At 48.5% G+C, this 50,487-nt stretch overlaps 1 protein-coding gene across 3 annotated transcripts; it reads left to right on the top strand.

Annotated features, from left to right (window-relative positions):
• Positions 1–41,329: 41,329 nt before the first annotated feature.
• On the top strand, positions 41,330–50,222 carry RPS10 (ribosomal protein S10). 3 transcript variants are annotated; one of them, XM_033216835.1, is made up of 6 exons: positions 41,330–41,435; positions 42,242–42,391; positions 42,571–42,742; positions 46,187–46,264; positions 49,505–49,560; positions 50,129–50,222. In XM_033216835.1, the coding sequence occupies exons 2-6, from the start codon at positions 42,242–42,244 to the stop codon at positions 50,168–50,170; spliced, it is 498 nt and encodes a 165-aa protein (XP_033072726.1). In that variant the 5' UTR covers positions 41,330–41,435; the 3' UTR covers positions 50,171–50,222. The 3 variants fall into 3 exon arrangements, with proteins under 3 accessions (XP_033072726.1, XP_033072727.1, XP_033072728.1); XM_033216836.1 differs by having other exon boundaries at positions 41,426–41,671; XM_033216837.1 differs by lacking the exon at positions 41,330–41,435 and adding an exon at positions 41,457–41,593.
• The last annotated feature ends 265 nt before the right edge of the window (positions 50,223–50,487 follow it).

Below are 50,487 nucleotides of genomic sequence, written 5' to 3'. Positions count from 1 at the left end.
CCCTAGCCCTCCCAACTGGCGCGCTCGGAGCCCGGGGTGTTGCTCCCCGCCTCTTTCCTCATCTCCCCACCGCCCTGGCCTTTCCTCCTCTCCCGAGCCTCGGCGTCCCTTGGTGCGTGCGGGTGCCTGTGTGGTGGCTGCGCCACTGCCCCACCGATGCCCACCCTCGCCCGCAGCTTCTGCCCTGTGACCCCATGGGGCAGGGTCGCTAACCCTTATGTCCTAGTTCCAGCAGGACCGTCTGTCGCCAAGCAAACTCCAGGCCATGTCCTTGGGGCTCTCTAGGGGGTTTGGGGCCTAACAGGGGACCCTCAACGGCCTTCACTCTTCAGAACTTGAGCCCTGAATGCTGCCTGGAGCCTGGACACTGCAGGGGGGAGCGGGGCACGTACCTATTGAAGGCCTGTTCTGTATCAGGCACTGATGAGGAGCTGGACTGCAGCAGAGGACAGAACAGACCAAAACTCCGCCGTCTCATAGTTCACACATGTGAGGGAAGATAGATATTCAATATCAGCAGCTAAGAGTGTTTTTTTGTTTTGTTTTGTTTTTGAGACGGGAGTTCCGCTCTTGTTGCCCAGGCTGGAGTGCAATGGTGTGATCTCGGCTCACTGCAACCTCCGCCTCCCGGGTTCAAGTGATTCTCCTGCCTCAGCCTCCCAAGTAGCTGGGATTACAGGGGTGCGCCACCACGCCCGGCTAATTTTGTATTTTTAGTAGAGATGGGGTTTGTCCATGTTGGTCAGGCTGGTCTCGAACTCCCGACCTCAGGTGATCCCAAAGTGCTGGGATTACAGGCGTGAGCCACTGCACCCCGCCCAGAGTGTATTTTAAAGTGGTATGCACAGAGTAGAAAAATAAAGCCGGAGGAAGGGAAAGGAAGTGAGTTTGCTCAGGACCAGAATGAGTCCCTGCCCTTTACACGTGTAGGGATTGGGGGGGAGGGGTGGCTGAATTTGAATGTGAGCCCCTCAGGTAGGCATGCAGACTCTAGTTTGCCACAGACCTAACTACTCCCTATTGTTTGAGCCTGGAATAGTCACATGTTTATATTTCCTGACTTCCCTCTCCACGCCCTTCACTAGAGGCACTGAAATTCATGGCCCCAGTGACCCAGGGGAATGCCTGAATGCAGTATTTATTCGTGCAATAAGAATTCTCTGAGCACTGATTGCATGTTAGGTGTTGAAGTCTGGGGGAACTCAACACCTAGCTGGGGAAGCCAGATGGTAGTATGTACCTCAAGGCTGACTAGGACAGCCAAGTGAGTGGACAATGTTCTGGAGAAGGTCAGTATAAGATTCTGGTAGCCGGGCGCGGTGGCTCAAGCCTGTAATCCCAGCACTTTGGGAGGCCGAGACGGGCGGATCACGAGGTCAGGAGATCGAGACCATCCTGGCTAACACGGGGAAACCCCGTCTCTACTAAAAAAAAAAACTACAAAAAACTAGCCGGGCGAGGTGGCGGGCGCCTGTAGTCCCAGCTACTCGGGAGGCTGAGGCAGGAGAATGGCGTAAACCCGGGAGGCAGAGCTTGCAGTGAGCTGAGATCCGGCCACTGCACTCCAGCCTGGGCGACAGAGCGAGACTCTGTCTCAAAAAAAAAAAAAAAAAAAAAAAAAAAAAAAAGATTCTGGTTTAGGGCCACCCAGGAAGGCTTCCTGGAGGAGGCAGCATTCCAACAGGGTGCCAAAGGTTAACTGGGATTCTGATGAGCCAGACAGGGCAGGAGGCAGGGATGGATTGCTGGGAAAGGCCAGCAAGGCCAGGGGACATTTGGCAAGTGGCTAGGGCTGGGTCGTGGAGCACTGCTGGACACCCTCTATGCAAGGATTATGCTGTTTGTCTCGGGATGGTGAAGCCCCACCCTCTACTCCCACTCCAGCAGTTCCTGGTCCTAGCTGCCCTTACCCCAACCTAGAATTTCCCAATAGCCCCAGAAGAAGGTATAATGAGCATGTGGGTGGCAGAGGGGAGGAACATCGACTTCACTTAGTTGCTTGCTTGCTGGGTGAACATGGACAGGTAACTCAACCCCTTGAGATTCAGCCTTTTCATCTTAATAGCCATGCGGCAAGTTGCTTACTTGATCTGTTCCTTGGTTCCCCGGCTTGGAAAATGGGCATGGCAACAGCACCTACCTCACAAGACAATTAGGTGAACTGCTTAGCACATACATACTCAGTTAATTTTATTGTATTGATGATGATGATGATGATGATGATGATGATAATTACACTTGCCTTATAGGGTTATTGCAATTAGACAAAGAACGTAAGTCACCTAGCATAGTGCCTGGGACTTAGTAGGTGTGCCAAAATAATGGTATTATTATTATCATCAACTACATGCACCCCAAAATTTCTGCCTTTCTGGTCTAACACAGTGGCATGAAACACCCCTCTTTAGACAGAGCTTTATTTTTATTTTTATTTTTTTCAGACAGGGTCTTACTCTTTGGATCAGACTGGAATAAAGTGGTGCAATCACAGTTCACTGCAGCATCGACCTTCTAGGCTCAAGCAATCCTCTTCCACCTCAGTTTCCCGGGTAGCTGGGACTACAGGCGCATGCCACCACACCTAGCTAATTTTTAAAAATTATTTGTAGAGACAGGGTCTTGCTATGTTGCTCAGGCTGGTCTCAAACTCCTGGGCTCAAGTGAGCTGCCCACCTCAGCCTCCCAAAGTGCTGGATTACAGGCATTAGCCACCGTGCTTGGCCTACCAGGACTTTTTTTAATGTAAAGAAGCTAATTCCCCAAGAGGCTCTTAAAGGACAATCTAGGATGGATAGACTAACAATTGGCCCCTCCCCTACTAATACGTTAGCCTGGCTCAATGTGTCGTCAGGAGCTTTGATGTAGATGGAATGGAGCCCAGGCCTGGAAGGTTTTGAAAAGGCAGTGAAGTCCAGAGCACAGGACACTGACTGAGAGAGGACACTGACTGAGAGAGGACACTCGATGTTCCTCGGCAGCAGGCAGTCGGTGGAGGATGGCGAGAGCAGGAAGAGGACATTCACAGGGAAGGGGGTGTAATGCAGAGGGCACAGGGAGGACTCTGCCTTCGCAGGGGTGGAGCCACTTGGGGACGGTGTGGAAGGGCAATGGCTGGGCAGACCTGATTGGGCAGAGGTAGGGAGAGGGAGGAGGTGGGTGAGGAAAGGGGTGAGAGAGAAGACTGAGCTGGGCTTACTCCTTTAGGAGTTGAGGCTTCCCTAAAGCTGAATTCAGGCCTTAGCTGCCTCAAGCCCTGAAAAAATGAGAGTGGAATACACACACACACCCCTGTCCTGTGTAATCTAAAATAAACTGTTATTTTAGGAATTGACACAACTTCCATGCCTCCTAAAATTAAACTAGCTTTCTTCTAGATTTTCTGTCTGCAAAACTTATGTTCATCAAAGATAAACTTTCTCTCTCTCCATCTCTCTCTCCTCTCACCTCTTTCTCTTATTGTTTTGTGCCCCTGCTCAGAGAATAAGACTTTCTCCCTTTTGCACAGCACTTTTCACTTTTCAAAGCACTTTTCACGTCTTTCTTCTCCTCAATGCACTGTTTTTTCTTTTTTCCGAGACAAAGTCTTGCTCTGTTGTCCGGGCTGGAGTGCAGCAGCACGATCCTGGTTAACAGCAACCTCCCAACAGCAACCTCGGCCTTCCAGGTTCAAGCGATTCTCCTGCCTCAGCCTCTGGAGTAGCTGGGATTACAGGAGCGCACCACCACACTTGGCTAATTTTTGTACTTTTTGGTAGAGACAGGGTTTCACCATGTTGGCCATGCTGGTCTCTAACTCCTGACCTCATGATCCACCCACCTTGGCCTCCCAAAGTGCTGGGATTACAGGCGTGAGCCACGGTGCCCGGCCTCAGTGCACTTTTTCCTCAGTCTCATTAAGATCTGACCAGCCTCAGTTTCCATGGTACCTTCCTTCCCACTGAGAGCCTCGAGCCCTTCCTCCATCAGAAGCCCCCTCCGTCAGGCTGTCTGTACCACGGAGGGCAATGAGGCAGGCCTACAGACCTCCCCAGAGGATTTTTCACATGCAGACATAACATGTGGAAAGGACAGACCAGCACTGGACAAGCCTGTGAAATCAACCAACCAATAAATGAATAATGGATGCTAATTAATATTGCATGTTTAGACTAGGAGAGCGGGAGGGTGGTGGTAACACTGTGGGTTCCCTTTTGTTCCGTCCAATATGAAAGGCTTCAAGGAGGAGGTGGGGTTTTAACGAGCTTCTCTATTCTTACCACATCTCTGGGTAAAAAGAAAGGATATGGATCTTTTTCCCTAATTTTGGCAGAGCAGGACTCTGAAGCCCAGAGAGGGAAAGTGACTCATTCAAGGTCACACAGCACATCCGTGACAGAGCTGGGGCTAAAAACAGATCTCCTGACTTCTGGTCAGGTGCTGTCTTTGCCACATGATTCCTCCCCCCACAAACCTGCATGGAGCTGGGCAGGTCAGAGCATGGAAAGCAATTGGCCCAGTCGCCCAGTGTGGTGTTTTATTTTCTGAGCTGCCTTTCTGCAGCACGCAGGGGCGTGAGCAGGACACCCCCAAGGCACAAAAGTACTTTAAAAACAGCCTCACAGCTCCTTCTGCCCTCGCCTTATCCTCCCACCAGCTGGCTTCACACTGGCAAACTGAGTGCCATCACCTGCCTGGTGGACAGAGGCTGTTGCCAGCTGTGTCCTGAATCCTAAACCAGGATATCAGGAGCCTCAGAACTGTGCCTTCCTCAGTCCATGACTCATGCCTGGGAGGTTAAAAACTCCCTGAAGATGACGTCTCACCTTGACAAGGCCCTCAGTCTTGGGAGGTGCCCAGAGTTAAGACCCAGACCCAGCCTACTCACCCCAGGACGTACAGACACTGTGCCAAACATAGCCCTTTTCCTGGACCAGGTTCATTTCCTTCCTTCCTTCCTACCTTCCTTCCTTCCTTCCTACCTTCCTTCCTTCCTTCCTTCCTTCCTTCCTTTCTTTCTTTCCTTCTTTCTTTCTTTCTTTCGAGACGGAGTTTTGCTCTTGTTGCACAGGCTGGAGTGCAATGTCATGATCTCGGCTCACCGCAATCTCTGCCTCCTGGGTTCAAGCTATTCTCCTGCCTCAGCCTCCTGAGTAGCTGGGATTACAGGCATGTGCCACCATGCCCCGCTAATTTGGTATTTTTAGTAGAGATGGGGTTTCTCCATGTTGGTCAGGCTGGTCTCGAACTCCCAACCTTAGGTGATCTGCCCACCTCAGTTTCCCAAAGTGCTGGGATTACAGGGGTGAGCCACCACACCCGGCCTTCGTACTTTCTAAGCTTTACACATAGAAACTGCAGGGATTACCAGCCCCCATTTCACAGACAGGAAAATGGAGGCCCACAGAGGTTAGGTAACTTGCCTGAGGTCACAAAACTGGTAGGTGGTAGAGCTGGGATTCAAACCCAGGCAGTCTGGTTCCAAAAGCCATGTTCCTAATCATACAGCTAGGAAAGAAGCAAATATTTACTAAAGGCATTACTATGCACAGGAAGAGCTTACATACTTGCCCTCATGTAGGTACTCTTATCTTCATTTTACAACTGAGGAAATTGAGGCTCAGTGGGTCCTTCGGGGGTGCCTGTCTCCAAGTATAAAAAGAAAGGACACTTGAGATTGTCCTGAGGGTAATGGCTCTGGAACAAGCCTCTATGGCCCAGATACCATCGCCACCTAGTGGCACTGTACCTTAAACGCAAGCAGAATACCTAAGCGAAGGCTGGCCGTCAGGTTCAACACGTGACAGATTTTGCAATTTTTGTTTGCTTGTTTAGGATGCCAGGTAATTTTAACTTTCTTTTCTTTTTTTTTTTGAAACGAGGTCTTGCTCTGTCTCCTAGGCTTGAGTGCAGTGGCACAATCGTGGCTCGTTGCAACCTCTGCCTCCCAGGCTCAAGCAATCCTCCCACCTCACCCTCCCGAGTAGCTAGAATTACAGACATGTACCACCATGCCCGGGTAATTTTTGTATTTTTAGTAGAGACGGGGTTTTGCCACGTGGGCCAGACCGGTCTCGAACTGGCCTCAAGCCATCCACCCGCCTCAGCCTCCCAAAGTGCTGGGACTACAAGTACAAGCTACTGCGTCCGGCCAATAATTATCTTTTGTATTTAAGATATGGTCTTGGTCAGAATTCATCATTAGTAATGTCATCCTCAAAATTAATGGTGGGGTTGCAGGGGAGGATCTGTACAAAGTATTGATTTTTCAGTTTTCCAAGAACCTCCACATGCATTGTTTCATTTGACTCTTATCACGCCAAATATTACTTTGACTCTTACTTTTTTTTTTTTAATGAGAAATTGACTCATCCAAGGAGCATCAATTGAGCTAGTCTTTGAACCCAAGCCTGATGGCCAGAATCTGTATCTTGTAACTGGAGAGGCCCCATTGGGTCAAGCTCCCATGTCCCAGGCCCAGAAAAGCTGGGTGAGTTGCACAAGGGTTCCAGTGAGTCTGTGGCAGGCTTAGGCCTCAAGCCCTGGTCTCCAGAATTTTAGGGCTGAGTTCCTCTGCAATCCTGGGCTGTATTTCAGCTTCTATTTCCTCCAAAGCAAATGCATCTAAGAAGAAAACAAGAGTTAAGCAGAGGCACTGCCATGAGGCTGTTGGGCTGAGCAAACAATACCCCAGAGTATGACACATAGGCAGGTTAAGTACTTTGAACTAAAGGGAAGGCCTCCAAAGCAGCCTCAGAAACAAAGTCTCTCACCCTTCTCTCGTGCATGCGCTCCTGTCTCTCGCCCCTCTTTCTCCCCTGAGGGAAGTCATAGAAACCAGAATTCCTTTTCTCCAAGGTGAGACATAGAAACTAGAACCCCTTTCCCCCCAAAGCAAGCCATAAAACCTAGAAAGATCACTCTCTCCCTTCTCTTCTGAAGACCCTCATTGCAGAAAGGTCCTGCCCCAGACCCTGGGGAAAGGAATGCTACACAGAGAGACCACGATGAATCTGAACAGAAGGCCTGGCTGGGCCTTGCTGGTATTACAGGATCTTTGGGGTGTCAATTTTCTGGCCAGACATGGTGCCCTTGCCTGAGTTCTCATCCTGCAGTACACAGACAAGTAAAGGTGAATAAGACGAAGATGAGCTTTACTGAGTGTTACAACAGCTCAGAAGAGACCGGCAGTGGGTAGCTCCTCTCTGTAGGCAGGGCATCCCTCAGTCAAGTGTTCAGTTCTCAGCAGAGAGGAGGCCCTGGAGGGGGTAGCTGGTCGTCCAGTTGTCTCCAGCTATGCAGCTTTCAGAAGAGAGAGGAGCGCCTCTCTGCAGCTGGTCATCCAGTCATCTCCAGCTATCAGCAGACAGGGTAGTTCCTCTTGTCTCCAGCTATAAGTAGAGAGGGTAGCTCCTCTATGCAGCTGGTTGTGTCCTATTATCTCTCTGCCCTCTTTGTTCTCTGGCCATCCTCTGCCCTGCTCTGGCTGAGCCCAGGGTTTTTATGGACCTCAGAGGGGAGGAAATGTCTGCCGATTGGTCCAAGGGTGGCCATGGGCGGGTCAGAAGAGGCACCATGAGACCCCACTCCAGTTTGCCGGGACTGGCAGCCCAGCCGCCAGCTTTCAGGCCCTCCCTAGCTGGAAGGTAGGGCCTTACTAGGAACCTGCCTCCTTCTGCCCAGGCCTCCTGCATGGCCTGGGCCCTAGGGCTCAGCCCCAACCCTGCTCTGAGATCAGAGCAGGTGCTGGGAGAGGACAGAGGCCAGGCAGTGGAAGCAGCAGACACCCTCGAGCCCGCAGGGACAGGGTGATGTTGGGGGGCCGTCCTGGGGCCCCTGAGGGCGCAGGCTGCAGAGACTCCCAGGTCCTGCACCTGCAGCTGCACCCCGGAGCTCCCATCCCACCAACTTGGAAGGGGCAGGGCTCCTGCTTGTCCCCAGCTCCTGCCTGTTCCATGGAGCAGGAGGCCCAGGTCTGCAGCTGTTGGTCAGGGGGCGGCAGCTGCACCCAGGAGGGCAGATCTTACCTGCTCCTGGCCCCCTTCAAGAGCACAGGGAGGCTGGCATCCACAGCCGCAGTTTGGGTAACTGCAGCCCTGCTCAGGAGAGCAAGGGCTCCTGCCTGCTCCATAGAGCAGGAGGCCTGGTTCTGCAGCCATGGTTTGGGCAGCTGCAGTGGCACCCAGGAAACTCTCGCCCCAACTCAGAAGGGGTGGGACCTCCACCGGCTCCATAGAATGTGCAGCCCCAGCCGTGCCTCCCTGCTGCAGCCAGTGTGAGGGCAGCAGCCACTGCCATCACCGGGCTTCCCCTTTCAGTCTGTTACCACTAGATCATGCCCTTTTGTTCAATTCCATTTCTACATGGCTGTCCATTTTTCAACCTAAGCTTAAAAACAGACCATTTTCCAGGGGTCTTTGGCCCTTCATTTCTGAAGGCTTTGTCACTTTCTATGTCACATAAAACCTGGATTAAATAAATGTGGTATGCTTTTGTCTTGTTAACTTGTCTTTTGTTATAGAGTGTTGGCATGATCCCTAGCATGGGTGAGGAAAGAGATCACACCTGTCTGCTCCTACAAGGCTCACAGCTGCAAAGCACCCCTTCCAGCCCACAATCTCTTTGCTGCTTTTTAGTCTAGGAGCATAGGGTCTTCTTTCCAGCTGGGCCTCCTTCATCAAGTAGCCAAGCATTAGGCCAAGGAGAAAACCACAGCTCAGGCAGATCAGCCTGCATATGCCCTGGGCCCTCCTGCCTTCTGTCCCTTTTTCATGCTCCCCTTCTTCTGAGAGCCAGGAGGGCCCAGCCCAGATGAGATGGAATACATCACCGAGTTTAGAGCCAGGGACTGCATCTGATTCTGGTTCTGCCACCAACTCACCATGTGACCTGGGATGGGACATCACCTCTCAGCCTTGGTTTCCTTACCGATGCATTGAAGATGGAGCGCAGCATGGTATGTTGAAGCTGAAGCCTGAAAACCATCCAGGGCTGGGCGTAGTGGCTCACACCTGTAATCCCAGCACTTTGGGAGGCCAAGGCAGGCAGGTAACCTGAGGTCAGGAATTCAAGACCAGCCTGGCCAACATGGTGAAACCCTGTCTCTACTAAAGGTACAAAAATTAGCTGGGCATGGTGACAGACACCTATAATTAATCACAGCTCCTCGGGATGCTGAGGCAGGAGAATTGCTTGAACCTGGGAGGCAGAGGTATTGCAGTGAGCCGAGATTGCGCCATTGCACTCCAGACTGGGCAACAAGAGTGAAACTCGGTCTCAAAAATAAATAAATTAATTAAATAAAAATAAAAATGACTTACTTTGGGCTGGGTGTGGTGGCTCACGCCTATAATCCCAGCACTTTGGGAGGCCAAGGTGGGGTGGATTACCTCAGGTCAGGAGTTGGAGACCAGGCCGGTCAACATGGCGAGACCCTGTCTCTACTAAAAATACAAAAATCAGCCGCGTGTGGTGCCATGCGCCTGTAATCCCAGTGACTTGGGAGGCTGAGGCAGGAGAATCACTTGAACCCAGGAGGCGGAGGTTGCAGTAGCCAAGATTGTGCCACTGCACTCCAGCCTGGGCAACAGAGTGAGACTCCATCTCAAAAAAAAAGAAAAGAGGAGGGTCTGTTCTCCATCCCTTCCAAGAAGGGTGCTGTTACTACTTTGACCAACAGAAGATGGCAGAGTGATGTGCTAGTTCCCAGCCTAGCCCTTAACCAGCCGGCAGTTTCTGCTTCCTGCCTCGTGTGGGTACTCCTCCTTTCAGCAGCCCTCTGACAGCCACCACCAACCCACAGCTGTGACAGAGAGAGGGAAGTCCTAGACTTCCAGCCCCATTAGGCCTTCAGAGACTGCAGCCCCAGCAGTAAACCAACTGCAAAAACACAAGAGACTCCACCCAGCTGAGCTGGGTCAACCCACAGAATCAGGAGAGATACTCATACATTGTTGTTTGATGCCACTAAACTTTGGGGTGATTTGTTATGCAGCAAGGGACAGCCCAGATGGAGGCTTTAAAGTGAAGTGGCTTACCGGTCATGGTGGCTTGCACATGTAATCTCAGCTATTCAGGAGGCAGAGGTGGGAGGATCACTTGAGCCCAGGAGTTCGAGACCAGCCTGGGTAACATAATGAGATCTTGTCCCTAATTTTTTTTTCTTTTTTTTGTTTTGAGACAGAGTCTTGCTCTGTCACCCACACTGGAGTGCAATGGTGCCATCTTGGCTCACTGCAAGCTCCACCCCCGGGTTCACGCCATTCTCCTGCCTCAGCCTCCCGAGTAGCTGGGACTACAGGCACCTGCCACCTCGCCCGGCTAATTTTTGTATTTTTAGTAGAGATGGGGTTTCACCATGTTAGCCAGGATGGTCTCGATCTCCTGACCTCGTGATCCACCCGGCTCAGCCTCCCAAAGTGTGGGGATTACAGGTGTGAGCCACCGCACCCGGCCCCCTAAATTTTTTAAAAAAAGAGATCACTCATTGTGGGTCCCAGGTCTTGGCTGTGGTTCTGTTGGTTAATAGTGTTCAACTGGGCAAAATGGTGGTAGAGAAGGCAGAGACCCCAGCCAGGCTGTTCAGTGTCAGCTCCAACAACAACAGCTATCGTAAGGTGCTGGCTCAAATGTTGTCAAAGCTCCACCTCCTTGTCTGTTTTGGTTTCTCCTTTTGCCCTGATGGTCTGTGTAGCACCATTAACACCATTTCTGATCATACTGACAATGTTCTCTGCTGCCCTTAAGCCATAAGTCACCATTTTTTAGCATCGGTAAATCAAATACAAAAGCCGAGGGTGCTCTGTTGGCTACTTGTGTCTCCCTGGCAAAACTGAAACTCCTAGGAACTTGGCTCATCCTCAGTGTGCAGTGGGATGGCTTGGCCCCATCATTTGGGCCCTGGACCCTTCTCCGTCTGGCATTGTTTCTCTCTGTGTGTCTAAGAAGGTTCCTCATGATTTTACCCGTGGACCAACCAAGGGACAAATTCAGACCATCAGCGTTCTATCCAAGCTATACTTCATTCCTTCAGTACATTCTTTCCATGTTGAGAGCCCACTGTGTCCCAGGCACTGTTCTAAGTGCTGGAAATATGGCCATGAAAAAGACAGACAAAATCCCTGCCCTCATGGGGCTCAAAGACTGGAAGGAAAGGAAGATGATAAGCAGGTAAACAAGTAAATATAAAATAACATCAACTGGTGATAAATGCTACAAAGCATAACAGGGGATTGGAGAGCTAGAGAATATTAGGAGATATTCTTTAGAGGGGAAGTCAGTGAATGCTCCCAAGAAATCATCAATACAATATAAAAATGACTGGAAGAGCCGGGCGTGGTGGCTCACGTCTATAACCCCAGCACTTTGGGAAGCCAAGGCAGGTGGATTGCCTCTGAGCTCAGGAGTTCGAGACTAGCCTGGGCAATATGGTGAAACCCCGTCTCTACTAAAATACAAAAAATTAGCGGTGTGTGGTGGCACACACCTGTAATCTGAGCTACTTGGGAAGCTGGGGGACAAGAATAGCTTGAACCTGGGAGGCGGAGGTTGCAGTGAGCCAAGGTAGCACCACTGCACTCCAGCCTGGATGACAGCACAAAATTCTGTCCCAAATAAATAAATAAATAAATAAATAAAAGCATTACAATTGAAAATGGCCAGAAGAAAGAATCAAAACATCTCAAAGAAATTCGAGGCCGGGCGCGGTGGCTCAAGCCTGTAATCCCAGCACTTTGGGAGGCCGAGACGGGCGGATCACGAGGTCAGGAGATCGAGACCATCCTGGCTAACACGGTGAAACCCCGTCTCTACTAAAAAAAAATACAAAAAAAAACTAGCCGGGCGAGGTGGCGGGCGCCTGTAGTCCCAGCTACTTGGGAGGCTGAGGCAGGAGAATGGCGTAAACCCGGGAGGCGGAGCTTGCAGTGAGCTGAGATCCGGCCACTGTACTCCAGCCTGGGCGACAGAGCGAGACTCCGTCTCAAAAAAAAAAAAAAAAAAAAAAAAAAAAAAAATTCGAATCTGCAAAATTTGATTGGAGAAATGATACCTGGTAAAAATAACGGCCACAAAAAATACTCACAATTAGAGGACATTTAAACAATGAAACTTGCTGTGTAAGTTTGAAACTCTCCCCAGGTCCCCTAAAAAGTCAATAAGTCACATGGGATTTTAAAATTTGTTACAAAAGAATTGATCCCGGTGATAATAATCTCAGCAAGGTAAAAATCAAAATGGCAAAAGAGTTACTGCATGCTATAGAAAATTAATTAAGGAATTATCCTGTTTAATACTATTTACTCCAGAAAATATTTTCTCAATGAAAATTGATAATGAAAATAAATCCGATTAAAATTCTATTTTAAAAAATAGGGTTAATAGAGCCCGGGTGCGGTGGCTCATGCCTGTAATCCCGGCACTTTGGAAGGCCGAGGTGGGCGGATCACAAGGTCAGGAGCTTGAGATCGGTCTGACCAACATGATGAAACCCGGTCTCTACTAAAAGTACAAAAGTTAGCCAGGCGTGGTGATGCGCGCCTCTAATCCCAGCTACTCAGGAGACTGAGGCAGCAGAATCGCTTGAACCAGGGAGGTGGAGGCTGCAGTGAGCCGAGATCGAGCTACTGCACTCCAGCCTGGGCAATAGAGCGAGACTCCGTCTCAAAAAAAAAAAGGGGGGGGGTCAGTAGGCAAATAGGCAAATCCATAGAGACAGAAAGTGAATTCGTAATTGCCAAGGGCTGAAGGGACGGGTGAATGGGAAATGACTGTGAATATGGGGCTTCTTTTGGGGGGATAGAAATGTTCTGGAATTGGCCAGGCGCGGTGGCTCAAGCCTGTAATCCCAGCACTTTGGGAGGCCGAGACGGGCGGATCACGAGGTCAGGAGATCAAGACCATCCTGGCTAACACGGTGAAACCCCCGTCTCTACTAAAAAATACAAAAAACTAGCTGGGCAAGGTGGCGGGCGCCTGTAGTCCCAGCTACTCCGGAGGCTGAGGCCGGAGAATGGCGTAAACCCGGGGGGCGGAGCTTGCAGTGAGCTGAGATCCGGCCACTGCACTCCAGCCCGGGCAACAGAGCTAGACTCCATCTCAAAAAAAAAAAAAAAAAAAAAGAAATGTTCTGGAATTAGGTAGTGGTCATTGTTGCACAACATTCTGAATGTAATAAATGCTACTGAATTGTACACTTTTTTTTTTTTTAAGACAGGGCCTCACTCAGTCACCCAAGCTGGAGTGCAGTGGCGCCATTGTGGCTCACTTCAGCCTCAACCTTCCTGGCTCAAGCAATCCTCCTACCTCAGCCTCCTGAGTAGCTGGAACTACAGGTACATGCCACTATGCCCAGCTAATGTTTTCCTAGTTTTGGTAGAGACGGGGTCTCCCTATGTTGCCCAGGCTAATCTCAAGTTTGTGGCCACAAGAAGTCCTCCCCGTTGGTCCCCCAAAGAGCTGGGATTACAAGTGTAAGCCACTATCCTGGGGAATTGTATGCATTTTAATTTAACTAATTTATTTTAATTTTTTTTTAATTTTTGAGATGGAGTTGCCTCTGTCGCCCGGCTGGACTGCAGTGGCACTAATCGTGGCTCACTGCAGCCTTGATTTCCTGGGCTCAAGAAATCTCCCCACCTCAGCCTCCCTAATAGATGGGACCACAGGAGCCTGCCACCATGCCTGGCTGATTTTTTTTATTTTTTATTTTTGTAGATACGGGATCTCCCTTTGTTGCCCAGGCTGGTCTCAAACTCCTGGGCTCAAGTGATCCTCCTGCCTCAGCCTCCCAAAGTGCTGAAATTACATGCATTAGTCACCGCACCTGGTCCTGTAGTTTTGAAATCAGGAAGTGCGGCCAGGTGCGGTGGCTCATGTCTGTAATCCCAGCACTTTGAGAGGCTGAGGCGGGCGGACCACGAGCTCAGGAGATAGAGACCATCCTGGCTAACACAGTGAAACCCTGCCTCTACTAGAAATACAAAAAATTAGACGGGCGTGGTGGCACGTGCCTGTAGTCCCAGCTATTCAGGAAGCTGAGGCAGGAGAATTGCTTGAACCTGGGAGGCGGAGGTTGCAGTGAACTGAGATCACGCCACTGCACTCCACCCTGGGCAACAGAGCCAGACTCCGTCTAAAAAAAACAAAACAACAACAAAAAAACCAAGCCAGACCAGGGGTGTGCTGTGGCTAAGTTCCCAGACCCATCAGACCCCAAGGGGCCAAGACCCATCAGATCCCACTGTGCTTGACTGTGCCGCCATCACAAGCACCAGCAGCAGGCTTGCAATAACAATGTCCACCACTCCAGGTGCACCTCCAGAAGTGTGGCCTCTGATTCACCCTGTTCCGACCCCATTCCTCCATGCTGTGGAGTGAGCCTCCCTCCTGAGGCCTCCCCTCCTCTGTCCGGGGGATATACTAAGAAGCACAGGGACCTCAGAGTCTGTGCATAATTTCCCAAACTCATGCAACAAATATCCACCGACCATCTTCACCTCTGAATGCAGTTCCCTCATTTGACAGCCTCTATCATTGCCCCTACTTTACAGAGGAGGATGCCGAGACTCAGGGAAGTAAAATGCCTTGCCCAGAATCAATACTAGTTGGCAGTGACCTGAGGCTAGAATATAAAATGACCACCTGTCTCACCCTCCTTTTTGCTAGTTCCTGTACAGTGGGCCGGAGGGTGACCCCCAAAGATGTTTATGTCCGAATCCCCAGAACCTGTGAATATGTTATGTTGCATGGTAAAAAAAACTTTTCCAGACGTGATGAAGTGAAGGATTCTGATATGGGGAGATTATCGCAGATTATCAGGGCAGGGGCAGTGTAATCACAAGTGTCCTCATAAAGGGAGCAGGGGGAGATTGAGTACAGAAGAGAGGATGGCAATGTGACAACAGAAGCAGAGATTGGAGTGATGTGGCCTGTGCCCAAGGAATGCAAGAGGCCTGTAGAAGCCAGAAAAAAGGGCAAAGAACAGATTCTTCCCTGGAGCTGCCAGATGGAGCCAGCCCTGCTGATGCCTTGATTTTAGCCCTGTAGGACTTATTTTTAGACGTCTGTCCTCCAGAACTGTATGAGAAAGAAGGTATGATGTTTCTAGCCACTAAATTTGTGGTAATTATTGTAGCAGCAGTAGAAAATTAATACACCCTGCTAGACTCTAACTCTTGCATCAGCCTTGCAAGGTAAAGGTTATTTCCATCTAACAGATGGAGAAACCAAGGCTCAGGGAAGCTAAGTGGCTTTCTCAAGGTCACACGGTTGGTGAGTAACATAGCTGGAGTTTGGACACAGGCCATTCCAGTAGACCTCACTGCACCCCTACTCAGGATAAAGATGGAACCCAAACCCAGGCCTCAGGATGCCACCCAGGCTTATTGCACTTTACCAGCTTTATGGCTTGGTGTGAATTGGTTAAACTCTTTGTGTCTCAGTTTCACCATCTGTAAAATGAGATTATAAACATAACAGAGCTGGCATATAATAAACAGGAAACCTGTTCTATCTGCTATTGTTCTTAGTGTTATACTAAACTTTTGTTAAGTTGCATTTGTTTGTACAGTTATTCCACAGGACCAGGGACCCTCCCAGAAGGCTGTGCTCCATATGCTTCTGTACCAGTGCCATCCCATGCTGCTGACACCATCCCTAGTAGCCAGGACATCAGGCAACATACCCACAGCACCCCCAGCCCCACCGCCAGTGTCCTGACTTTCCTAAAGTAAGCCCTTGCCCTGTCTGCCAGGGAAATGGGCTAATGCAGCGTTACTTTGGAAACATCCTGGGGAAAGGCAAGTGAGTTCAGTTTGTGTCTTTCTGAAGTTTGTCATTGTCACCACCCAGTCCAGGCTGGGCCCTGAGGGACTGAGGCCCAGGACAGCACACATGGCAGGTGAGCTGGGCACCTGACCTGGGTCTGGGCCCTCCTCTGACTCTGGCACCACACTGATGAGAGAACTTAGACAGGCACGGCTCCTCTCCCAGCCTCCTCCTTCCATCTTTGGACAAAACAAAGTGCTTGATCATCATAATTATAATATATGATTGTTATCTACAGTTAACCCTCTCTACACTGTGGGTAGGTGCTATTATCATCCCCATTGTGTAGATGAGAAAACTGATACACAGAAAGAACAAGTTGCTTTTCTTTTTAATATATATATAACTTATTAGTTATTTAATTAATTTATTTTGTTTGTTTGTTTTTGAGACGAAGTTTTGCTGTTGTTGCACAGGCTGGAGTGCAGTGGCGCGATATCAGCTCACGACCAACTCCGCCTCCTGTGTTCAAGTGATTCTCCTGCCTCAGCCTCCTGAGTAGCTGGGATTACAGGCATGCACCACCATGCCCAGCTAATTTTGTATTTTTAGTAGAGACGGTGTTTCCCCATGTAGGCCAGACTGGTCTCGAACTCCTGACCTCAGGTGATCTGCCCATCTCAGCCTCTCAAAATGTTGGAATTACAGGCGTGAGCCACCACACCTGGCCTATTTATTATTATTATTATTATTAATTTTTTTTTGAGACGGAGTTTCACTATTGCTGCCCAGGCTGGAGTGCAATGGCATGATCTCAGCTCACCGCAACCTCCGTCTCCCGGGTTCAAGCAATTCTCCTGTGTCAGCCTCCAGAGTAGCAGGGATTACAGGCTTGCACCACTACACCCGGACAAGTTTGTATTTTTAATAGAGACAGGGTTTCTCCATATTGGTCAGGCTGTTCTCCAACTCCCAATCTCAGGTGATCTGCCTGCCCCAGCCTCCCAAAGTGCTGGGATTACAGGCATGAGCTACTGTACCCAGCCTATTTATTACTTTTTAAATGGAGACAGGGACCTCTGTATGTTGCCTAGGTTTGGCTCAAACTCCTGGGCTCAAGCAGTCCTCCTGCCTTGGCCTCCCAAAGGGCTGGGATTACAGGCATGAGCTACCCGGCCACAAAAGTTGCTTTTCTAGGCTCGGTTTGGGTGCTAGGTAGTTTGGTTTCGGAGCCCATTTTCTTTTCTTTTCTTTTCTTTTTTTTTTTTTTTGAGACGGAGTCTCGCCCTGTTGCCCAGGCTGGAGTGCAGTGTTGTGATCTTGGCTCACTGCAAGCTCCGTCTCCCGAGTTCACGCCATTCTCCTGCCTCAGCCTCCCGAGTAGCTGGGACTACAGGCACCTGCCACCACGTCCAGCTAATGTTTTTTGTATTTTTAGTAGAGAAGAGGTTTCACCGAGTTAGTCAGGATGGTCTTGATATCCTGACCTCATGATCCGCCCACCTCAGCCTCCCAAAGTGCTGAGATTACAGGCTTGAGCTACCACACCCTGCCTCGGAGTCCATTTTCTTAACAACGCCATCAAAGACAAGAAAGGTTAAGGAATCATCAGAGGGCTCGTTTAAAATGCAGTTTCCAGAGTGCCTCTTCTCTAGGGATTACGATTCAGCAGGTCTTGGCGTAGTCCAGGAACCTGCCATTTATTTAAGCTTCCCCCAGGTGATTCCCATGAGACCCAAGATACACTTTGACAATCAGAGCTCTAAAATGTTTCCCTGTTCAAAAAAACACAGTGACACCGAATACGGGGAGAATGGGGACCACGAGATGCCAGCAGCACGGAGCTCTCGACTTCCTCCCTCACCCTCTCTCATCTTTGCACCCTCTGATCCGCTCTGGCTCACTGGGAGCCCTACGGCAAAAATATCTGGGGAGTTCTGGCAGGCGGAATTCCCTGTTTCTGCTTCTTAAGGATAAAAGGGGCAGCCTATGGAATTTGACCTGAGGCAGAAAGTCAAATCTCCACCTTGAAGGGAGACAGTCAGGTACAGAAGACAGCAGGAGTGAGGCTCAGCGCCTGCTCTCCAATTTGCAAAGATCCAGTTCCATGGCTGAGGAAGTGGGACCACCATATGGCGTCAGCCTTGCCAGTGCTCCGAGCCAGCCCCAGAAAAACAGCTGAGGCATCAGAGAGGAAAATGCCTGCCCTTCGGTCCATCAGAATGTCAAGACCCCAGGCGGTGGCTCTTCCCCACGCAGCCAGCCCCATGCACCTCCCCCCAGCCAGGAGGGAACAAAAGAATGGCTTTTGGAGTGGCCCTGATACGTCAGATCATCTGCCTTCCCCTTCAGCTGTCCTCCCCACTCCAGGCTTCAGGGAGCCGTTATGCCAGGCGGATTAAGACTTTCAGGCCAGAGACAGGGAGGGCTGAGGCACTGACACTCCACGGCTAATCAAATGGGCCTGCAGAGCTGCCACCCACACCCAGGAGCATTATTTATGGTGCCCGCCACAGGGCTGATTTGTGCTTTCCTCCTTCTCCATCTGGCCCTCCCTGGCAGGGCTCCCAGCTTGACTTACCACTGACAGGGCCGTATGCCCCGCCAGCCCTGGGAGGGCCTGCAAGTGACAAGGGTGGAGAGGAAAGATAGGAGTTAATTCCTTTCCACAGTGCCAGTCCTGTGCCAACCCCTGTGCTCCCCACAGCCCCAGGTGGAAACTCCATACCTACGTGGAATCCCGTAGTGGAAACAGCAGGAATCCTTTCCCTCCCTCACCCTACCCCTTAGCGACAGCTAAGGTACAGTGTTCATTTGGCCTGCAGCAAGCTTCCTAAGGGGGATGGCACCTGCTTGGGTTCTGGGTCAGACAAGGCTGAGCTGGTATCTCTGAAGATGACACTACCCACCCCTTTCTGCCTGTGTGCACCTGCAGCTCCTCCCACTGGGAGGCGGAGTCTGTGTCTCTGCCCTTGACTGTGGGCTGGTCTTGCCACTTGCTCTGACTACCAGAAGGTGGTGGGAGCCACAGACTGACCTTTAGGAGACCTAGAAGCTTCTCCTTTTGTTTTTTCTGGGAAAGCCACCGCCATGCTTTTAAAAAGCTCAGATTACTGCATGATAGGGAAAGCTCAGTGAAGTTTTTGTGGCCCTTCCAGCTTAACCCAACGACCAGCTGAGTGAATGAGCCTAGCCATCTCCAAAAACCACTGGACAAGGTTTATAACACAACTGGTGACAAGCTATTTCCGTGAAGCCTAAAATATGAGTGAATGAGGACAAAACACTGACAGTCACAAGACTTGTGGGGGAGGAAGGAGAGGGAGGCAACCAGGGTAGCATCAGGTGGACCTGAAAACAGGAGGATCCTGAAATAGGCAGCAGACATTGAGGAGAAAGCTGGGCAGTGAGTTTGAGAAGAGCAGCTGAAACTGGGTGCAGCCAAGCACAGGGAGCTTGGAGGGACTGAGGCAGCATATGGGGTTGATCGAGCTTTTCTACATCCTGAAACAGACCCTCCAGCGCTCCCTGTTCTGTGCAAACAGGACCCGGCAGAAACTGCTGGCCATGGAATAAAATTAAGCAGCAGGACGGGGACCACAGAAATGAAGGCTAGAAAGGCCAGAAAAGAGTGGATGTGTCAGTTATTTATTGCCTCTCGATTTCAACCTCTCCCTCTTCTTCCTCATATCAGATGAGCTCCCAAATAATTACATTATATATGTTTCCTACTTTTTTTTTTTTTTTTTTGAGACAGAGTTGCCCAGGCTGGAGTACGACAACGTGATCTCAGTTCACTGCAACCTCTGCCCCCCGGGGATTCAAGTGATTCTCCTGCCTCAGCCTCCCAAGTAGCTGGAACTACAGGTGCACGCCATCACGTCCCACTAATTTTTGTATTTTTTTCGTAGAGATGGGGTTTCTCCATGTTGACCAGGCTGGTCTCTAACTCCTGACTTGAGGTAATCCTCCCATCTTGGCCTTCCAAAGTGCTGAGATTACAGGTGTGAGCCACCACGCCTGGCCTTTTTTTCTACTTTTGTCCACCAAAAAGGCTAACACAGTGACAGTAGCATCCCCAGAGCCTGGATTGTGGTCTTGAAATATCGTTTCAATTGAGGGCTGGGTACAGTGTCACGCCTGTAATTCCAGCACTTTGGGAGGCCCGGGTGAGAGGATTGCTTAAAGACAGGTGTTCAAGTTTGCAGTGAGCTACAATGTCTTAAAGCCAGGGCAACAGAGCAAGATCCCATCTCTTTTTTTTTTTTTTTTTTGAGGTGGAGTCTCGCTCTGTCGCCCAGGCTGGAGTGCAGTGGCCAGATCTCGGCTCACTGCAAATTCCGCCTCCCGGGTTTACGCCATTCTCCTGCCTCAGCCTCCAGAGTAGCTGGGACTACAGGTGCCCGCCACCTCGTCCGGCTAGTTTTTTGTATGTTTTAGTAGAGATGGGGTTTCACTGTGTTAGCCAGGATGGTCTTGATCTCCTGACCTCGTGATCCGCCCGTCTCGGCCTCCCAAAGTGATGGGATTACAGGCTTGAGCCACCGCGCCCGGCCAAGATCCCATCTCTTAAGAAACAAAAACAATTAGGGCTTCTTGGCAAAACGCTTTGCTTCTTGCTTCAAGTCTAGAGCAGGATCACCTTTACATACCAGCTTGCAAGGCAGCTCTCAAAGACTAACAGGATAATGTCAAAAAGACTCAGGAGCCAGTTTGAAGAGGCTCCCACTAGACCATGTGAGCTTTAATAAGGACAAGAATTGCAATGAGTTCAAATCAATCAAAGAGGTTTAAATCTATGGGTTCACAATACTGTTAAAAAACAACTGGTCACCAATATACTTATCTCGAAAACTGGTAAATAAGTGAATCAAACATTTATCCTTCCTTCCCTATATGAACTAGACTTAAATAATAGATGAAGGAAAGCATCATCTTATAAAAATATTACAGGCTGGGTGCAGTGGCTCATACCTGTAATCCCAGCATTTTGGGAGGCCGAGGCAGGTGGATCACCTGAGGTCAGGAGTACAAAGACCAGCCTGACCAATATGATGAAACCCCATCTCTACTAAAAACACAAAATTTAGCTAGGCATGGTGGTGGGCACCTGTAGTCTCAGCTACTCGGGAGGGCACCTGTAGTCTCAGCTAGTCAGGAGCCTGAGACAGGAGAATTGCTTGTACCCAGGAGTCAGAGGTTGCAGTGAGCCAAGATCACTCCACTGCACTCCAGCCTGGGTGACACAGCGAGACTGTATCCCAAAACAAATAAATAAATAAATAAATACAATAAATAAAAGAAAAAGAAAGAATGGAATTAGAATGCCATAATTTTGCTGCCCCTAGTTAATTAATTAACGTAGGCATTAAGTCTCAATAGCCAGTAACATCACCAAAAGACAGATACTATGTGCCTCCTGCGTGAAGACCACACACCACCACCTAAAATGTTGCTAACAGGATCCAACCTGAGCCTGATCAATTCTCTGTGTCCAGCTGCCAATTCACCAGAAATGCAGAGAACAGAGGAACATGCTGAATTGCACCAGGAGTGTACAATTAGCAAAATTCAGACTACAGGAAACTCTGCAGGTTACACAGCCCAGGTACTTTGACAAATTTGTTGTAAAGAATGAAGGGAATGGAGAGTGTGGCCAACACACCCTAACCGACCCCCAGTGGGTCCTGCCCTTGTGTAATTCCTTCCTCTTGAGTGAGTGCAGGAACGGTGAGTTGCTCCTGGCCCACAGAGTAGGGCATATGTGATGGGATGTGACTCACCTGCTGTTTTTTTATAGATTTCACCTTAACCAACTGTGGGGAGAGACGCTACTGCTAGTCTTGAAGAAGCAAACAGCCATGCCATGATCAGCTTATGGGGAGGGCCATGCAGCAGGGAACTGTGGATGGCTTCTAGGACTCTGGGACCTGAGGGTAGCCTCCAACCAACAGCCAGCAAACATCTGGCTGTCATCAGTCATCCAACCACAAGGAAATTCATTCTGCCAACAACCTGAATGGGTTTGGAAGTGGATTCTTCCCCTCGTGAAACCTCCAGATGAGAATGCAGCCCAGGTAACAGGTTAATTTCAGCCTATAAGCTCCTGAGCAGAGGATCTAGCTAAGTTGTGCCATAGCCTTTTGACCCATGGAAGCTGTGAGATGACAATTGTGGTTTTTTTGTTTTTGTTTTTGTTTTTTTAAATTCAAACAGGGTCTTGCTCTTTTGCCCAGGCTGGTCTCCAACTCCCGGGCTCAAGTGATCCTCCCACACAGATCCCACAAAGTGCTGGGATTACAGGCATGCTCTGCCTTGTGAATTTCAAAAACTTTATTTGAATGAGTTTTTTGTTTGTTTGTTTGTTTGTTTTGAAACAGAGTCTCTCTCTGTTGCCCAGGTTGGAGTGCAATGGCGCGATCTTGGCTCGCCGCAACCTATGCCTCCTAGGTTCAAGCGATTCTCCTGCCTCAGCTTCCTGAGCAGCTGGGATTACAGGTATGTGCCCCACACCCAGATACTTTTCGTATTTTTAGTAGAGCCTGTTGGCCAGGCTGTCTCCAACTCCTGACCTCAGGTGATCCACCCGCCTCGGCCTCCCAGAGTGCTGGGATTACAGTTGTAAGCCACTTCGCCCAGCCTGAACTAGTTTTTAAGTTAGAAAAAAATTGCAAGCATAGTAGAGTTTCCTTGCATCTTTCAACCTGCTTGCTTAGTATTAATATCTAATATCTTATGTAACCAAAAATAGTTTCCTTGTATCTTTCAACCTGCTTGCTTAGTATTAATATCTAATATCTTATGTAACCAAAAATAGGAAATTAATATTAGTACATTATTATTATTATTATTTGAGACAGAGTCTTGCTCTGTCGCCCAGGCTAGAGTGCAGTGGTGTGATCTCAGCTCGCTGCAACCTACGCCTTCCGAGTTCAAGTGATTTTCTTGCCTCAGCCTCCTGAGTAGCTGGAATTACAGACGTGTGCCACCACGCCAGGCTCATTTTTGTATTTTTAGTAGAGACAGGGTTTCACTGTATTGGCCAGGCTGGTCTTGAACCCCTGACCTCCTGATCTGCCTGCCTCGGCCTCCCAAAGTGCTGGGATTACAGGTATGAGCCACCATGCCGGGCCAATATTATTATTATTATTGAAACAGGATCTCGCTCTGTCGCCGAGGCTGGAGTGCAGTAGCACGATCTCAGCCCACTGCAACCTCTACCTCTCAGGCTGAAGCCATCCTCCCATCTCAGCCTCCTGAGTAGCTGGGATTACAGGCATGTGCCACCATGCCCAGATAATTTTTATATTTTTTGTAGAGATGGGCCCTCTCTATGTTGCCCAGGCTGGTATTGAATTCCTGGGTTCAAGCAATCCTCCTGCCTCAGCTTCCCAAAGTGCTGGGATCAGAGGCATGAACCACCTCTACCGTCCTCAATATTATTTTTATTTTCAAGGCAGGGCTGCTCCGTCGCCCAGGCTGGAGTGCACTGGTATGATCTTGGCTCATTGCAACCTCAACCTTGTGGGCTCAAGCAATTCTCTCACCTCAGATTCTCAGGGAGCTGGGACTACAAGCACACGCCATCATGCCTGGCTAGTTGTTTTTTTCTATTTTTTTCTAAAAAAGACAGGGTTTCACCATGTTGCTCAGATTGGTCTTGTACTCCTGGACTGTAGCGATCTTCTCCCCTCATCCTCCCAAAGTGTTGGGATTATAGGCATAAGCCACTGCTCCTGGCCAACAATATGATTAATTAAACCGTAGGACTTGAATTTCATGAATTTTTTACTAATGTCCCTTTTTGGTTCCAGGATGTGATCTGGAATCCCATTTTGCATTTAGTTATTATTCCTCATTAGTCTCCTTCAATTGTAAATCTTCCTTTGTTTCTTATGACACTTAGCAAGCTTTGGGGTTTTGTTTGTTTGTTGTTTTGTTTTGAGCAAGCCAAAATCATTTCATGATTTCTTAAAAAGAACAAAGTTGGAAAGCTTATACCACCTGATTTCAAGACGTTCTGTAAAGTTAGTGTTAAGAAACTGTGCTATTCGGCCAGGCTCTGTGGCTCACGCCTGTAATCCCAGCACTTTGAGAGACCAAGGCAGGTGGATCACAAGTTCAGGAGTTTGAGACCAGCCTGGCCAACATGGTGAAACTCCGTCTCTACTAAAAATACAGAAATTAGCTGGGTGGTGGCACGTACCTGTAATCCCAGCTACTCAGGAGGCCGAGGCCAAGAATCGTTTGAACCTGGGAGGCGGAGGTTGCGGCAAGCAAAGATCACACCATTGCATTCCAGCCTGGCCAACAGGAGCGAAACTCCATCTCAAAAAAAAAAAAAGAAACTGTGCTATTCATGTAAGGATAAGGATAGATCTGTAAATCGATGGAACAGAAAAGAGAGTACAAGAAGTAGATTCACAAATTCATGGTCTGTGGTCTATTGATTTTCAACAAAGGTGCCAAGGTAATTCGATGTGGTAATTCAATGTCTTTTCAACAAATGATGCTGGAAGAACTAGGTATCCTTTTTTTTATTTCTTTTTCTTTTTTTGAGACAGAGTTTTGCTCTTATTGCCCAGGCTGGAGTGCAGTGGCATGATGTCGGCTCGCTGCAACTTCCACCTCCCGGGTTCAAGTGATTCTCCTGCCTCAGCTTCCCAAGTAGCTGGGATTATAGGCATGCTCCACCACGCCCGGCTAATTTTTTTTTTTTTTTTTTTAGCCAAAGTCTCACTCTGTTGCCCAGGCTGGAATGCAGTGGTGCAGTTTTGGCTCACTGCAACCTCCACCTCCTGGGTTCAAGCGATTCTCCTGCCTCAGCCTCCCAAGTAACTGGAATTACAGGTGTGTGCCACCACGCCTGGCTAATTTTTGTATTTTTAGTAGAGGCGGGGTTTCACCATGTTGACCGGGCTGGTCTCGAACTCCGGACGATCCGCCCTCCTCGACTTCCCAAAGGGCTGGGATTATAGGCGTGAGCCATCCCGCCAGCCTAGATATCCGTTTGAAACAAAAAGCATCTTGAGCTGGGCATGGTGGACAGCACTATGTGGGAGGCTGAGGCCTGCAGAATTCTTGCACTTAGAAGTTTGAGACCATCGTTGGGCAACATAGCAACACCCCATTTCGAAAAAAAAAACAATCTTGATTCTTATCTCATACCATAAACAAAATTTAATTTGAAATGAATTGTGGCGTAAAAGTCAAAACTAAGGAATTTCTAAAGGAAAACAGAGGAGAAAGTCCTTGTAACCTTGGGGTAGGCAAAGATTTCTTAGGACTTGGAAAGCATGGATCATTACAAAAAAAAAAAAAAAAAAGCCGGGCGCGTGGCTCACGCCTGTAATCCCAGCACTTTGGGAGGCCGAGGCGGGCAGATCACGAGGTCAGGAGATGGAGACCACAGTGAAACCCCGTCTTTACTAAAAATACAAAAAAACTAACCGGGCGTGGTGGCGGGCGCCTGTAGTCCCAGCTATTCGGGAGGCTGAGGCAGGAGAATGGCGGGAACCCGGGAGGCGGAGCTTGCAGTGAGCCGAGATCGCACCACTGCACTCCAGCCTGGGCAACAGAGCTAGACTCTGTCTCAAAAAAAAAAAAAAAAAAAAAAAAATTAGCCGAGGCAACACAGAGACTCTGTCTCTACCAAAAATTTTAAAAATTAGCCAGGTATGGTGGTACATGCCCATAGTCCCAGCCACTCAGGAGGCTGAGGTGGGAGGATCACTTGAGCCCCAGGAATTTGAGGCTGCAGTGAGCTGTGATTTTGCCACTGCCTGGGCAACAGAGTGAGACCCTATCTCAAAAAAAAAAAATTATAATAATAAAAAATAATAAATTTGGCCAGGCACAGTGGCTCACACCTGTAATCCCAGTGCTTTGAGAGGCCAAGGCAGGCGGATCACAAGGTCAGGAGTTTGAGACCAGCCTGACCAACATGGTGAAACCCCATCTATACTAAAAATATAAAAATTAGCCGGGCATGGTTGTGCGTGCCTGTAATCCCAGCTACTCAGGAAGGTGAGGCAGGAGAATCGCTTGAACCCGGGAGATGGAGGTTGCAGTGAGCCGAGATCACACCATTGTACTCCAGCCTGGGTCACAGAGTGAGACTCCATCTCAAATAATAATAATAATAATAATAGATTAGACTTCGTCAAAATGTAAAACCCTGGTCTTCAAAAGACACTGTCAAGAAGATGAAAAGCCACAACGTAACAGAAAATATTCATAATACATATATCCGAAAAAAGAATGGATATCCAGATTATATAAATAACTCCTACACTCAACAAAAAGACAAATGACCCAGTTTTTAAAATGGACAAACGACTGAAAAGTAGGCTGGGCGCAGTGGCTCACACCTGTAATCCCAACACTTTGGGAGGCCGAGGTTGTTGGATTGCTTGAGCCCAGGAGTTCAAGACCAGCCTGGGCAATGTGGCAAAACCCTTTCTCTACAAAAAATACAAAAATAGCAGAGTGTGGTGGTATGCACCTGTAGACCCAGCCACTTAGGGGGCTGAGGCAGGAAGATTGCTTGAGCCCAGGAGGTCGAGGCTGCAGTGAGCTGTGTTCATGCCACTGCACTCCAGCATGGGTGACACAGTGAGCCCCTGTTTCAGGAAATAGAATGACAGAAAGAGAGGAGGAGAAGAGAGGGAGAGGGAGACAGGGAGAGAGGGAGAGAGAGAATGAGAGAGAGAGAGAGAGAGACTTAAACATGATTAAGATGGTACATTTTATTTTTATTTTATTTATTTATTTTTTATTTTATTTTATTTTTGAGATAGAGTCTCACTCTGTTGCCCAGGCTGGAGTGCAGTTGTGCAATCTTGGCTCACTGCAAGCTCCGCCTCCCAGGTGCACGCCATTCTCCTGCCTCAGCCTCCCTAGTAGCTGGGACTAACTACAGGTGCCTGCCACTACGCCCTGCTAATTTTTTTTTTTTTTTTTTTTGTATTTTTAGTAGAGATGGGATTTCACCATGTTAGCCAGGATGGTCTGGACCTCCTGATCTTGTGATCTGCCAGCCTCAGCCTCCCAAAGTGTGGGGATTACAGGCGTGAGCCACCGCGCCTGGCCTTTATTTATTTATTTATTTATTTGAGACAGATTCTTGTTCTGTCGCCCTGGCTGGAGTGCAGTGGTGCGATCTCAGCTCACTGCAATCTCTGCCTCCCGGGTTCAAGCAATTCTCCTGCCTCAGCTTCCCGAGTACGTGGGATTACAGGTGCATGCCACCACTCTGGGATAATTTTGTATTTTTAGTAGAGATGGGGTTTCACTATGTTGGCCAGGCTGGTCTTGACCTCTTGACCTCAGGTGATCCGCCTGCCTCGGCCTCCCAAAGTGCTGGATTACAGGCGTGAGCCATCGCGCCCTGGGGCTCTTATATATTCCTGGTGAGAATGTACAATGGCACAGTGTGGTGTCATTTTACATATATATATTAATATGTATGGCTTCCTCCATGGTTCCTGGTTTGTAACTCCCATAGTCCTTGTTACAGTCTTTTGTTATAATGATGGGTGCTGTAGGCCAGGCCCGGTGGCTCATGCCTGTAATCCCAGCACTTTGGGAGGCTGAGGCAGGTGGATCATGAGGTCAGGAGTTCAAGACCAGCCTGGCCAACATGGTGAAACCCCATCTCTACTAAAAATATAAAAATTAGCCAGGCGTGGTGGCAGGCATCTGTAATCTCAGCTACTCAGGAGGCTGAGGCAGAGAATTGCTTGAACCCAGGAGGCGGAGGTTGCAGTGAGCTGAGATCGCACCTCTGCACTCCAGCCTGGGTGACAGAGCAAGACTCTGTCTTGATAAAGATATGTATAAAAAATAATAATGCTGGGTGCTGTGGGCCTCAGAAGCAGGCCTCATGAAACAGAATCTCTTTGATTTTTTCTTGCCCTTCTTTCACCTGCCCCATGGCAGAACTCTAATCTTCCTCCATCTTTCTGATTGTGGGACACAGGACTCTAATTCCAGAGAGGGTCCCGCTCCATACCCTGGAGACCTTCATTTCAACAAGGTTGTCTATAAAAACCCAAGAGGACAGGGTTCAGAGAGCTCCTCGATAGCTGAACACATAAAGATTCCTGGAAGGTGCTGCATCTGCGGAGGGCCTAGAAGCTCAGTGCACCTTCCCCCAGTACCTCACCCTACACATCTCTGTCTGGAGTTGGTTCCTTCTGGTGGGTTCTTGGTCTCCCTCACTTCAAGAATGAAGCTGCGGACCTTCGCAGTGAGTGTTACAGCTCTTACAGGTGGCACGGACCCAAAGAGTGAGCAGTAGCAAGATTCATTGTGAAGAGCGAAAGAATAAAGCTTCCACAGTGTGACAGTGTGGAAGGGGACCCAAGCAGGTTGCTGCTGCTGGCAGGGGGGAAGGCGAGGGGGGTGGCCAGCTTCTGTTCCCTTATTTGTCCCCACCCATGTCCTGCTCATTGGTCCATTTTACAGAGTGATTGGTCCATTTTACAGAGTGCTGATGGGTGCGTTTACAATCCTTTAGTTAAACACAGAGCGCTGATTGGTGTGTTTTTGCAGCATGCTGATTAGTGCATTTACAATCCTTTAGCTAGGCACAGAGCACTGATTGGTGCATTTTTACAAAGTGCTGATTGGAGCATTTACAATTCTCTAGCTAGACACAGAGCGCTGACTGGTGTGTTTACAATCCTCTAGCTAGACAGAAAAGTTCTCCAAGTCCCCACTCAACCCAGGAAGTGCAGCTGGCTTCACCTCTCATATTCACTGGTATCTTTTGTAATAGCCTTTGTAATGTTACTGGAAAATTAGACCCTGTAAAGTATTTTAAAGAGGTGTATCCTTAGCCAATATGATTGTTCCCCATGGCCTGGGGAAAGTGAGAAAGTGTACCCAAGGTGGTCACGTTAGTGTAGATTTATACATTTTAGGGAGAGAGGAATTGTAGGTAAAATCATAAATCAATACATGGAAGGTGCACATTGGCTCAGCCAAAAGAGGTAGGACATCTTGAAGGAGAGATGAGTTTACAGGTCAGTGTGTCTAGAATTGGTTCCTTCCTGTGGGTTCTTGGTCTCGCTGACTTCATAAATGAAGTTGCAGACCTCGGTGGTGAGTGTTACAGCTCTTACAGGTGGCATGGACCCAAAGATTCAGCAGCAGCAAAATTTATTGTGAAGAGCGAAAGAACAAAGCTTCCACAGCACAGAAGGGGACCCAAGCAGGTTGCCCCTCCTGTGGGGTATGGGGGCTGGTTTGGAGGGGCAGGGGCAGGGCAGCTTTTATTCCCTTATTTGTCCCCACCCATGTCCTACTGATTGGTCCATTTTGCAGCATGCTGATTGGTCCATTTTACAGAGCACAGATTGGTCGATTTTACAGTGTGCTGATTGGCACATTTTACAAACCTCTAGCTAGCCACAGAGCGCTGATTGGTGCGTTTTACAATCCTAGCTACAGAGTGCTGATTGGTGCGTTTTACAATCCTCTTGTAAGACAGAAAAGTTCTCCAAGTCTGCACTCCACCCAGGAAGTCCAGCTGGCTTCACCTTTCATTAGGTGGATTCAAATAGTTTTCTGATTGGCAGTTGGTTGAAAGAATTAAAGCTTTGTCTAAAGACTTGAAGTTAGCAGAAGGAAATGACTGAGTTCAGATAAGGGGGGTGTGGAGGCCAAAGTTTTTTTTTTTTTTTTTTTAAATACGGAGTCTCACCGTTGCCCAGGCTAGAGTGCAGTGGGATAATCTTGATTCACTGCAACTTCCGCCTCCCAGGTTCACCCCATTCTCCTGCCTCAGCCTCCTGTTCACCTGGGATTACAAGCATGTGCCACCACACCTGGCTAATTTTTGTATTTTTAGGAGAGACATGGTTTCGCCATGTTGGCCAGGCTGGTCTCAAACTCCTGACCTCAGGTGATCCGCCCACCTTGGCCTCCCAAAGTGCTGAGATTTACAGGTGTGAGCCACCATGCCAGGCCCAAACTTCTTGTTATATCGATGATGCCTCATAGGTAGCCCATTTCAGAAAGAATAGATGGTAAATCTCTTTTAAGAACTTAAATGTGTCAGGTTCTAATTTAATCTCTCATAGGTCCCAGAAAGGCCTAGAAAGGAAAGCCTGGCTTTATTAATGGAGATTCTCTACAGATGCAAATTTCCCTCACAAAAGATGGCTTTGCAGAACTATTTCAAAATATGTCAGTGAAATACATTTTGGGGTGAAATATTGTTGTTTCCTTTAGGGTCGCTGTTTGTCCCATGATGCTATACCAGAGTAAGGTTGTAGTTTGGTATCCTATTGCCCCGAAGAGTCTGTTCTGCCAGTATTAAGTCTTACTTCTCTATTTTCATGTTAATGCTGGTCAGTTGTACCTAAACTCTAAAAAGGAGGGAGCGTGACCTCCCTTCCAGTCTTGGTCAGGAATTCAGTTTTTCAGGTTTCTCGGGTGCTAGAAGGGGTCTGTTCAGCTGTTCAGTCAGTTGGGGAGCTTAGGATTGTATTTTTTATTTATGGTAATAAATCGGTAAACATAAGTAAATGTTTCCCCTAGTTCTGTGAGCTGCTTCAGCAAAGTAATTGCACTCAAAGTTGGGGTTGTGGGAACCCCAACTTGAAGCCAGTTAGTCAGAAGTTCCTGAGGCCCAGACTTGCTACTGGTATCTGGGGGGGGGCGGTGCGGGGCAGGGGCAGTGTTGGGGACTGAGCTCCAAATCTGTGGAATCTGACACTATCTCCAGGTAGATAGTGTGGGAACTGGCACCCAGTTGGTGTGTGCTACAGAGTTAATCGCTTGCTTGCTGGTGAGGAGAAATCCCCATATATGTTGGGGTCATGGAAGTCTTCTATGTTGACTGTTGTATTGATCCAAGAGTGGAAGATAAGCTCAGTTTGAGAGTTTTTCCTGAACACACAGCCATTTTGGAAAACAGTTTGACAGTTTTGTATAAATTTTAACACATACCTCCTATAAAGCCTAGTAATCCCACTCCTAGGTATTTATTTACTCAAGTGTATTAAAGCAGATGTCCATACAGAAGTCTGTAACCAATGCTTGTAGCAGCTTTATTGGTGATAGCCAAAAACTGATAACAACTCAAATGTCCCTCAAAAGAAGAATGCATAAACAATTTTGGTATATTCATTTAGCAGAATACTTCCCGGCAATAAAAAGGAAGGAAGGCCAGGCACGGTGGCTCACGCCTTTAATCCCAGCACTTTGGGAGGCTGAAGCTGGCAGCTCACCTGAGGTCAGGAGTTCAAGACCAGCCTGGGCAACATGGAGAAAGCCCGTCTCTACTAAAAATGCAAAAATTAGTGAGGCGGGGGCAGCGCGCACCTGTAGCCCTAGCTACTTGAGAGGCTGAGGCAGGAAAATTGCTTGAACCCAGGAGGCGGAGGGTGCAGTGAGCCGAGATTACACCACTGCACTCCAGCTTTGGCAACAGAACGAGACTTCGTCTCAAAAAAAAAAAAAAAAAGGGAAGGAAATACTGAACAGCGATAACTTTCAAAACCATTAGTGAAAGAAGCTGTACCCAAAAGAGAATATAACATGATTTTAGTTATATAAAATTTTAGAAAAGGGAAATCTAGTCTATAGCAACAAAAAGCAAATTAGTGGTTGCCTGGGCCCAGGACTAGGGGAAGGGGGTACAAGAGAATTTTGGGAGTAATAGAAATGTTCTTGAATCAGGATTGGTGGTTACATGATTGTATACACCTGTCAAACTCATCAAAATTGTGTCCTTAAAATGGATGGATTTTATTAGATGTAAATTATACCTGAATAAAGTTGTCTTTTTAAATGGGTAAGACTGAAGTATGGTGTCTAGAGAGGCAGTCTTGGGTGATGAACCCCGCTGCAAGTGAGTCCTATGAGTCAGGATGGTGGGCTCAGTTGGAGAGAGCCAGGAACTATAACTGGGATGCGGCAGGGAAGGGCTTCTATGAGGGGAGTGTGGGGGGATGTCAAAGTTCTAGTTCTTGACTTGGGTGGTGATTACAAAGGGTGTCTGCCTTATAAAAATTCACTAAGATGAATAGGCATGGTGGCTTACACCTGTACTCCCAACACTTTGGAAGACGGAGGGGGCCAGATCACCTGAGGTCAGGCATTCGAGACCAGGCTGGCCAACATAGGGAGACTCCGTCTCTACTGAAAGTACAAAAAATTAACTGATGATGGTGCACGCTTGTAATCCCAGCTATCTGGGAGGCTGAGGTAGGAGAATTGCTTGAACCTGGGAGGCAGAGGTTGCAGTGAGCCAAGATTGTGCCACTGTACTCCAGCCTGAGCAACAGAGTGAGACTCTGTCTCAAAAAAAGGAAAAAAAAAAAAAGTAGGGGGGGGCGCCGGGGGCAGTGGCTCATGCCTGTAATCCCAACACTTTGGGATGCCGAGGAGGGTGGATCACCTGAGGTTGGGAATTTGAGGCCAGCCTGACCAACATGGAGAAACCCCGTCTCTTCTAAAAATACAAAATTAGCCGGGCATGGTGGCGCATGCCTGTAATCCCAGATACTTGGGAGGCTGAGGCAGAAGATTCACTTGAACCTGGGAGGCGGAGGTTGCAGTGAGCCAAGATCAAGCCACTGCACTCCAGTCTGGGCAACAAGAGCAAAACTCTGTCTCAAAAAAAAAAAAAGTTCACTAAGCTATATCTTTGCTTTTTGTAGTTTCTCGTATCTGATTTTAGCTTATAATTAAATGTTTACAAATAAATTTTAGGCTGGGCGCGGTGGCTCATGCCTGTAATCCCAGCACTTTGGGAGGCCGAGGCGGGCAGATTGCCTGAGCTCAGGAGTTTGAGACCAGCCTGGGCAACACAGTGAAACCCTGTCTCTACTAAAGTACAAAAAATGAGCCGGGCATGGCGGCGTGTGCCTGTAGTCCCAGCTACTTGAGAGGCTGAGGCAGGAGAATCACTTGAACCTGGGAAGTAGAGGTTGCAGTGAGCCAAGATCGTGCCTCTGCACTCCAGCCTGGGCAACAGAGCAAGACTCTGTCTCCAAAATAATAATAATAATAATAAATAACAAAATAATAATAATAATAATAATTGTGGCTGGGCATGGTGGCTCATGTCTGTAATCCCAACATTTGGGAGGCCAAGGCAGGTGGATCACCTGAGGTCAGGAGTTCGAGAGCAGCCTGGCCTACAAGGTGAAATCCCTCTACTAAAAAAGTACAAAAAATAAAATTAGCTGGGCGTGGTGGTGGGTGCCTGTAATCCCAGCTACTTGGGAGGCTGAGACAGAATTGCTTGAACCCAGGAGGTGGAGGTTGCAGTGAGCCGAGATCACACCATTGCACTCCAGCCTGGGAGATAATAATAATTATTATTATTATATGTCTCAAAAGAAAAGAAAAGACAGATAAAAAGAATCTAAGAAGTAGGAGAAATGCTCAGAGGTTTATACCTTGAGCATAGACCTTGACAATAACGTGATGGCCTCCAATGTGGACCACCTCCACAGCATTGTGGATCATCTCCCCGAGAGCGAGGCCTAAAGCAACAGATCCAACAGGCTATAAATATGTGACATTCCCTGGACTCTGTTTTCACTTTGATACTGGTCCTAATCAAATAATTCAGGAAAATAATCACAGCAGCATCAGGAAGGTGAGGTCAGAGGAGCTGCTGCAAACCACAATAGGAAAAGAGGTGGCCCACCGAAGGGGAGGGAACATCTCATGTGGAGGGGAGCAGGTGCCATTTAGAGGAGAAAACAGCCCTTCAGCCCATGGCGTCAAGTGTGTGTGTGTGTGTGTGTGTGTGTGTGTGTGTCTGGGAATGCATCAGTAGCCATCTACCTACATCCGCAAACTCACATATGCCGTGCAAGCTACAGATGAAGATTGCAGCACAGATGGCTCTTTTGAAGGGGTTTCTGGATGAGTGGGAAGAGGTAATGTTCCACAGCATTAGGAAGCTATTTTAGGTGTGGTGCCAGGAGATGCGGGAAGAGGTGAGACCCAGGGTGTCTCTTGAGGAATGTCTGTTTCAGTGTTCTTACAGCCAGTGCATCGCTGTACTGGGGCCATGAACTGGTATCCTCCGCCCTATCCCCAGAGCCTGAGAAATAGAAAAATCTCCTGGCTGCAGTGCTGGCCACAGAGGGCATTGCTCCTCTAGGTCTCCCTCCACTCCCGCTGTGACACCAGAGATTTTATGAAAGACCCAGGAATCTCAAAAAGCAAGGGACTGCAACTTGAAAATCTTTAGAAACCACGGTTTACTCTTTTCCAACCTGAGGAGACCCCCAGGGTCACTGGGGACCTAACTCCTGGCTTCCCTTGGTGGTCACAGGTTCCTCAGAGTCACGGGTTCACAACTTTGGCTGCTTTAGAAATAGTCATTTAGGCCAGGTACGGTGGTTCACACCTATAATCCCACTCTTTGAGGCCGATGTGGGAAGATCACATGAGCCCAGGAGTTCAAGACCAGCCTAGGCAACATAGTGAGACCTACCCCATGCCCCTTGTGTCTCTACACAAAAGCTTAAAAACTAGCTGGGCATGGTGCACACCTGTAGTCCCAGCTGTTCGGGTAGCTAAGGTAGGAAGGATCACTTGAGCCCAGAAGGTCAAGGCTGCAGTGACCTGTGATCATACCACTGCACTCCAGTCAGGCGAAAGAGGGAGACCCTGACCTGACTCAGAAAAAAAAAAAAAGAAAAAGAAAAGGCCGCACACAGTGGCTCACGCTTGTAATCCCAACACTTTGGGAGGTCAAGAAGGGGCGGATCACCTGAGGTCAGGAGTTCAAGACCAGCCTGACCGACATATAGTGAAATCCCATCTGTACTAAAAAAAAAAATACAAAAATTAGCTGGGTGTGGTGGCATACGCCTGTAATCCCAGCTACTTGGGAAGCTGAGGCAGGAGAATCTCTTGAACCCAGGAGGTAGAGGTTGCAGTGAGCCAAGATCACGCCACTACCACACTCCAGCCTGGGCAACAGAGCAAGACTCCATCTCTCAAAAAAAAAAAAAAAAAAAAAAGAGAGAAAGAAAAAATAGGGAAAACAGCTGCTGCTCAATACCTATGTCCACCAAAAACCACACACAAGAACATTCTTAGCAGTTTTATTTATAAATAGCTAAACCCTGAAAAAACATAAATGTCCATCAGCTGGTGAATGGATAAACAAATTATGGTATAGCTTTACGGTAGAACACAGCTCAGCAGCAAAAATTAGCTACCTACATGCATGATCCTCACAGAGAGGGAGGGGCAGGTCGCCGGATGCCAGTGCATACTGTGGCCATATTGGTCAGAACGTGTGCCCTTGGGAATGCAGGTGGGGGGGACTGTCTGCACAGGAGATTCTTGCGGTATTAGCCATATTCTATATCTTGGTCTGGATGGTAATTAACATGGATTTATACACACACATACATATATGTAAAAATGCATTGAGTTGGCCGGGCATGGTGGCTCACACCTGTAATCCCAGCACTTTGGGAGGCTGAGGTGGGTGGCTCACAAGGTCAGGAGATCAAGACCATTCTGGCTAACACGGAGAAACCTTGTCTGTACTAAAAATATGAAAAATTAGCCAGGCGTGGTGGTGGATGCCTGTAGTCCCAGCTACTCGGGAGGCTGAGGCAGGAGAATGGTGTGAACCTGGGAGGTGGAGGTTGTAGTGAGCCAAGATTGCACCATTGCACTCCAGCCTGGCGACACAGCAAGACTCTGTCTCAAAAAACAAAAAACAACACAACAAAAGTAATCTCTTGGCCGGGCACAGTGGCTCACGCCTGTAATCCCAGCAATTTGGGAGGCCGAGATGGGTGGATCATTTGAGGTCAGGAGTTCAAGACCAGCCTGGCCAACATGATGAAACCTCACGTCTACTAAAAATATAAAAATTAGCCGGGCAAGGAGGCACATGCCTGTAATCCCAGCTACTTGGGAGGCTAAGGCAGGAGAATCGCTTGAATACAGGAGGCGGAAGTTGCAGTGAGCTGAGATCGTGCCATTGCACTCCAGCCTGGGTGACAAGAGTGAAAGTCCATCTCATAATAAATAAATAAAAAATAAATAAATAAAAGTTGTATCTTTAAAACATACATTGAATCCTGCCATTACTGCTTGAAACCTTCCCACGGCTTTTCGTTGCACTTTGAATAAAATCCTGATGCCTTCCTGAGGTGAGGTCAATGTGTGGTCCAGCTTCACCTTGTTACCATGTCCTAACCATCCTGGCTGCCTTTCAGCTCAAGCTGTTTCCTGCATCGGGGACTTTCAGAGGCCCTGTTCCCCCTTCCCAGTTCTCCTAGTTCTCTGTAGGTTTCAGATCAAACATCACCTCCTCACTCCCCATTACTCTCCATCACCACAGGCTGATCATTTTCTCCATAGCTCCCAGCACATGACAGAAGTATATGTTGCTTGTCGTGGGATCCCTGTGTGCTCATGTCCCCAGTCAGCCCCATCATCTGGCCCAGGACTAGGGGGACCCAGTGCCTAAGGGTGGAATGGAATTTGGCGAACTCCATGAAGCGGTGGCATCTCAGAAGGCTTTGGTAACGGCAGAGATAGTATTATTCACTTCCTTCCTCAGTCAGTCATCATCCCTTGTTTCCTCCACTCGCCATGCGGTTACTGTTAATTTTGAAACATTTATTAACTAACGTGTGAGACATCATGCTAAATGCTGGAAAGGACACTGAGAGAGGGGAAGCCATGGTTCGTGACCTCAGGGAAGTGCCATCCAGGATGGAGACACCAAGGGAATGCTGTCATTCAAGGGTTAGCTGGGCAGTGCTGTGGACCTCCTCCTCACTCCTTATCCTTTCTAGGTGACCTCAGAACCTCACAAGGTCTTAGATGATGCCCTTTCCTCATCTGACCCAGCTCTTCCACAGGACACATTCAGAACCCTTTATCTAAAATTATACTGTGCATTTGCACCAGTGTGTCTCATGGGAACCTCAAATGCAACAAAATCTAAAACTGAATTCATCTCTCATAAACAATTTAGTGGTATTTCAGATTAATAGAAGCAGAGCTCATTGGGGAAATGGTGTTGAGATAATGGCTAACCCTTTGGAGGGAAAATGTTTTACCTCAGAGAACATTCCAGGAGGATAAAAGATGTAAACATAAAAAATGAATCCAACCGAGCACAGTGGCTCACGCCTGTAATCCCAGCCCTTTGGGAGGTCGAGGTGGGAAGATCGATTGAGCTCAGGAGTTTGAGACCAGCCTAGGCAACATGGAGAAACCTTGTCTGTGCTAAAAATACACACACAAAAAAAATCAGCTGGGCTTGGTGGCACATGCCTGTAATCCCAGCTACTTGGGATGCTGAGGCACAATAATTGCTTAAGCTGAGATCATGCCACTGCACTGCAGCCTGCGTGACAGAGTGAGACTCTGTCAAAAAAAAAAAAGGACTGAGTATTTTTTCAAGTGAGCTGGGGAGTCGTTAGCGGGATTTAAGCAGGGAAGTGACATGGTCTGATGTTGCAGCAGGATCGCCCATGGCTCTAGGAAGGGAAGAGAACTGGGAGACCATATTTCAGTTGACTGCATCCCAGCATTGCTACAGGGAAGTGGGCAGTCACACCTGTCTTTTCTTGCTGGCTGCTTTTAAGATCTTCCCCAAAGTCATCCCTCTGGCCAGGTGCAAGGGCTCATGCTTGTAACCCCAGCATTTTGGGAGGCCAAGGCGGGAGGATCACCCAAGGTCAGGAGTTCGAGACCAGCCTGGCCAACATGGTGAAACTCCATCTCTACTAAAAATACAAAAATTAGCCAGGCATGGTGGCACATGCCTGTAATCCCAGCTACTTGGGAGGCTGAGGCAGGAGAATCGCTTGAACCCCAGAGGCAGAGCTTGCAGTGAGCCAAGATTGTGCCACTGCTCTTCAGCCCGGGTGACAGAGTGAGACTCTGTCTCAAAACAACAAACAAACAAAACCTAAGTCCTCTCTCTGGTCACTGAGATAAATGTGAATCTGTTCGTCTCCTTTGGAAAGGCTAATCAGAACCTCAAAAGAATGCAACCGTTTGTCTCTCACCTACCTGTGACCTGGAAGCCCCCTCCCTGCTTTGAGTTATCTCACCTTTCTGGATGGAACCAATGTTCATTTTACATATGTTGATTGATATCTCATGTCTTCCTAAAATGTATAAAACCAAGCTGTGCTCTGACCACCTTGGGCACATGTCATCAGGACCTCTTGAGGCTGCATCGTGGGCTCATCCTCAACCCTGGCAAAATATACTTTCTAAAATTCACAGACCTGTCTCAGATTTTCAGGATTCACATTGTCTTCCAGTAATTCTGGAAAATACTCTGACAGTGTTTCTTCCCTACTTTCTCTATTATTTTCTTGTAAGACTTCACTTAGACATCTAGTAGACTTTCTCACTCTATCCCTCATGTCTCATCCTTTCTTTCAAATATTCCATGTCTTTAGCTGGGTGTGGTGGTGTGCACCTGTAGACCAAGCTACTCAGGAGGCTGAGGCAGGAGGATGGCTTGAAGGTCGGGACTGCAGTGAGTCGTGACTGCACCACTGCTCTCCAGCCTTGGCAAAAAAGGGACACCCTGTATTTTTTTTTTTTTTGAGGCGGAGTCTCGCTCTGTCGCCCCGGCTGGAGTGCAGTGGCCGGATCTCAGCTCACTGCAAGCTCCGCCTCCCGGGTTTACGCCATTCTCCTGCCTCAGCCTCCCGAGTAGCTGGGACTACAGGCGCCCGCCACCTCGCCCGGCTAGTTTTTGTATTTTTAGTAGAGACGGGGTTTCACCGTGTTAGCCAGGAGGGTTTCGATCTCCTGACCTCATGATCCGCCCGTCTCGGCCTCCCAAAGTGCTGGGATTACAGGCTTGAGCCACCGCGCCCGGCCAGGACACCCTGTATTAACAAAAAACCAAAAATAAATCAATCAAATATTCTCTTTCAGTCTCAGGACTACATTGTGTATATCTGTATATATATTTTCATTTCTACTTTAATCTCACTGACTTTTCTCTTCAAGTGTCAGTTTGTCAAATCTATTGTTCAGTCTTTTGGGCCTTTTTTTTTTTTTACTTTCTTGGAGTTTTTTTTTTTTTTTTTTTTTTTTTTTTTAGAGAGGAGGTCTTGCTATGTTGCCCAGGCTGCTCTCGAACTCCTGGGCTCAAGTGATCCTACTACCTCAGCCTCTTAAGTAGTTAGGACTACTACAGGTTCACAGCACACCTTACCTGGCTATTTCGTCTTTTTTTTTTTTTTTTTCTCTGAGACGCAGTCTTGCTCTGTCGCCCAGGCTGGAGTGCAGTGGCAGCAATCTCGGCTCACTGCAAGCTCCGCCTCCCAGGTTCAGGCCATTCTCCCGCCTCAGCCTCCTGAGTAGTTAGGACTACAGGCGCCGGTCACCACGCCCAGCTAATTTTTTTTCTATTTTTAGTAGAGGCGGGGTTTCACCGTGTTAGCCAGGATGGTCTCGATCTCCTGACCTCGTGATCTGCCCGCCTTGGCCTCCCAAAGTGCTGGGATTACAGGTGTGAGCCACTACGCTCGGCCTTTTTTTTTTTTTAATGACAGAGTTTTGCTCTGTCACCCAGGCTGGCCAGGCTGGAGTGCAGTCCTGCAGTCTCGGCTCACGGTAGCCTTGACCCACGGGCTCAAGCGATCCTCAAAACTCAGCTTCATGAGTAGCTGGGATTACAGCCGCCCGCCACCACGCCCGGCTAATTTTTTTTTTTTTTTTTTTGAGACGGAATCTTGCTCTGTCACCCAGGCTGGAGTGCAGTGGGGAGATCTTGACTCACTGCAACCTCTGCCTTCCAGGTTCCTGCGAACTCTCCTGCCTCAGCCTCCTGAGTAGCTGGGATTACAAGTACCCACCACTACGCCCAGCTAATTTTTGTATTTTTAGTAGAGAAGGGGTTTCACCATGTTGGTCAGGCTAGTCTCAAACTCCCGACCTCAGGTGAACCGCCCACCTCGTCCTCCCAAAATTCTGGGATTACAGGTCTGAGCCACCGTGCCAGGTCCACTTTTCTTTTCTTTCTTTCTTTCTTTTTTTTTTGAGACGGAGTTTCGCTCTTGTCGCCCAGGCTGGAGTGCAACGGTGCAATCTCAACTCACTGCAACCTCCGCCTCCCAGGTTCAAGAGATTCTCCTTGCCTCAGCCTCCCAAGTAGCTGGGATTACAGGCGCCTGCCACCATGCCTGGCTAATTTTGTATTTTTTTTTTAGTAGAGATCGGATTTTGTCATGTTGGCCAGGGTGGTCTCGACCGCCTGACCTCAGGTGATCCACCCGACTTGGGCTCCCAAATTGCTGGGATTATAGGCGTGAGCCACTGCGCCCGGCCCCACTTTCCTTTTCTTTCTTTCTTTTTAGACGGAGGGTCGCTCTGTCGCCCAAGCTCTGGAGTGCAGTGGAGTGATCTCGGCTCACTGCAACCTCGCATATCGGGTTCAAGCGATTCTCCTGCCTCAGCCTCCTGAGTAGCTGGGATTACAAGTACCCACCACTACGCCCAGCTAATTTTTGTATTTTTAGTAGAGACAGGGTTTCACCATATTGGCCAAGCTGGTCTCAACTCCTGACCTTATGATCTGCCCGCCTCGGCCTCCCAAAGTGCTGGAATTACAGGCTTGAGCCGCCGCGCCCGGCCTCTTTTTTCTTTTGTTTCTTTTTTTTAAAATAGAGCCAGGGTATTTCTCTGTCACCCAGGCTGCACTGCAGCGGCATGAACTCGGCTCACTGCACCCTCCACTTTCCGGGCTCAAGCGATCCTCCCGCTTCAGCCTCGTGAATAACTGGGGCTACAACCGTGCACCACCACAATCAGTTAATTAAAAAAAAAAAAAATTTTGTAGAGATTAAGTCTCACCGTTGTCCAGGCTGGTCTGGACCTCCTGGGCTCAAGCAATTCTCCTGCGTCACCCTCCCAAAATGCTGAGTCAACTTTTTTTTTTTTTTTGAGACGGAGTCTCACTGTCGACCAGGCTGGAGTGCAGTGGCATGATCTCGGCTCATTGCAACCTCCACCTCCCGGGTTCAAGCGATTCTCCTGCCTCAGCCTCCCGAGTAGCTGGGACTACAGGCTCCTGCCGCTAAATTTTTGTGTATTTTTAGTAGAGACAGGGTTTCACCATATTGGCCAAGCTGGTCTCAAACTCCTGACCTTATGATCTGCCCGCCTCGGCCTCCCAAAGTGCTGGGATTATAGACGTGAGCCACCGCGCCCGGCCTCTGTTTTTTTATTTAAAAAAAAAAAAAAAGTCTACTTGTGTGAGTGCATATGAGTTTGGAAAAATGTATACCACAATGTTAATAGTGATTCTCTTTGGCTGATGGGATTACCTTTTTAGTCTTTTATTGTCATCTGATTTGTATGTTCTCTCTCTTTTCTTGCTCCAAGAGCATATATCACTTGCATAATAAATTTTGGGCGGGGAAAAAGAGAAGAAGCGTTTCTAAAACGACGGCCCAAAATAGGTGACCCTGTACTGATAAAGCACGCAAGCTCAGAAGTTTCCGGCGGCGGTTTCCTAGTGTGTGCGTGCGTCCCTCAGGCGGTCGAGCTCTGCAGTCAGATCCACCAGTCCTTCAGGCACCGCCGAGGCCACCCCAGGCTCCGCGCGGGTCCTGGCGGGGGGCGGGCCCACGCCAGCCCGGAAGAGACGCAGCACCGCGCATGCTCCTTCCTTTCCAGCCCCGGCCCCGGACCCTGCAGCTGAGGAGGTGAGTTTCTGTGGAGTTGGAGTTCCATCGGCTCCCATCCGGGCCATCTTGCCGCCTTAGCGGCTGCTCCTCCACAGAATGCGGGCAGGGGGCCTCTCTCCCACTCCCCACATACCCATTTCTGAGTAGCGACAGGGGCTGGAGGCTTATTTTATGAGGTAGGGGGCCGCTGGTAGGCGAAGATTGTCCGAGGGAGAGGGGGAGGATGAAGGCAGTGCGTGGCGGAGACCTGCCAGGTGAGACTAGGGAGACAGTGTCCCGCCAACACGCTTTTCCCTTGGGGACAGGACTCCCCCGACCGCCTCCTTGCCTGGCACTGGAGCTCTACTTTGGGGGAGGTGTGGTAGGAAACGAGGGTGCGAAGGCCTTAGTCCTTCGGTTTGGGGTCTGCCGCCTTCAAGAAGCGGGGCCTTTACTCCTCCAGGCCTTCCCTGTGTACCTTATGGTACAGCCGCGCGATTCCGCGCAGGGTACAGTCGCTGACGGCTTCTAGCTGCCCCTGATAATACAGGGTCTGCTCCTCTCACCCGCCATTGACCTTTGTAATTGTGATAACTTAAGGAAGTTTGGCTCGAATGTGCACCACTATGCTGGTTTTAACATACTGGCAGCTTTTCCACCTGAATTGTTTTTGGGGATGGGGAGGGACGGAACTGGCCTCTGCCGAATCTGTTTTGTGAAGCTGAGTCTTCCCACCGGCGTGTTGTCTAAGGTTTTGTGTGGGTCACTTTAGGGTCACGAACTTGATTACTGGACCCCGGCCTCGTTACTCAGAAGTGCTCTTGACAGTCATCTCCTTCTTGCAGATGTTGATGCCTAAGAAGAACCGGATTGCCATTTACGAACTCCTTTTTAAGGAGGGAGTCATGGTGGCCAAGAAGGATGTCCACATGCCTAAGCACCCGGAGCTGGCAGACAAGAATGTGCCCAACCTTCATGTCATGAAGGCCATGCAGGTAGGAGGGTGAGGAGGAAGACTGGGTTGGGATGGAGGATCTTCCCCTAACGTTCAAGGCAAGTTCCAAAGGGGAGGTCAGGACTGCCGGGGCTGCTTTCTAACTTGAAGGGCTGGGACTGGAGACTTGATGATCCAAGTGTCTACTTATGCCTTAACAGTAAGTTTGTTGCCTTACAGTCTCTCAAGTCCCGAGGCTACGTGAAGGAACAGTTTGCCTGGAGACATTTCTACTGGTACCTTACCAATGAGGGTATCCAGTATCTCCGTGATTACCTTCATCTGCCCCCGGAGATTGTGCCTGCCACCCTACGCCGTAGCCGTCCAGAGACTGGCAGGCCTCGGCCTAAAGGTATGGTGCCCAAATAAATGCCTTCAGCTATTTGACGATAGTTTCTTTTGTGTAAGGGACAGAAGCATTCTTAGCTGTTGTCAGCTTTAGAGGGCTCTGGCCTGCAGGCATTTGGTCAAGTGCTAGAACCTTTGTCTGGCGGCTTGGGACTTGGAATAGAACTAGACTCAGTTCTTCAGGCCATCCATGAGATGCACAGATAGTCTGTCGCTTTCTTCACCCACACCCATACCAACATCCAGACACATGTGGTATAGAAAATTGAGTAACTTTTCCAGCAGAGTGTGTTGTACTCTTCCCAAGAAGTCCAAAGCAAAGCCATTTACCACCTTGAAAGAACCAAAAGAGTTTTGTAGTTTTCTTGCCAGCAGGGGAAAAAATTAGAAACAGTGGAGTGGAGAACGGATGGTGTATACCACGACGTGAAAGGATATGCACGCATATGTGGTGCGAGGAGAATTATCTTTTGATTCTTAAGATCATTGCTGGCTTACAGTTGCTTTTTTTTTTTTTTTTGAGACGGAGTCTTGCTCTGTTGCCCAGCCTGGAGTGCAGTGGTAAGCCACCGTGCCTGGCCTGTATTTTGTCTAGGTTATGGTTCTTTGTTACGAAACTGTAGGAGCTGCAGAGAGCATAGGATGGAGTGACAAAATGCACAGATTCCTAAACGTGATCATCAGAGGGTCCAGGTTCCCCTGGAGAGTTACTTTATGGAGCTTAGGAATTTGTTAGGAAAGTTCCCTAAGGGATTCTGGTGATCAGGTAGACATCTGTTGCCGAGGCTGGAGTGCAGTGGTGCGATCTCGGCTTACTGCAACCTCCACCTCCCAGGTTCAAGCAATTCTGCTGTCTCAGCCTCCTGAGACTGGGATTATAGGCGTCCAGAACTATGCCCAGCTAATTTTTGGATTTTTAGTGGAGATGGGATTTCACTCTGTTGGCCAGGCTGGGCTCAAACTCCTGACCTCGGGTGATCCACCCACCTCAGCCTCCCAAAGTGCTGGGATTACAGGAGTTAGCCACCGTGTCCAGCCCATAATACGTCTTTTTAGCAAGAGTTCTCTACTACATCTTGGACTCTTCTGGGGGAAAAAAATACCAGTGCCTATCTGTGCTTGATATATTCTGATTTAGTTGGGCCTGACATTTATTTTTGCCACTCATTACATGATTTATTTGTGCTTTGAAAGCAGTTCATTCTGCCCAAGTGCAGTGGCTCATTCCTGTAATCCCAGCACTTTGGGAGGCCAAGGCAGGAGGACTACTTGAGTCCAGGAGTTTGAGACCAGCTAGGGCAGTATAGTGAGACCTGGTCTCAAAAAAAAAATAAATTAGCCAGGCATGGTGGTGCGCACCTGTGGTTGAGCCCAGGCACTCCAGGCTGCATTGAGCTGTGATTGGCCGTTGGCACTCACCCTGAGCAACAGAGCAAGACCCTGTCTCGAAAAAAAAGAGACATAGTTCACATTAATCATACGGACTCCGGGTAAGTTCCAAGTAACTGGGTAGAGAAAATACTTGATTAAACTGTTACTTATTGTGTTTGTTTGTTGGTTTATATTCTGTCACCCAGGCTGGAGTGCAGTGGCGCGATCCCAATTTACTGTAACCTCTGCCTCTCAGGTTCAGGTGATTCTCCTGCCTCAGCTTCCTGAGTAGCTGGGATCACAGGCGTGCATCACCACACCTGGCTAATTTTTGTAATTTTAGTAGAGACAGGGTTTTACCATGTTGGCCAGGCTGTTCTTAAACTCCTGGCCTCAAGTGATCACCTGCCTTGGCCTCCCAAAGTGCTGGGATTACAGGCGTCAGCCACTATGCCTGGCCATTTATGATTTTTTTTTTTTTTTTTTTTTTTGTTTGTTTTTTGAGACAGAGTCTCACTCTGTCGCCCAGGCAGGAATGCTGTGGCGCAATCTTGGCTCACTGCAAGCTCCGTTTCCCGGGTTCACGCCATTCTTCTGCCTCAGCCTCCTGAGTAGCTGGGACTACAAGCGCCTGTCACCTAATTGTTTTGTATTTTTAGTAGAGACGGAGTTTCACCATGTTAACCAGGATGGTCTTGATCTTCTGACCTTGTGATCCGTCCGCCCCAGCCTCCCAAAGTGCTGGGATTACAGGCGTGAGCCACCGCACCGGCCTATGATAATTTTTTAAAGGTAGCTCTTAAAGTTTGTGCCTTACGGTGTGGTGGCTCACAGCTGCAATCCCAGCACTTTTGGAGGCCAAGGCGGGAGGATCACATGAGGCCAAGAGCTCAAGACCAGCCTGTCCAACATGGTGAAACCCTGTCACTACTAAAGATAACAACCAAAAAAAAAAAAAAAGTAGCTTGGGCATGGTGGCTCACGCCTATAATCCCAGCACTTTGGGAGGCCAAGGCAGGCGGATCACTTGAGGTCAGGAGTTGGAGACCAGCCTGGCCAACAGATTGAAAGCCCCTTTCTACTAAAAATACAAAACTTAGCTGGGTGTGGTGGCACGTGCATGTACTTCCACCTACTCGGGAGGCTGAGGTGAGAGAACTGCTTGAACCCAGGAGGCAGAGGTTGCAGTGAGCTGAGATTGCGCCACTGCACTCCAACCTGGGTGACAGAGCAAGACTCCTTCTCAAAAAAAGATAATAGCCAGGCGTGGTGGCTCAAGCCTGTAATCCCAGCACTTTGGGAGGCCGAGGCGGGCAAATCACGAGGTCAGGAGATCGAGATCGTCCTGGCTAACATGGTGAAACCCCGTCTCTACTAAAAATACAAAAAATTAGCTGGGCGCGGTGGCGGGCGCCTGTAGTCCCAGCTACTCGGGAGGCTGAGGCAGGAGAATGGCGTAAACCCAGGAGGCAGAGCTTGCAGTGAGCCGAGATCGCGCCACTGCACTCCAGCCTGGGTGACAGAGCAAGATTCCGTCTCAAAAAAAATAATAATAAATAAAAGATAATAATACAGTTTCCGCCTTAATATGTATTCCACAGCCTAACAGGTATGTGAAGAAGCCCAGGAGGAACTAAAGGATTCTTGGTAATCCCTAGATTATGTACTTAATATTGGAGTTGGGACTTTCAGCTTAGGATGCTTCCTTTTCCATTTGCATATACTAAGTTTTCCACTTCACGTTGGTCAGGTTCAAAAGTTTGGCTATTCAGATGTTCATAGAAATAGCTGGATGTCTAGATTGGTCCAATAATTGGAAAATGGTTTTATGTTGAAACAAAATGGAAGCCTTTTTTTTTTTCTTCGCAGATTTGCAGCCACGATTGTCAGTAAGTTTCTATAGAGAAATAAATTGTTTCTAGCTGACGTTATAGGTTTAAGGAGCTCGTGTCCCCATTAACCCATCTTAACCAAGTGGTTGCTCAGTGAAAACAGGAGAGCAATGCCAGTTTTCTTGGCTTTAAGGGACAGAGTTCCCAGATTGCCCTATGTTCACAGTGTGTTTTGATTTATGTAGGTCTGGAGGGTGAGCGACCTGCGAGACTCACAAGAGGGGAAGCTGACAGAGATACCTACAGACGGAGTGCTGTGCCACGTGAGTAAATGCATCACCTATATTGGGGTGTTGGGGTGAAATATCTGGATTCTTACAGCTGGCTCTGGCTGGGTGGGGCTCAGCCCTTGATGACAAAATGACCAGGAAAGATTCTTGGTTTCATTCTGCAGAGCATCAGAACAGCTGGAGTCCTTTGTGCTTCTTTCTTTATGCAGTGATTTCATAGATGAGAATTAGGAAGAAAGCCTTGTGAGTTAGGGACTGGAATTTTTTAAAAAACAAAATTCAGGCCAGGCTCAGTGGCTCATGTCTGTAATCCCAGCACTTTGGTAGGGGTTGAAGTAGGCAGATTACTTGAAGTCAGGAGTTTGAGACCAGCCTGGCCAACATGATGAAACCCTGTCTCTACTAAAAATACAAAAATTAGGGTGGTGTGGTGGGCGTCTGTAGTCCCAGCTGCTTAGGAGGCTGAGGCATGAGAATTGCTTAAACCTGGGAGGCAGAGGTTGCAGTGAGCCAAGATCATGCCATTGTACTCCAGCCTGGATGAGAGAGCAAGACTCTGTCTCAAAAACAAAACACTTCAGTAAGATGAGGAGCCTTTGTTAATATTTTTGCAAAGGAATAATAGGATTCAACTTGTTTTGTTTTGTTTTTGAGACAGTCTTTGCTCTGTGGCCCAGGCTGGAGTGCAGTGGCATGATCTTAGCTCACTGCAAGCTCTGCCTCCTGGGTTCACACCATTCTTCTGCCTCAGCCTCCCGAGTAACTGGGACTACAGGCACCCGCCATCACGCCCGGCTAATTTTTTTTGTATTTTTAGTAGAGGTGGGTTTCACCGTCTTAGCCAGGATGGTCTGGATCTCCTGACCTCGTGATCTGCCCGCCTCTGCCTCCCAAAATGCTGGGATTTACAGGCATGAGCCACCTTGCCTGGTTGGATTCAACTTGTTTTTAAAGTCACTCACTGTTGATTGTGATACAAAAGCAAGGCATACAAGAAGAGTCTTTACCAACTCCTACCATTCTTACTTTCCTCCTGTCATCTTTTGGAGAAGTGACCACTTGACCTGAGTACCATACAGGATAGTAAAAGGAAAGAATTTCTCCAGCCCTTGGTTGAGAGGAAGTTGGTGATACTGGAAGTTTAACGATTATGGGCCAGGCACAGTGGCTCATGCCTGTAATCCCAGCACTTTGGGAGGCCGAGGCAGGTGGATCAGTTGAGGTCAGGAGTTCGAGATCAGCCTGGCCAGTGTGGTGAAACCCCATCTCTACTTTAAAAAATTAGCCCGGCGTGGTGGTATGTGCCTGCCTGTAATAATCTCAGCTACTCGGGAGGCTGAGGCAGGAGAATTGCTTGAATCTGGGAGGCGGAGGTTGCAGTGAGCCGAGATCATGCCACTGCACTCTACCCTGGGCAACAGAACAAGACCCTGTCTCAAAAAAAAAAAAAGAAATTTAACGATTACTGAAACCATATTCGTTATTGGCATTTGCTTTCCTCCCCCATCCTTGTGCCCAATGTGAGCCATAGATCTAATACAAAATTTCCTGGTAGCCACACTTGAAAAGGCAAGTGGAAACGGGTTATTTGATTACTGATGTCTTTTATTTAATCAAATATGTGTAGAAGTGAGCTGGGAATGGTGATATGTGCCTGTAGTCCTAGCTACTTGGAAAGCCAAAGCAAGAGGATTGTTTTGAGCCTAGGAGTTTGAGATACAGTGAGCTATGATCTTGTTGCTACACTCCAGCCTGGGCGACAGAGTGAGACCCCCCAACTCAAATCAGGGCCAGGCGCGGTGGCTCACGCCTGTAATCCCAGCACTTTGGGAGGCTGAGATGGGCAGATCGCCTGAGGTCAGGAGTTCGAGACCAGCCTAGGCAACATGGTGAAACCCCATTTCTCCTTAAAATCCAAAAAATTAGCCAGGCGTGGTGGTATGCACATGTAATCCCAGCTACTCGGGGGGCTGAGGCAGGAGAATTGCTTGAACCCCAGGGGTGGAGGTTGCAGTGAGCTGAGATGGCACCACTGTACTCCAGCCACAGGAACAACAGCGAGCGTTCATCTCCAAAATAAATAAATAAATAAAGGAATGACAGCGAGCGTTCATCTCCAAAACAAATAAATATAAATAAATAAATAAATCGAGTTTTAAAATATCTAAAAGTGTTAATTTAACATGTAATCAGTATAAACAGTATTGAAATATTTTACCTTCTTTTTTTCCTTAAGTCTTTGTAATTGGCTGGATGCAGTGCCTCACACCTGTAATTCCAGCACTTTGGGAGGCCGAGGCAGGCAGATCACTTGAGCTCAGGAGTTTGAAACCAGCCTGGGCAACATGGCTGAACCCATCTCTACAAAAAATATAAAAATTAGGGCCGGACGTGGTTGGCTCATGCCTGTAATCCCAACACTTTGGGAGGCTGTGGCGGGCGGATCACCTGAGGTTGGGAGTTTGAGACAAACCTGGAGAAACTAACATGGAGAAACCCCGTCTCTACTAAAAATACAAAAAAATTAGCCATGCATGGTGGCGCGTGCCTGTAAATCCCAGCTACTCAGGAGGCTGAGGCAGGAGAATCACTTGAACCTGGGAGGTGGAGGTTGCAGTGAGCCGAGATCGCACCATTGCACTCTAGCCTGGGCAACAAGAGCGAAATTCTGTCTCAAACAAACAAACAAAAAATATAAAAATTAGCTGCCTATAGTCCCAGCTGAGGTGGGAGGATCGCTTGAGCCCATGAGGCAGAGGTTGTAGTGAGCTGAGATCGTGCCACTGTACTCCACCCTGGGCGACAGAGTAAGACCCTGTCTCAAATAAGTAAAAGAAAACTGGTGAATTTCGCACGTCTCCATTTGAACTGTGACTGGGATATAGGACAGGGCAGCATCTTGTCTGCTTTTCTCCCATGGTAATTAAGGCTTTTGTGGGCCCTTGCCCCTTTCCATGTTAGTTCTTCCCTAATTACGCTCCCTTTGTTATCTAGATGCTGCTCTGAAGTGGGTAAGTCAGTCAGTGTGATCGGAAGTGGGAATTCTTCGGGAGGATTTGTAGTTTGGGCTGTGAGTATTGGAAGGTTGAGAAGGACACCCCAGGAGAGGCAAAGGTGGCTGTGAAGGTGTTCCCCACCACTGGTGTCATTTGCTTATATTTAATGGGGTGGTGCATGGCTTTTCCTGCAAGATTGGAGTTGGTGAGTTGTCTTCCCTTGTTCTATAGTAGATTGGATAATATGATGATTCTGAATCGATGTTTCACTTTCTAGCTGGTGCCGACAAGAAAGCCGAGGCTGGGGCTGGGTCAGCAACCGAATTCCAGTTTGTGAGTATCTTCCTATTTGTTTTCCATGAGCCGTCATTTGTTCTGGCCTCAGTCTGGTTGCTCTGCAAGTTGTGGGGATGTCGTATAGTATGGTCCTGTCAACCAGTTCCCTCCTCCCATTTTTTTCCAAATTCCAAATTTTACGTTGAGATGTAGCATGCAAACTTTTGTAAATATATAAATTACTGAAATGAGTCTCAGAAATCAGTACATGTGGCCTGCTGTTATTTTCTGTTTCGTTGATGCTTGACATTGAACTAAACACTGGAAGGTGAGTGGGCTTAAGAACCAAGATGGTATGAAATCAAATTCTCCATCTTTTTTCATATGATGTTTCCCCATCTATAAAATAGAGGTGATTACAGCTACCAAGGAAATGGGCCTAGACGTAGAATATCGCCCCACATCCAGTAAGGGGCAGTGCTGGGATTTACAGCCTGTACTCAGCTCTCTCCCAGCTGTTCACATTTGGGGGCCTCTGGAGTTATAATGAGGCCTGAAAGTTAGCAAAACCACAAGGTCGAACCAGAGTGCTGCTCATGCTGATGTGATGTGCTTTCTCTTACAGAGAGGCGGATTTGGTCGTGGACGTGGTCAGCCACCTCAGTAAAATTGAAGAGTATTATTTTGCATTGAATAAATTTACAGCCAAAAAACCTTAATCTTGTGTCCATTTTGTTTGCCTTGTGCAGCCTGAACAGGAATGGTTTAAGGGTCAGAGTGTAAATGGGGCAGTACTAGCTTGGCTTGGGGAGTTGTCATTGTCCTGGGTGACACCGGCTGCTGCTGTCCTTGGCTTTGGCGTGTGCCCTGCTTTCTCTAGCCAGCGCCTCCCTGCACAGTGGTGTCCCATATGGTGCTGCACCTTGGAGGCAGTTGGAAAACTGGGTCCCTTCTCCCAACCAGCCATGCTGCCTCAGCTCTGTG

The sequence above is a fragment of the Trachypithecus francoisi genome, unplaced genomic scaffold (assembly GCF_009764315.1).
Source record: "Trachypithecus francoisi isolate TF-2019V2 unplaced genomic scaffold, Tfra_2.0 Lachesis_group10, whole genome shotgun sequence".
Classification (NCBI taxonomy): Eukaryota; Metazoa; Chordata; class Mammalia; order Primates; family Cercopithecidae; genus Trachypithecus; species Trachypithecus francoisi.
This window is presented reverse-complemented; position numbering and strand designations above follow the sequence as displayed.

Excerpts from the sequence above, each read along its gene's own strand:
- RPS10 (XM_033216835.1), top strand. The coding sequence starts at position 42,242 with ATGTTGATGCCTAAGAAGAACCGGATTGCCATTTACGAACTCCTTTTT. Across the intron at positions 42,392-42,570 it reads ATGTCATGAAGGCCATGCAG|TCTCTCAAGTCCCGAGGCTA; the intron begins GTAGGAGGGTGA and ends GTTGCCTTACAG. Across the intron at positions 42,743-46,186 it reads TGGCAGGCCTCGGCCTAAAG|GTCTGGAGGGTGAGCGACCT; the intron begins GTATGGTGCCCA and ends TGATTTATGTAG.